At 34.3% G+C, this 60,948-nt stretch overlaps 3 protein-coding genes and 3 long non-coding RNA genes across 7 annotated transcripts; all 6 read right to left on the bottom strand.

Moving 5' to 3' along the window:
• Positions 1–2,285: 2,285 nt before the first annotated feature.
• mex3a (mex-3 RNA binding family member A) lies at positions 2,286–10,083 on the bottom strand. The gene is made up of 2 exons (XM_051131144.1): positions 9,606–10,083; positions 2,286–6,502 (listed from the first exon to the last, which is right to left on the bottom strand). Exons 1-2 carry the CDS (start codon positions 10,015–10,017, stop codon positions 5,385–5,387), a joined length of 1,530 nt encoding a protein of 509 aa, XP_050987101.1. The 5' UTR covers positions 10,018–10,083; the 3' UTR covers positions 2,286–5,384.
• Positions 10,084–20,093: 10,010 nt separating this feature from the next.
• On the bottom strand, positions 20,094–23,394 carry LOC127178563 (serine/threonine-protein kinase NLK-like). The gene is made up of 5 exons (XM_051131520.1): positions 23,206–23,394; positions 22,216–22,361; positions 21,550–21,688; positions 21,031–21,138; positions 20,094–20,495 (listed from the first exon to the last, which is right to left on the bottom strand). Exons 2-5 carry the CDS (start codon positions 22,359–22,361, stop codon positions 20,094–20,096), a joined length of 795 nt encoding a protein of 264 aa, XP_050987477.1. The 5' UTR covers positions 23,206–23,394.
• A 9,018-nt stretch (positions 23,395–32,412) lies between these two features.
• On the bottom strand, positions 32,413–33,460 carry LOC127178007 (uncharacterized). Its single transcript, XR_007829283.1, has 4 exons — positions 33,380–33,460; positions 32,908–33,017; positions 32,725–32,788; positions 32,413–32,579 (listed from the first exon to the last, which is right to left on the bottom strand). It is a non-coding gene; the product is annotated as an uncharacterized LOC127178007 (long non-coding RNA).
• Positions 33,461–39,189: 5,729 nt separating this feature from the next.
• On the bottom strand, positions 39,190–40,654 carry LOC127179027 (uncharacterized). Its single transcript, XR_007829464.1, has 4 exons — positions 40,582–40,654; positions 40,191–40,273; positions 39,989–40,049; positions 39,190–39,629 (listed from the first exon to the last, which is right to left on the bottom strand). It is a non-coding gene; the product is annotated as an uncharacterized LOC127179027 (long non-coding RNA).
• Positions 40,655–42,933: 2,279 nt separating this feature from the next.
• Positions 42,934–44,607, bottom strand: LOC127179177 (uncharacterized). Its single transcript, XR_007829489.1, has 4 exons — positions 44,535–44,607; positions 44,095–44,183; positions 43,912–43,951; positions 42,934–43,542 (listed from the first exon to the last, which is right to left on the bottom strand). It is a non-coding gene; the product is annotated as an uncharacterized LOC127179177 (long non-coding RNA).
• Positions 44,608–50,849: 6,242 nt separating this feature from the next.
• zmp:0000000881 (serine/threonine-protein kinase Nek6) lies at positions 50,850–54,715 on the bottom strand. Of its 2 annotated transcripts, none has more exons than XM_051130667.1 (5): positions 54,633–54,715; positions 53,616–53,761; positions 53,390–53,528; positions 52,141–52,248; positions 50,850–51,847 (listed from the first exon to the last, which is right to left on the bottom strand). In XM_051130667.1, exons 2-5 carry the CDS (start codon positions 53,759–53,761, stop codon positions 51,116–51,118), a joined length of 1,125 nt encoding a protein of 374 aa, XP_050986624.1. In that variant the 5' UTR covers positions 54,633–54,715; the 3' UTR covers positions 50,850–51,115. The 2 variants fall into 2 exon arrangements, with proteins under 2 accessions (XP_050986624.1, XP_050986625.1); XM_051130668.1 differs by lacking the exon at positions 54,633–54,715 and adding an exon at positions 54,085–54,366.
• Positions 54,716–60,948: the final 6,233 nt, after the last annotated feature.

Below are 60,948 nucleotides of genomic sequence, written 5' to 3'. Positions count from 1 at the left end.
TGCTTAAGTGCATCACGTATATGTTCTCTGGTGATTCTATGGAATGGACGCCGCAGCGGTTATAGATAAATACGTGCAGCTTCGCTATCTGCTATGTAAGAACATATAAGGGTATATACTGTTCATAAAAACTTAGACTAAAAATGCAAATATATCCGTTATGGGAATGCAAGGTACAGTTCAGCTCACAAGTTTGTAAACCCCTCGAAGAATTTTTAAACTGCATTTTTAAAAATTTTTAGCACATCCCTGATGCGCTTTTTTGAAATAAGGCGAGACACATCAGATTAAAAAAAACTTTAAACATGCACTGATCAATTTAGAGATTTTGGGCTTTTATCTATTTGCATCTGTAGATTTTTCCTCCTGTGCTTTAGTAGAACTTGCATACACCAAACTTTACAGGTTTGTTTCTGTCTATATTTTGAACAGTTTTACATATTGTATACCTTTTTTCTGATTGATGGATTGATAAAAAGAGTTATCCAAAATGTAACTCTAATACGAAACAAGAATTTTAATCAGGCCTCATCCAGTGTTCAGATTTCTGTTCTGGAAATGTATGCAAATTTGTGCGAATTTAATAGGATAATGCCTCATTTGCATATTTAAACGTTACATTTCAAAAAACATTTTTTTTCTATTATTTAATTTTTCACCCTGTTCATCTGGAGTGTCTCGCCTTAATATCCCACAAGACAAAATTGTTCACATGCCCTTGTTTGAATTCATGTGTTTCCTCCTCGAGCGTCAATGTCTGTTTGCATCATATGTGATAGTTTTGAGTCTCTGGTTAGTCCTGTGTGTTGAAGCAGCCCACTGTTCTTGACAAACATCCTCCAAGTTCTTTGGTTTCCCAGCATGCTCTGCACAATTGAGTTCTTCCCCACAGCGGCTATACGATGTTGATCTCCAGCTTTGACACTCGGGACAATCGAGGGACTCATGCAGCTTTCACAAAAGGCTGCAAACAATCATTGACGCTCGAGGAGAAAACGCAGCGTTGTGAACTAAAGGTATGTGAACTTCTGAACGGAATAAATAATTTGTGTAAATAATTTTTTGTATATGGCATCTTCAGGGCAGTGCTAAAAATAAAAACACTTACAAAAAAATGCTAAGCACCTTCTAAACAGATTCTGCTTGGGGTGTGTAAACATACGAGCATTTATCTGGTATTTGTGCATTAGATACTTTCTGTTGGGTTTGGAAAAATAAACTGGTGTCATCGTACAGCATTACATTAAACACCAGCTGTAGTCCTCACTAAAAATCTCTGTAGTACAAGTGGCTCTGTTATATTTTATCTACACAGGCTGTTTAAAGGTTAATAATGCTCTGTAAAATAATTTCCCAGCATGCACAACCAAAAAGAAGCAGGAGAAGCTGTTGAACTGCAACTATTTAACAACACCACATAATTACTGGAAAAAAAAAAGCAGAAACGGAAACGATTCACAGTGGTTCTTAATATTAAGTTTCACGTTAGACAACACATTCTTGTTAAACCTGTTAGACTCCTGTTAGAACCGGACCACTTTTTTGTTGTGAATCTGTAGTCGTACGTTTTGACCACTCCCCCCTTCTCGATCAGAATGGCTTTTTGCAAGGGCAGTTATTATTTTGGATTAGGCATAATAATAGTGCCCTAGTCATAGTGAAATTATGAAGGAACTTGGCAGTTTTAAATTATCTTAATGATTAGACCATTCTGATATGCATTTTTAAATTTCTTCTGAGCTGCTCTTACATGCAGTAAATCCTGTCAATAGGGTGTGTAGATTTTTTTTTTTTTTGTATTGTCATAACCGTATAGGCGAAGCAAATGCTGTACAAACTAAACTCTATGAATTCTTTCCCCTATTGATTGTGATAACCCAAATTTTTGGTTATGTATTTTCTAGATTTTGGGGCATCAATAACATCACACTTTATCTCATTTTCTATTGGGATGACGCCTTACGCAATATTACAAACTAGGCTATTAGAGACTATTACAATATTTTCAGAATTGCTTATACAGTGAAATATATTTAATGATATGCCTATGGTAGTCAGTCTTTATTATATATCTCCCTAAATGTCAATAAATATAGTCTTATTCCTATCAAATAAATAATACTCAAAAAAGGTTTTGCTGTGATTGGCTGTATAAAGTCTTTAACAGTTAAAATGTCTCCCTTTCAAAGCCTGTATTGAATAATATCTCGCTCTGAATGCCTCCACAGCACCTTGTCCATTGATTCAGGCTACATTCTTTGAACTATATCATCACTGTAGTAGAAGTTGCGACGTTTGGTTAAAAAACAAAAAAAAAAAAAACTTTTGAAGTGCTGCATTTTCTAATTGGGAAAGTCTGCTTGAAGGGGCTGTAATCGGGTAAATACAATGTGCATGGCTTTAGACAATTCTTAGGGTTATCAACCTTTTTTGTAACAGTGCATTTTTGGATAAGGATTGACTTGTTTTGTTAAGACAGTTATTGCTGTTTCCTGACCTAGTGACCTTAAAAGAGGCAGGAGAACAAATGCGGCATATAGACAGATAGCTACTGAATCAGATTCTAAAATTCGAGCTGTTAAGGTTTGCATAATTGATTCTATTTGTAAAATGGTTTTGGTTCATATATATAAACGACCGAAATGCACAAACATACATTCCTTCGATGGACGAACGTCTGTCCCTGATCAGTGCTGGGGATTTGAAGAAAGGTAAGAAACTACCGTCGTATTGTTGTCCCTTCATATTAAAGATGCTATTTCTAAAGACTCCCGACCGCGACCCATAAGTGGCTTGTTTAAAATATGCTATCCGTGCAAACCCAAAATATAACCTAAGTGCAATAACAAGAATATTTGCCGTTCGAGTTCGCTATCGAGAAATGCACATGCTTCACGATTGCAAATGCTGCTTGCTTCAAAATAAGGTGCTTTTAAGAGCTTTAATTTGTTAAGCCTTTTCAGTTTCGTATCTCAAATCTGAGAGTTACTTAAAGGGACTTGAAAAATATTTCAGTTAAACAAAGTACCTTATTACGCTTCTAGAAAGGAACACAAAGGCGCTAACGCGGACATAACGCATAAACTCAGATGAGGCAAACGACTATCTGCTGTAACAGTCCAAAAGTTTTTCAAAACTAATATTTAAGATGCTAATGGCTCAAAGGTAAATCGTTATAGTAAGTTAAATACAATCACAAGCTTACCCTAGCATATCTTCTAACACCGCGCACATGTGGCAATGGTGCAGAGAGGCTCGATGGGGGAAAAACTGACCCATTTCAAACTGAGTACATTTTCAGTGGCTCCATTCTTTTGTAGTGGCCTTCTAGCAAAGGGGGGAGAAAAAAAAGACAGTTTCCCAACCTCCGAACGCTCTAATCCCCTATTCCAAAATCCCCAGCCTGCAATGAGACAGGCAGTGGGTGTGTAATTTGATTCAGCATGAGCGGCCACCAAATTGGGCGTTTCCCCCCCTGCTTTCTTGTCAATTACAATTGTCTGATTTCATTGTAGAGTTCAAGGTTGTTCTCCGATTGGCTGCTCGTGACCGTGCGCTGGCAGGCCTGTCTCGAGGGGGTCACGGCAGGATGTCCCGCTCATGAAGGAAGACTCCATGGAAACTTCGACGGCCTGCCTCTTGTGCGCATTAAACGAGAAATCTCCGAATGAAAATGCTTTGGGTCTATCTAGTCACACTCTCTGCCCAGAACGGCCAGCTTTTCTCTTTGAAATAAAATCTGCTCTTGGACTTTTTTTTTCACCCCACGGCAGGACAAAAGAGGCCCCCTTTCTCCCCAGTGGGAATACCAGAACGGGAGCGAGCAAGCGATCAACAGGAGGGGCCCCAGCTGCACCTAGTTTAGCCCCCTGCGCGGCATCTCCGTCCTCATTCACGCCACTGTACGCCGCCCCTCCTTCCTACAGCAGTTGCTTTGCACCTGGACTCTGATGTATGGCTAATTATCAGCTCCTCCTAGGGCAGGCCATGTCGGGGCGCTCCGGGGATTGTACCACCACTGCGACAAAACAATATACTCGCTGGGAGGAGCTCTGTAGTCATTACAGCGAATGAGCGCTTGGTAGAATTAGAGCACAGTCCCCCCCGACAAGCCCGACCCTCGGAAAATAAAAAAAAACTTAATCTAAAGTACGATATGCAACACCTGCCTCAGTGCAGACGGACAGTCAGAGGACGCTTTGCAACTCAAACGCAGCACCTCGGGAACGGGTGATTTACATTGTACCGTAGCTCTTAGACTTGCTTGCTTTTGTCTATTTGGTCTATTCAGGATCAGATTACAGACCCCCTCCCCTCAATCGCCCCCTCTGCTTTTCTTGTACTTCATCTTATGCCTTATGCTCAGCGTTTTACTAAATAATGTGGAAAAGGAAAAATCATAAACGCACTGACCGAGTGCAGAAACATAAATAAAAGCATTACTAAAAGAACCCGGGAAAGTCCTCTTGAAAACAGAACGCTGGATGCGTTCCAAGGTTTTTTGAGCTGACCAATCAGTTTGCTCTAGTAGTTTTTTCCTTTTTTTTTTTCGTATTGTACCTAATAAGACCGTTTTAGATACATCACATAATAGGCTCACTGGTGCAGAAACAAAACAAAACCCAAAAAAAGAGAAACTCCCTGTTTTACACGTCAATTACCCGTTCGAATATTGATTTGCAAAGCAGATACTACGTCGGTAATTGTGTCGTTTAGAATGTGAACCGAATTTAAAGCCATCAGGTCGTATATATCAGCCCCTATTTCTATACCATCTGTTTCGCATAGACATCTAGCAATGTAATGTTTTGTCGACAATCACTTTACATCAGTTTTAAGGTGCAAAGATTTAAGATTCTAGTTTGCCTTAAAAAAAGAATACTCGCTCATTTGCAGATGCTGGGATGTAAAACTATACTCCAATCTTAGGAAATAAACTCGTAATGATATTTTTCTTTTATATATATAATAATAACCTCCCCAGCAAAGGAAAAGTGTAAAATGTTCACATTATTTCTTCTGTTACTGTCCACACACAGCATGTGGAAAAAAACAGCACCAGTAAAAAAATTAAATAAAGTAAAGCAAAACAAACGAACATGCTAAGAACTACGTTCTTTCCATTTTTAAAAAAACCTTTATAAAATATATATGTATATATGTGTACATATAAAAGAAAAATCTGAAAATACTTCTTCCTCTTTTTAGTAAACCAAGCAGTGTGTTCTAAAATATCTGCTTGTTTTGGTTTTGTGTTTTCTGAAAAATAAAAAAAAGTGAATACTGACCAAATAAAAAAAAGATTAAAAGTGAACTGATTCTACAGAGTAAAAACGAACCACAAAAAAACAAAAAACAAAAACAAAACAAAGACGTTTTTCTTTTTAAGAGAATATCCGGATGGCCTGTGTGACCAGGGTGTGGCAGACAGGACACTCCGGATGGTTTAGCTCACAAATTCGGATGGCGCACTCCATGCAGAACAGGTTATGACCGCATGGGACCAGAGCGGCGGTCACTTTGCTCTCAAAGCAGGTCATGCAGTCCCGAGCCACGGCGGGCGGAGAATCCGGCACCGGGAGACGTCCCGTGAATGCAGCGGTGGCGGCGGTGGGCTCGCTGTGGGCGCGGCGCGCCTGGGCGTGTGGAGACCCGACGGCGTTGGAGTTTCCGGTGCCGCACGGTTCGGGCAGTCCCGGCGACAGTCTGGTCAGAGGAAGAGGCAGGCCTCCAAAGCTTTTGGAGCGCTGCTGGGCGTAGTAAGCCACCTGTTTGGGATAGTCGGGATCACCCCAGCTTTGAGTGCCCTCGGATCCAAAGTAGGAGCATGGCTTGTCCCCACTGCTGTGGTTGGTAAAGTCACCTTTACTGTAAATCCCACCTCCTCCTCCTCCACCTCCTCCTCCGCTACTTCCGACCATGGCGTCTGAGAAATTCTGGCGATAGCTGCTGGCAAGCGGCTTGCGCGGGGCCCCCTGTAGCCCCCACACCTGCTGCAGGCGGCTCTCCAGACCCCCGTTGCCGCTGTCAGGTCCCAAGCAGTCGTTCTCATTGTTGTGGTCATGCAGGCCACCCGTGCGGAAGGCAATGTGCGCCTCGATTTCTTCCCTCGCCCGTTCGGCGTTCCCGGGGGAGCCGGTGATCTCAAAGACGGGGTCACGGTCGCGGCTCGGAGTCACGATGTAAGTGCACGTTTGCTGCTGGATGCGTTTTATAGTTGAGCCTTTCGGCCCGACCACCAAACCCACGACGCGGTAGGGCACCCGCACCTGTATGGTGGTCTGGCCAGGTAGCGGCGCAGGAGGCGAGCCGCTGAAAGAGACGCCCAACTTGTTCCTGGAGGCCCGCAGCATGGAGAAGTGCTCCGCAGCTGAGATGATTTCACGTCTGGCCAGGGCCACGTCCTCTTTGCGGCCGGTGATGAGGAAGACTGGTTCTTCGCCTCGGACGGGGGTCTTGATGTAGGTGTTCGTCTTTGCGCGCAAAGCTTTGATTTTGCAACCTGTTGAGCGGAAAAGGAGCATTATAGTAGTAGGAGTACTAATATCTGTCAGATAATACTTATTTGTGTCCAGGTCAAAAGGTCACCCATGCTCAGAATCTGCAGCAGAACAACTCATTCACAAACTAATTGTTTTCAGTTCTGAATAAAAGTAAAGTACTCTGTTTAACACAACTGATCATGTTTAAATAGACCATGTTTTTTGTCATTTAATCATGCTTAAATATACAAAATTCTGCTGATTCATCATAAAAGTCTGGGCCCGCCCATATCTGTTTTGTATTGTAGCCTACATACAAAATATACCAATATAAAAAATGTTATAGTAAAAATGAGCGTTGAATTTAATTTTGTATAGGAAATTTATTAAAACATTTTTTCTGTAAACAATTAGAATTACCTTGACTTTTGTTTTATATGTGACCCTGGATGACAAAACCAGTCTTAAGTAGCACAGGTATATTTGTAGCAATAGCCAAAAATACATTGGGTCAAAATGATTGATTTTTCTTTTATGGCAAAAATCATTAGGATATTAAGTAAAGATCATGCTCCATAAAGATATTTAGTAAATTTCCTACTGTAAATATATCAAAACTTAATTTTTGATTAGTAATATACATTGCTATAACTTCATTTGGACAACTTTAATGGCGATTTTCTCAATATTCTGATTTTTTTTTGCACCCTCAGATTCCAGATTTTCAAATAATTATATTTTAGACAAATATTGTCCTATCCTAACAAATCATACATCAACTGAAAGCTCATTTTCAGACCATTTAAAAATGACCCTTATGACTGGTTTTGTGGGGTCCAGGGTCACATAAGAAATATATTAAAATAACATTTTTGATTAAAAAATGAGCATCATCTTGCAATTTTTGTGCAAAGTATATTAAAATAGTAAAATAAAGATAAAAATGAACATTTGATTAAACCAATTGGTCCTTGTTCATAAACAGAATAAGTATCTGTGTTAATCTTTGTTTCTTTGTCATTTCTGTTCATAAAACTATTGATTGAACAATGCACACTGAAATTTCTGCTCGTGTTTAATGAATGCAGACCAAAGTGAATTTGGAAATGACTGTTCACTCTTCTTTGTTGTGGTAAATGTACAAATCGATTAAAACAATGGCCTTTTTTCTACATTACACTGTCTGCATCACACTATTATACTATATTTTGCTGTTTCATTCATCATATATAAAGAATGTGTTTGCCTTAAATTATCTTAAGTATTTAGCATAATAAATCCCATTAAAATTTTCCACTTTGTGTTGACGTATCCTAATAGGACACACACACAAAAAAATCGAAATACAATAGCGCTTAGAAATCACTGTTGTCTGAATGACGCCTCTGCAACAGTGCCATGTGCTAACTGACAGTTACAGGTACTATGATATTCAGCACCGAAACCCAAATTAAAATGTGCTTAAGATGTACATTTGCCAACTATTTTGCAGAAGGAGTTGACTTGAGGACATAGCAAGCACGCGTAATCCCCCACAAAGTTATTGTTGAGATATGACTTCATGACAAGGTGTGGTGCTCCACAGCATCTGCCTCGTGTTCAGCAAAAGAGTATTTATTAGCACCTCAGTGGTGTCTTATCAAGAGTGGGGTGGCTTTCTCCGCCCAGGGGCCTGTTCAGTGGATAGATCTCTGCACACTGGTTTCATGCCTCATTGTGTACGGCAGAAGCTAAAAAAATAACCTGGATGGACTGTCTAGCACTGACAGCGGGGAGCACAGATTCCCTCCCGCCGCTGAATCGTCCCTCTCGCTGCAGGAGCACATCTCCTAACAGGCATGGCAGCCACTGCAGGTGAACAAAGCACTGGAACCTCACAGCTCCAAATTCCAACTAATGGCGATAACAAGGATGCCTAAGTGTGCTGCTTTTTTCGCCATCACTCCGACTTATTACGAGACCAAATGCATCTATCTATTCATAGAAAAACGCAATTAAATTAACCTAATAAAGGCCAAGCGAATGTCACAGGATGTGGCCATACTATCAGTGACTAATGAGGTAAAGACCCCATTTCGAATCCTCTTAATCAGCAATTTCCAATCCACACGTTCACTGCATCCCAAGTTGGGGATTCTGAAAACACGCAGGCCACTTTACAACTCAACAAAGTCGTCATATGCGGGGAAGCCGCTTGCTGGGACGTTTATTAGTGCATATTTCATCTGGGGGAGATATTATGCTCTTAACGAGCGGACAGTAGAAGCTTCCTGACCCCCTGCTTTGAGTGCAGGGCTGTTGTACTGGTAGACGGGGCGTGACTCTAATACAGTCTTTATAGTCTGTCTCTCCAGGACCGAATGCAACACGGCTTTCCAGGATGCTGGAAATGTATTACGAAGTGACTTTTCAAACAGCGGGGTCACCAAAGTGACCCAACAACACGCGATTGCCTCCCCAACTTATTCCAAATATCATCACACATTCAAAATGCAACTTTTCCGCCAAGTCACGTTTGTATAGCTCTGCCCTCAACGGCGCACGGAGGGACTTTTACTTCTTTGTCTGGCCACGCTGTCAGAATTTCATCACTTTTAGACGCTCGCGAGATATTCGGACAACAGCGGTGGACTAAAGTTACCCGACAAGTCCTCTTTGTCTGAGGTGGCCTGACAACAACAACGTGGTGCTGCATATGAAAGCCCCCAGGAACTACAGAGGCGCGCGAAGGAGCGGATGACACAATGTATCCAGTCAACAAAGACCGTTGACTGTTACATTGTATCCAGCGAGCGCACACGCGTTCCATTTTCTGTTTCAAAAAGCAGAATTACGCGCGCTCAGACGACAAAGGGAAAGCAGCATGCTGACATTGAAGGCGTGGATGTGGAATAACGCCTTTGTTCTCGTAGCCGCTGATAAGTTTGCTGAGAGCTAAGAGGAAATGCCCATGTAAATGCCATCTAGGCGCTGAAACAGAGTGCTGAACTGTGGCTAAAACAGACACGTTAAAAGCATCACCACTCCCTTTTTCTTTGTCAAGACAGCTCCACACTTAGTTTGAGCCGCGCACCCTGGAGAACGAGTTGGAAAGCATGTGAAAGTGCGCATCGGTGTATTTACCTTGCCTCCCCACTATTTCGGCCACATGTTCGGAGCTTGGCACGGGGACGCACTCCGTTATGTTGCAGCCCCGTCCTTTGGTTTCGGTGGGCGAGCTCTCGTACAGGGCGCACAACTTGTTCTTCCCTTGTAACATTCCCGAATCGGCTGGGATGTGATTGTGGTGGTTATTGTTACTCCTGTCTTGAACTCCTCCACCACCACCACCTCCACCCGCAGGAGCCCCGTCCTCGCCCTCTCCAAGACCCAGCAGCGACAGTTGGCCCAGCGCAACTCTAAGGGCACGGGAATCGTCCTCCTCCTCCTCGGGTGGCACCAGGAGACCCTCGCTACCGAAGCCGGAGCCGGCCAAATCCCCGCCGTAGCCCCCATTTTTCTCCATGATCCCTGCTAGAACCAGCAAGCTAGGCATGGCTAACAAAAGAGTGTGAGACAAAGACACTGGTAAGAGACTGGAGGAACAGCACCCTCGCCGCCACCCCGCCCCCTCCTGGTCCTAGTCCCCCCTTTGCGCTAGTCCCTCCCACAGACCAGCCCCCTCTCCGGTTCCGAAACGCACAAGGCGAACGGGACACAAGGATGTCTGCGCCGAGAGGGGCCAGGCGAAGCGATGCTCCACCCCGTCTGGTTCGCTCAGTCCCCGCCTATGGCAAGCCGTTGCTGCATGTATTCCCCACAATCAATCTATTTTTATGTAACTAGTACTGAGACTCAGCGGCATGTTTGTTTGTTTGTTTTTTCTTACAAATGATACTGTTAACAAAATAAATGATCACAATTTCTGTATAATCATTATCGAATTAAAAGTTACATTTTTAAATAAATTATACAATTCTGATTCATTTTTATGTTTAAGTAACAATAAACAAAATTGCAATTACTGTTTTAATTTTACCTTATTATACATAAAATATAAAATACGTGTCAACAATTTAAATATAATTAAATATACATAAATTTGTGCTGTCAAACGGTTAATCGCGATTAATCGCATCGAAAATAAAAGCTTTTGTTTACATAATATGCGTGTACTGTGTATATTTATTATGTATATAAATACACACATATACACATATTTTGAAAATATTTACATTCATATATTTATATTCATATAACTAAAATTATATATTACAGTACACATTTTTCTTAAATATATACATGCATGTACACACATATATTATGTAAACAAAAACCTTTATTTTGTACACAATCGTGATCAATTGTTTGTATAATATTAATAACTAATATTATATAATTTATTTCTATTTTAAGTAACAAACAAAATTGTAATTGAATTATTATTTTTATTTTTGAACTAATATTTTTAATATAATTATTATATTATTACTTTTGTATAATTAAAATAATTCAACAATAAAAATCTAATAAACAAAAACATAATATGCATTAAGCGTGTTTTAATATTATTTTAGAATTTGATTTAGCAATATATAGTAGCAATATGTGACCAGTTCATCCAAAAAAATAAAAAAATTATATATATATATATATATATAAAGTTATATTGATTCAGAATTATTGTAATGATAAGTAACAATAAACAAAAATACTGTTTTCATTCTACTTTGTAATAAAAATAATATTAAAAACATAATATGCATTATATATTTTGACAATTTGTTTATTAATTGATTGATTGATTGATTTCATGGTGTAATGCAATTAAATGAGTCATCATTTTTCATAAAAAATATTAATATGAACACGAGTGGAGAATTGCAGCATTATACAAAAAAAATGCATTTTTATCCTTGAAATTTATGAAATATATTATCTAGTCTCTACTAATAATATTTTAGTAATACTAATACTAACTATCGCTATTATTATATAATCTGTTTATTTTTCAAATCGAAACCTACTCGTTTAAAAGAATAAATGTTCAAACAGCTTGCCATGCCCTGCCTCGCTGAGACAGAGTCACCATCCATCCATCTATCCATCCACCCATCCATCCATCCCGTTGCATTTCAGACTCCTTTGTAGCAACCAACAACTCATTTCTAATGAATAATCCAAAACATTATTTTTACGCCTTAAACATTAGGCTACAACATCACAGTGCATTATGTTGTGTTGTGAGGAGAGGCGTGCCAGAATGATCACACATGTGCGCCTGCAAACAACACCATCCAGCTGCCGCTCTGCATTCTCAACAACAGCACTTCTGTTGTGATGTTTGATCAGCGGAGTGTCATAACATGACCGAAAATACGCGGTGAGTGTCGGCGGCTTTTTAAACAGAGGAACTGAAACATCTGTCCCCAATATTTCCCCAAACTGAAAGAGTTAAACTGACATAATTTGGGGGTCCGCCCACCCTGTTTGCCGTTGGTTGCAGCGGGTCACTGAGTTGTTGTTTGGACTACCGTTGCGCATGGAGTGCTGTTACACTGAGAGGCACTGAGAAGAAGAGACGCGGGGAGTTATCAGACAGACGTTGCAGGATCTGCACTGCACATTTATGGTAGAGTGAGAGAGAGCGAGAGCGAGAGAGAGAGCGAGCACGTGTCTAGCAACATCTCAGGCAAACCTTGAACAAAGACCATTCGTGTTTCCACCTCAGACGACACTGTCCTCATGATGCCACGCCTGGCGGCAAAGATGAAATCTGGAACAACAACAACATTCACAACAGCAGCGGCAGCAGCAATATACTAATATACTAATACTACTAACAATACATATATATATATATTGTAGTTTGAATTGTAGAACTGATACCGGATGTTGATATTTTAAATATTGTTAAAAATATTAAATATTATTTAAAAAAATAATAATATTAAGCAAACTGCACTCTTAGTTACACTTTTTACCCCAATTAATATTTAATATTAATTTATTTTTGTATATAATTTTCAAAAATATTTTCAAGGTAGGTTCATTTTTGAAACTTTAAAAATTGATAAAAAAAAAAAATTACAAAATTACTAAATTTAAAATATAGGGCATGCTGTCATACTATATGGGGTAAGTTGTCACAGTGGAACCTATTCAATAGCAATTTATAGGCTAGGTAAGACTGTTAGGTAAACACTGATAAAAAACATTGTTTTGGTCAACAAAAATTATAATGAAAGCAACATATTATATTATAACTACATACAACATAATAATAACAACAAACATATTTTAGTTTGAATTGTAGAACTGATGCTGTTGATATTTTAAATCTATTTAATAATATTAAGCAAATGTCTTATTGTCACACTTTTTACCCATATTAATATTTTCAAGGTAGGTTTATGTATTTAAAAAATCAGTACTGATACATAATTGTATGACTAATAAGCTTTTGAACATAAAAACATACAAAAATACAGTTTATAAAAATACATGTACATAAAAATAATTTAATTTATCATACATTGACCCTAAAGTGGAGCATGTTGTCACACTATATGGGGTAAGTTGTCACAATGGAATCTATTAAATAGCATTTTATATGCTAGCTAGGGTTAGGTAAAATAGTTTAAACACTGATTTAAAAAAACATTGTTTTGGTCAACAAAAATTATAATGAAAACAACATATATTATAACTTGACAACATAATAACAGTATTATATAAATAAAACAACAACAACAACAAACATATCTTAGCTTAAATTGTAGAACTGATACCAGCTGTTGATATTTTAAATCTACTTAATAATATCAAGCACATTAATATGTCTTATTATACCCATATTAATATTTTCATGGTTGGTTTATTTATTAAAAAAAGATCTGTACTGATACATATTTCTATGGCTAATAAGCTTTTGAACATAATAATTGTTGGTAATAGTTGGTAAAAATACATGTACATAAAAATAATTTAATTTTTCATAGATTGATCTTAAAGTGGGGCATGTTGTCACACTATATGGAATAAGTTGTCACGATTGAATCTATTAAATAGCATTTTATAGGCTAGCTAGTGTTAGGTAAATAGTTTAAACATTGATTAAAAAAACTTTGTTTTGGTCAACAAAAAATATAATGAAAAAAACATATTATAACTTAATACAACATAAGAATAATTATAACAACAACAATTTTACTTTGAATTATAGAAATAATATCAGCTGTTTATATTTTAAATATATTTATTATTATTAAGCAAGTTAATATATGACTTATTTTCACACATTTTGCCTATATTAATAGTTTCAGTTGTGAAAATCTGTACTGATACATATTTGTACAACTAAAATACTTTTGAACATAAAATATACAAAAATGCAGTTTTTAAAAATACATGTACATATCTGAAAATAGTTTAATTAATTTATCATACATTTAACTTAAATTGGGGCATGTTGTCACATTATCTGGGGTAAGTTGTCACAGTGGAACCTATTCAATAGGATTTTATGGGCTTGCTAGGGTTAGGTAAAACAGTATAAACACTGATAAAACATTGCTTTAGTCAACAAAAGTTATTATAATTTAATATAACATAAAAATAATAATATATAATAATAATAAAAAAAAACAACAATATAAAAAAATGCAGTTTTTAAAAATACATGTACATATCTAAAAATAATTTAAATAATTTATCATACATTGACCCTAAAGTGGAGCATGTTGTCACACTGTATTGGGGTAAGTTGTCACAGTGGAATCTATTCAATAGTATTTTATAGGTTAGTTAGGGTTCGGTAGAAGAGTTTAAACACTAAAAACAATTTAAATGTGTTTGTGTGTGTGTAATATATGAATTGGATCATACTTACAAATGCATGCAATGCATCAGTTTAGGAAAACAAATGTAGTTGTGGTGGCAACATGATACTGTAGTGTAATAACTGGTTTTATTTACATACATTTTGACTATCAGAATGCCATATTTCTTTACTATCAAAGGCAAGCATACTTAACTGATTTCTTAGGAAATGCTTGTGAAATTCTTCTCATGGCAAATGAGGTGATTGTCTACACTCCCCCTTCTCATTTGCATTTGCAGTTTTTCCAGTGTTTAATTGGTCAGTTGGACACTCAAAGTTGCATCAGCCTGAGTCAATCAGATGGCAACACTAGTATGAGATGTACAGGACGGGTCTTTCTCACACATTCTGGATCCGTGCCAGCACCTTAGTGACAGTCAGTATGTCCAAAAGGTCATTTGCCTCCATTAATGGTGTCTACTGGGAGCCCAAGGCCCAAATCAATATCAACTATGGATAACAGATCATGTTTCCCTGCCTGCTCCGTCTGTCTGTGGGCCTGGGTCTTTTGTTCGTCAAGTCCCCTTTTGTTTTTCCGCTCGTTCACTTTGCTTGTTTCAGTCAAATCTGCGTCTAGTCATTGGAAGCGTCTTTTGAAGTCTGTGCTGGACATTGTCTTTCTTGGCAGAGCCGGTATGTTTGCATATACTCATATACTAATATTGTACACACTACACCCACATTCTGTAAATAATGACCTAATATGACATCATCCAGCAGAGCATTTGTCAGTACACATGCATGCCGTAATGTGGTGTCACATAACAATGAAATGAATCAGTCGGCATTAATGGACCTTTCTCACATTTCCGGGTTTCTCAAAGCGGAAGTCGTCATAGTTGGGTAATTTTTTGCATTCCCATTTGTTCAAATAACAAAAGAAAAACTACACGATAGAGATTTCACGACTTTCAATCAAAGGAAAAAAACTGAGCTAGACTGATATCGGCAGTCAGAAAACAGAACAATGTCAAATTTACCTTGCCCCCCATACACTCAGCATTACAAACACCCTCGCGTAGCGTTAACTGGTTTTTTGTAACTTGATGAAAAGGTGATATAATACAAAGTATAGTATTACAAATGTACATACATATTTTTAAAAATCAAAATATAAAAAAAAACTTTAAAGGATTTATGATGATGACTGTTGAAACGCATCATCACAGGCTTGTGAAAAGGGTCCATACCATAACGTTAATTAATACACTACAGAAATATAATAAATAAAATAATACATCATAATTCATTCACATATATGATTTAAAAAAAATCATATATGTGAACAAATTATGATTTATATTAATTCAGTACTAGTTAATCACACTTAATATGGATTATGTGATTGTCGGAATTCATATTAAGTGTGATTAATTAAGACTTAATACATAACAGATTATAAGTCATAATTAATTCAGATATACGACTGTCAAATTATGATTATTATTATATGATACAAAATTTGTATTAATTAATCACACTAAATATAGAGAGTGACAATCATGTAATCTATATTAAGTGTGATTAATTAATAGTTAATTAATGCATAACAAAAAATAATAAAATATACAATATAATGCTATATAATCACTTAATATGGATTACATGATGTTTAAATTGTTTAATTATTAGAAAATACAGAAAAACAACAAAATACAATATATATTATATAATACTTCATAAATATTATATCAATTCTATATTAATTGATCACAATTAATATTAGCTACATGATTGGATTAATATTCATAAATAATAACACCATTAATAATAATAATAATAATAATAATAATAATAATAACCCATATTAATATTTTCAAGGTAGGTTTATTTATTAAAAAAAAAAATAGACATCTGTACTGATACATATACATGCACATAAAAATGATTTAATTTATCATACATTGACTTTAAAGTGGAACTTTTTTTTTTTTTACCACACTATATGGGGTAAGTTGTCACAATGGGATCTAATATATAGCATTTTATAGGCTAGCTAGGGTTAGGTAAGACAGTTTAAACACTGATAAAAAAAAAAAACCATTGTTTTGGTCAACAAAAATTATAATGAAAACAGAATTATATTATAACTTGATACAATACAATAATAATATAATATAATAATTATTAAAATAATATAATAATAATAATATACATACTTATATTCTTTTGCTTTGTCATTTATATTCGAAGAGATATTATTATCAATGAACATCACTCAGGTCTTTCTGCTATTGAGCTTTATGACTGTACTGACCCTTCCCCCTCCTGTCTCTCCCTCTCTCCCACACACACACACACACACACACATAAACACTTGGGGTTTACATTGAGTGTAAATGCTTCTCTGAGCTGGGAATATGAGTCAGGTGAGTATGACCTCATCTCTTTTTCCTCTGCTATGAGGTAATGTATCTCTCTGGCTCTCTTTCTCCTCTGTGAGCCAATCATTAGAGGTGCTTCACCGATGACACACCCCAATGATGATTCAGATTCTCACTGTCACATGACGCTCACACCCTCAGGTGATCTCACTGTACAGATGGATCACCGCCAACAAAACCACTGCACACTGCAGTAGAATAAAACTTCTTGGCTCATTCCTAAATGAAAAATAAATACATAAAAATATCAATAATCAGTTATGATTTAACTTAGACATATTTGTTTTATTTGTTTATTTTTTTTTAAATAAATCAATCAATTAAACAATTAAATTCCTTGCTTGCAAACCTCACATCAGTTTATTATTTACACAGTATCAGTTTTTATATTATATATAATATTTTATATTGTGTGTGTGTGTGTGTGTGTATGTATGCGTGCATAAATAAATAAAATGTAATATTTATAATTTAGAAATATGTAATGTATTATTTTAAGTGTATTATTAAGTATAAGTATAATATTTGTTTTTGTTTCATGTGTTCAAGTACATGCCTTTAAATCAAAATGTTGAGATTCAAGTGTTTCCAAACGTTTGATTTGTAGCGTTCAAAGAAGTGATTTGTGTCACACAGCTGCAAAACGTGATGTTGAGGTTACAGGTTGCATTTATTTATTTATTATTTTTTTTCCGTAGTAGACAACGGCATTTCTGCTGTTAAATGTGATCTGTTTTGATATAAGTGAAATTATCATCTAAATACAATGATAAACACATTTTCCTTTATAGGACTGCACCTTAAACTGAAAGTATTTTTGCTGATCTTTGTTTAACAAAGCGTTCGCACACACCCTCTGCTGATCGAATAAACGAACTGCAAATAAAGTACTGGATTAAATGGTACTGTAAAGAATGGAATTTACTGCAATAACGCTTTTAAAAATAAAGGTTCTTTATTGGCATCAATGGTTCTATGAAGAACCTTGAACATCCATGGAACCTTTCAAATGCAGAAAAGGCTGTTTATATGTAAAAAAAACCTTTTTTTAGATTTTTAAAATGTTCTTCAAAATGGTTCTTTTAGGAACTGTTCACAGAAAGGTTCTTTGGGAAACCAAAATGGTTCTTTTATGGCATCACTGCAAAAATATCCTTTTGGAGCCTTTATTTTTAAGAGTGTATTGCACATTATTTATGCTTGTCATGGGCATATGGAAAACTGTGACAGGATTTAACTAACATCACACTACTTAACACATTAAATATGAATTTACATATAACACAGTGAAGTAAACTTAGCCTGTTTCTATAAGAATTACGCTAATGTCGTTGAACACAGCATAGACTGTATGCTGTAGAACGAATTGGTTAATTAGACACAGGTGGGATCAGTTAATTTAAATGTGAGAGTTCAATTTTTATCACTTTCACTGAAGTTGAAGATGTGCTTTGGAATAAGGTAAAGAAAAAAATCATTTATTAATTCATTAAGAAATAAAGATTTTTTTAAATATTATTATTTTATTTATTTCTAATAGTGTACAGATAAATACACTCTAGAAAATGCTGTGTTAAAAACAACCCAGCACTGGGTAAATACTGGACAGAACACATGCTGGGTTATTTTTGACCCAGCTGGTTGAGTTAAATGTTTTTACAAAACATACTGGGTTATTTTATTTAAGCCAACTATTGTTTAAAAATTATTATACTTCTGGTTAAAAATGGACCGGAACTTATAAAAACACACACAAAATTACTAGAGGCAACAGCAATAATCAAAAGATGAACATTTATTATTAAGCAAGAACGCATGGACAAAATACAAGACAAACTGAATTTGTTTGGGTGAATACAGCATAGTTTACAATATTACATACATTTAAACTCTTTTAACCAGCAATGTAGACATAAAAAATGTAACATTTAAAAGTAGAATTTTAATTTTGGTGTATTCAACCATTCTCTGTTATCGCTTTTTACAGAGATAGCGCTAATTCTCATGTCGGTGTGTCACCGAAATCTGAGCCGGTAAAGGGCTGCTGTTCGCCGGGTTAACTGCAAACTTCAGACCGTGGCCTTGTGTTTCACTCATAGCTGAAAGATGCCATTACTGACTCCAGTAAGACTGACTGTAACTCAGCAGCTGGGTTGTTTCGTCAGAGACAGGCTCAACCCAGCGGCTGGGTAGAAAAAATTGCTTTGCGTTAAAAATGACCCAGTAACTTACAGAAAAACTACCCAGCACCTGGGTAAAAAAATATTAAAAATAACCCAATAAAATGACCCAACAGGCTGAACCCAGCATTTGGGTTAGAAAATGTATAGAAATGTGTTTAGCCTTTTTTGACTTCTGGGAAATGTTATCAAATAGGTTGAGAAAAACAAGAAACATGCAAGAGTGTAGCAAAGAATGTATTTTCGTAAATGGACAAGTTTATTTAACATGGCAAGATAAAAACACATTCTGAAGATGTCTTAGAAACACAAAGAAACTCCAACACTAAAATCACACCCTTTCATACGGTTTTGTATGTGCGTGTGTGTGTGTGTGTGTGTGTTCCCACCAGTGTTGGGCACGTACCTTTAAAAAAGTAATTAGTTATAGTTACTAGTTACTTCTCACAAATAGTAACTGAGTTAGTAACTGAGTTACATCATTATAAAAGTAACTAATTACCAGGCAAAGTAACTATTGCGTTACTTAAAAAAAAAACTAATTTAATATAACTATAAAATAAATATAAAACATTGTACACTAATCTACACTATTTTAATGTTGTTACAACATTATCTACATTTAAAACCAATGTGGCTGCAATTGAAACGTTTGATAACTTTTTTTTGGTGCTTGAATACACCCTCTAGTGGTGAAACTACAAACTGCAAATAATTTGCACTTTCCACATTTCTACGTTTTTCAAAGAGAAACATCTGAAACAAAGCTGATAAATAAATGAAACACACACGAGAGCTCCTTTGAGTTTTCTGGGGCATAAAAAAACAACTTCTAAGCTGTTACATCTCAAAACTTCTGAAAGTGAAACATGTCAATACAGACCGAAAGTATCAATGGGTTTTTATTTCTATAGCAAATAAACACCTTACATTTCAATCAAATTAGTAGAATCAACTCATTAATCATCAACCAATATATTAAAATGAACAACAGATAGCTATTACAACATTGTTTTCAAATAAAACATTTTTTATTCCGCTAATCAGAGTCTGATCATAATCGATATACATGTACTGCAAAACATATAATCCATATAATCATTTTGCATAAATCTCAGGAAAAATACAGTAAAACTATTTTTTTTTTTTTTTGAAAAAAAAAAAAACATTAAAAGTTGAGAATCATTTACATAGCTATTCCTATATTTCCTAAAATGCTGCTAATCCTAATCCACCTCTTCCCTGCTTCAAGAATATCTCCTAAGATCTGTTGCATTGTAGGTCTGAACATAACAAATCCGTCCACCATTCTAGAGACAGGGAAACTGTATGGATTCATACCCATGGCTCCAAACACATAGATAGTGCTGATGGTTGGAGGGAGTCTCGCTCTGGGCACGATCAGGAGCTCTGCTATGATTTTACCCATTGCCCACACATCAGAGTACTGGTCTCTGTGTTTCCCTTGGAAAATCTCCGGGGCAGAGTAACACAAATTGCCTCCTTCTACACCAAAGCAGAACCCGTTCTTTTGGAATCTGGCGAGGCCTAAATCAATTATGACGGCCCGGTAAGTGTTGTATTCCACCTGTAAAGAGATTAAATGACGATAAATGCTTGAATGAGACACATTATAAAGATTCAGCTGTATTTTCTTCTAGAGTTCCTAAAATTCATATTTGTTGATTTATTCATTTATTTATTTTTAATGAAAAGAGTAATGAGATGATAGCCATTTCCCCATGCAACCAGTTCATTTTTGAAACCATTTAAATGCTAGAGCTATTATATATATAATTTCTCCTAATACACACTAGTCAAAAGTTTGGGATTGGTAAAATTTTTATGTTTTTGAATGTCTTTTCTGCTCACCAAGGCTACATTTATTTAATAATAAATGCAGTAAAATTGTGAAATATCATCATTATTTAAATATCATTATTTAAATAAACAAATAAAATTTCTAGAGAAATATTCTTCATCATTTTAAACAGAACATTTGCTTATAATTATTTTTAAAATGTTTAACTTTATTAGCATAGTGTTTATGGGCATTTGTTTTCACATGCATTTTCTTGTCAGAAATTATGTTTCACAGCCAGAAAAAACCTTCATTAACTCACCATGATGTTGTCAGGCTTGAGGTCCTGGTGAACGATGTTCTTGCTGTGCATATAAGTGAGGCCTTCACACATGCCTTTGATAATAGTGATCATGACAGGCTTTGTTAGCTGAGAAAGAAAATAAAAAATAGCTATTAGCACAGCTCGCATTTGTAAAAATCAAACAATATAATATATCATTAATGGTTGTGGGTTGGCCTGTAAATTATGTTTTGTGCACAGAGATAAAAGTTTTTTCTTTTTTTTTTTTGGTCATTTTAAATTGTGTGGCTTTCTGAATAATTATGTGTTAAAAATGATAGACTGAATATTTTTAGACTGTGATTTTCGGCTATTTTCTATAACTGTTGACAGTTTTAGTTTATAAAGCACATTTGTACATTGATATTGATTTTTCTTATTTATTTAATTTAAACATTCTTGAATTTTAATAGTGTTTCACCAAGTTTAGGATAAATCTGTTATCAGTTGAAATTAAAAAAAAAAAAAGATGAATTGAAATGCAGTTTTTAACAGTACCTGCATGCATGGTTGTGGACTAAACATAATCTTTTCCAGAGTTTTCCCAGAGATTAATTCCAATGGGATATTCCACATGCCCTGAGAATCCAACCAGGGTTCTGCCAGGAGCTTTACCACATTGGAATGACTCAGTGAACTACAATAAGATTACACATGCCAAATATGAAATATCACAAACAGCAGTACGGTTAAAATGTCTAACTTCTAACTTTAAGTGGTAAAAAGTTTACTGTTAGATAAGTTGACTTAACTTAAAAAATGTGAGGAAACATGTTGCCTCAAAATTATAAAGTAAATAATAATTTTAAAAAAAAAGTTAATTGAACTTGACCATTCACTTAACTTATTTTTTAAAAAATTATTATTTAACTAATAATTTTAAGGCAATGGGTTTCCTCAATTTTTTTTTAAGTTAAGTCAACTTATCACTTTTTACAGTGTGTTTTCTCAATGATTTCAATGAATTTTCTGTTTCTTACTTTTTTTCACACAAACGCAGAATAACACTCAAAATGTATTCAATATTTATCCTGCCGATCCAGTCTCATACAAAACAAGCTGGGATTCATGAACAGAACAGATTCATGTAGTCTGTCTTAACACAAATAATAATAATAAAAAAATTAAAATAATAATAAAAAAGGCATTTATACAAATACTCACCAATATATATTTTTCTCTTTCTGAATTTCTTTTTTAGATACAGCAGTGGAAGGCACTTTCTTAAGAGCTGCGTGGGTATTTCCAAATGTTACTTTATAGACCTTTCCAAAGTTTCCTTTAGCATAAGTAACAGCTGAAAAAGCCATCTGGAGAAACAATGAAAAATCCAAATTAATTCCTTGTTTAATTATTTGATTGTAATTAAATTCATTTCTGATTGATGTATATTTGTTCCTCAGTGTTACAACTAAATTATGTATCTTGAGTGAATAAACACTCATTTGCATAACAAATTAGTTATCAGTAGGGAGCCCATAATAATTATATCTCACTTTTAGACACTTTATACATTCTTTATGCATTTAGTACATTTCAAAGTGTTGTGTCATGTTGTGTTCAGTTTTTAACAACATTTTAACAGCATTTTAACTTATCTGTGTAGCACTACTTACAGGAAAAATGTAAAAAATGTTGCCCTTCTTCTTTTGAAATTCCCGACAGCAAGATGTCTTAAGACTCAGTTCATGCTGCACATACTCACTGATGTGATTTTTGCTTTCATTTTGCACTGTCAAGCCTTAAATCAGTGTTGTTAACTTTTGTAAAGAGTATTAGTACTGCTTTAAATTTAGTCTTCTTAAAGATATTATGCTTAAAACTACTTATTGTAAATAATTTGCATTAAAGGCTCAAAAAATAAACTGAAAAATTCAGAAACTATATTTACACTAAGGTTTAAAATATCAGTAAAGCAATCAAGAGCATGCTTGGATTAAAAAATAGACATAAATAAACCAATTATAGAACCTCAAAAATTGATGAGTGATGAATTTCACCTGATTCTATTATAAACATATAATAGCAATTTCTGTGTGCATCAGGGCATTGTATTTACTTATGTAATGTATGTATTATAAAAATAGTACAGTTGGTGTTTATATTCATAAACAGACTGAATCAGTGATATAAATTATAATTAATTGTCCTTACCGCTGCAGTTGTCCAGTCAGGCAGACAAAAAAGACACCAGATGATTGGCACCAACTATCAGTGACTAATAGCTTTTGTAAAAGTAAAAGAGAAAGGAAGAATGCTTGTAAAAAAAAGTTCACTGAAGGTATTTTTAATTTAATATATTTAACAGAAGCTCAGCATGTCTGTAGTCCAGATGGATTTTGCTTCAAATGTTCCATGCATTTACTGTAAAACGCCTTGTGAGAGCAGTAGTTCTCTTAAAGCCACCTATTCTCTTCAAGCCGACCAATGAAGTTTGCTTTTTCGGTTCTTAGTGATTACAGGTTCAAGTTTTCAGGAAATCATTCAACAGAGGTTGCTGCAGGACCTTTTCAAGAGAAAAATTCAAATGGGTGAAATAGAACAAAATTTCCCTAAGCCTGGAAATTACCGTTTCAAACATTACCAATTATTCCATTTATTTTTTTCAGTTATTTACATGTATATTCCATATATCCCCTCAATTCCACTCTCTTAAGGTAAACATACACTCTCATTAATTCTCAGTTCCACCACCAGAGGTCTCTATCATACCAATTGTTCCCATAACAGTTTCCTCCCCTGAAAGTTCAACTAATGTTGGGTTCACACTAAAAGATTTTTAAAATCATAAGATCTTCAAAATGTAAGAGACCACAAACATGAGGACAAAAAATCCCAGATTTAACCGTTTTGCTCTTATAATGTGTGGTGTGCCACGATATGACAAAGACAGCACACCACACACCAACTGATTTTCAAACGGAGTCCTGACTGTGAACACGAGAAATCTCTTGACAATAAACATCACACAACAGTTCTATAAGAGCTTTATTTTAATGAGACAGTTTGTCTTTGCCTTATGTTTATCCATTTTGGAATCAATTGACAGACAGTATTGTTTGGAAAAGGCTTGGTTAATACCTAATCAATGTTTACTGTAATTACAAACAAGGTTAAGGAAGTGTCATTCAAAATGATGCACAGGATTTACCCAGCAAAATATTATTTGGTAAAATTTTAATCTGATATTGATTTCAGTTGCTCCTTTTATGTCAGTTGCCCTAAAACATTGGTACATTTATTTTGCCATTGCCCTTTTGTAAAACTGTTTTGGCCAAATATCTATTTTATTATACAAAATATTGATAATCATTTTGTTTTGGACATATGTATTATTTGGAATTATGTAATCATTTTGTTTTGTTATGGAAATATGTGTTTATTATTTATTCTATGCAGAATAGCAAGGAAAGCACAGTCACGTCTACACGATAAATCTTTTTTTTTTTTTTCATGCAAAATTTCATATTCACAAATGTAAGTTCTCCCGTGAAACTTTTTTTTTCTTTTAGGAAGGAAATGGAGTATTATATTGATACTATACAATTTTATATGAAAGAAAAAGCAATTACAAAGGTGAAAGTTTGTGAATGCTTTAACGTTTTTATAGAAAAACTTGTATTTGTATATCTCCCCTCTAGTGTATACTTGTTTATATCATGTGTAATGTTTAATGTTTATATCATGTATAATGTTTATCATTTACAGGTAAGCAAAAATCCTGAGGCCCATTGTTGTGCTATTAATCCACGACCATCACCTCACGTTGTGGCACGATAATGCATGGCCCCATGTTGCAAGGATCTGGACACAATTTCTGGAAGCTGAAAACATCCCAGTTCTTGCATGGCCAGCATACTCACCAGACATGTCACCCATTGAGCATGTTTGGGATGCTCTGGATCGGCGTATACGACAATAGTAAACAGTGATTTTTCAGTTAACGTCAGTTCATTGGTGATTCAGTCCAGTTTAATAACTGTATGAGATCAAATAATTTATAAAGCAACTTTGGAGAAACAGTGATGTCATCATCCAGCTCAGTTCAGTTTTCATCCAATAGTGTCTGTGCAATCAAGTCAGTAATATTGGCAAATATTAAGTGTGATGTTTCCCATAAATTACGAGGTTAAACAAGCATTGTAGTAAACATGTTCTGTTGTCTTCCTGGGGAACTTTTCATCTCAATGTCAAGATGTCTACATAAGAATCACATACTGGCTTTTGTAATTTAGTTTAGCCAGTAAATGTAACTTTACGAAAATAAGTAAAGTAAAGGTAATAGGCTTTATATAAATAAAGATGTGTTTGTTTTTATTTTGTAATATGAAATCATATTATAGTTCATATGAGTAATCATAATTAGGTACATTCATATTTCATATTTAAATTCATGTTTGTGTGGCTCACCAAAGACTTCTCTTATGCATAAAATAAGTAAGTTTGACCAGAGTTTTTGTGGGAGGAAAAATGATTGAAGGTAGCAGTGTAGCAGTTCTTCAACAGTGATGTTAGCTGGTTGGTCTTCAAATGTGTATGTACAACTGTATTTAAGACTGATGCAAGATGAAAAACACCCACTATCAATAAAACAGAAAGGAAAAGCAACTTCTATGTGGAAAACAAAGATGCATGACTGATTACTTGGACTTAAAAAGCAGGTCTCTGTCAGTCAACAAAATTCTTTAACTATTACAAAGTTTGTCTTTACACACTGATTTTTACACAGACTTAAAAAAGGACAGGAAAGTCCATTATTATTGAATGTTGGCTGTCCCCTCCATGGTACAAGGCCAATTTGTCAATGTGCTTAACAGCAGCTCATTGAGGTGTGAATTAACTCTGCAAGTCTGTGCTTCTCTCAACAGTTTGTGGTGTCTCTACTAATAGCAAAACTATAAGTTCATCTGTTCAAGAACCACACTGTTATTACCTCGCTAGTGAAAAAACTAAACTATTCTGGATAGTTAAATGGCTGTAGTGAATGGTTAGATATTAGAAAAAAGAAAACAATTTCCTAGAGACATCAGCAGTATTGGTATTAGTAATACTGGCCTTGAGTCATAAAAAAGATGCCATTAAGCAAATATTAAAAATATGCTGTCTTTATGTTACATTTATTTGAAGATTGAATGTGAAATTATTGCAATGCAAAAGCATATTTAAAAACTTTAATGTTAGGTAGGGTTAATTTCAGAAAAAGGGGTAATTAATTAGTTAATTTTTGTTTAATCAATGGACAGCAACATGCCAACACATTGTGGAGTTATAGGCATACATTCTTGACAATACCCAGCAGATATCAACCCAGATATCAACCCTAAAATGTCATTACATACCTAAACTGATGTGATGACTTATATGTTGGTAAAAGCCAGAAAAAATTACAGTGTAGTAAAGCAAATAGTCAGTACGCTTAATAAACATCTAATTTAGATGAAGCATGGAGATAGCAGTCATCATAACTTGACATATTCTATACTTCATAAGATATGAGACACAGCACAGAAAGACCCCGTTACCAATTTGTGCAATGGAGGGAGACTCCAGAAAGTTATAACAAACTCACACTAAATTTGGAACAAAAAATAAGGTTACAAAATCAATTCTACATATTTTTCATGCGATTATGGTATAGAGATTTGACTTCTTTTTTTGGATTTTCACACTTCTTGACCCATGAGGTTGTTTTCACTTGTTCATGATTGCAGAATAAGGTTTTCAGGAAATCATTAGACATAAATTGCTGGGTGGTACCAATATTTAAAATGAATACATTTAAACAAACAAGATTTTACTAATTTCCTTGACTTTTCCTTTTCTTTTTTTTCCCGTTTATTCTATGCCTGTGGCAATTCAGTTCTTTATATTTCTTGTTGTGTTTAGTAACACCAGTTTCACCAGCAGAAGTCCCTATCATCCCATTTGTTCCCGTTATTCCTCTCAAATTTCTTTTAATGAATAGATTACTGCCACATATCATATAAAGTTTGTCTTTGCAAAATGATTCTAAATTCTTAAGGATTTAAATCTTTTTATTTTTATAGTGTTTCGTTCCACTCGCAATAATTTTCAATTTCACCACCAGAGGTCACTGTCATGCCATTTGTTCCCGTAATTCCTCTCACACTGCTCTTTTTTTTTTTTTTTTTTACAATGAATAACGTGTAAATGCCTTTATATATGTAAATGTCTTTGCAATGTAATTTTGATTTCTCTAAGGATTTGCTCTCTTGTTTTTTGTGCAGACAAAGTCAGTTATGATGGCGTGCATGTGTGAATGAGACACAGTGTTATGAATGAGACACATCATAATGAGATGATCACCAAATTCTCATGCAGCCTATGCACTGAAATACTATTTCAAATGAGTTTAGTTCATTAATAACTTTCCATATGTGTTACAGTATGGTCTTTATAGTTTGGTAGAATATGGATGTCTTGAGAGTCAGTCAGTCAGTTTCTCTAAACACTTAGAATGTTCAGAGATGAGGGCATTTGTTTTCACAATTAAAAATATTACCACTGTTTTCATTGATGCTATCACTGATTTGAGGCCTGTCAAAGTGAATAATGAAAGCAAAAGTCACATCAGCAAGTATGTGCAGCATATACTGAGACTTAAGACATCTTATATGCAGTCACAAATTCAAAAACAAGAGGGACAACATTTTTAACACAAGACCTTTTCCTGTAAATACTGTTTATAGTTTAATTTAGATGTTAAGATGCTGTAGAGGTGGGGACATGATGTTTGCCATTAATCAATCTATGTACTACAGCATGTAAGAAGGGAACATAAAAGGAATATTCTAAAAGCAACTCATGCCTTAATCATAATATTGTCTTATTCAGAATGAAGTAAATAATAAGATTACTGATGTCCATGTAAACGCAGTTATTGTGATCCACAGTCAAATGTCCTGGTGTGTTTTCTCTATAAACAAATGTTCTAACCAATGACTCGTGGAGTTTTGATGTGTTTAATGTACTCAGATTAAGAAACAATATCAAGAAACAAAAATAAAGCTAGCCAATCAAAGGCTGTATATATTTAGATAGATGTAGATATTTTTCTCTTGCTCTAAGTGTTTTTAAGTAATAAATGGAAAGCAAAGTTACGTTTGTATTGTCGTATTCTGTTTTCTCCATGTATTTCTGATTTGTGACCCTGGACCACAAAACCAGTCATAAGTAGCACCGGTATATTTGTGGCAATAGCCAAAAATAGATTGTATGGGTCAAAATGATAATTTTTCTTTTATGCCAAAAATCATTAGGATATTAAGTAAAGATCATGTTCCATGAAGATATTTTGTAAATTTCCTACCGTAAATGTATCAAAACTTAATTTTTGATTAGTAATATGCATTGCTAAGAACTTAATTTGGACAACTTTAAAGTTTTTGTGGTCCAGGGTCACATTTGATTAAATGATTTTTGATAGTTCATTAAGTATCAACAGCAAAAAAAGAAACTAATACTGAGAGTACCTTTTGAGAAGAGTACTTTGTACTTTGTACTAAATTACCTTTTTACCACCTGTACTTTTACTTGAAGAAATTGAAGAAATTCACCTAGATCAGACCGAAAGGGCAAGTAATGGGCAGGGGCTTGTGCCCCGTATTGCTGATTTAAAAGAAACGTTCAGAATGTTCAGCATGCAGCGAGCCTCTCCATTTACTGGAACCAAACCTTTTTACACCCTTTTGTCTTTTGAGAAGTTTCTTCACGTGATTATCAAAAGGCTTGTGCGTCTACAGTTCCTTCATGCATAAAGGTCAGTGTTGTCAGTGATGACAACAACTGTCTAATTTCTGTCTATTTTGTTTCAGAAGGACTTTTGAGATAAACATCTGAGACAAATCGAAACTTAGTGAAGCGTATTTGAGATTTTTTTGTTACTGAATAGCAAATTGTGGCTTTTCCTTATGTTTTACTCACTTCAGCCAAATCAAATTCAACATTTAGTTTGGGCACCTCAGTATGCAAGGTAAAAAAAAAACTTTATTTATAGCTGAACTTTATTTATAACTTTATAACATTATTGATCAGCTAACAAGTCAAAGTACTAGCTATATATTTGCATAATTATTAATTATGACTGAAACTGAACACTGAAAAGGAAAAAAAAAAATAGCGTGCACATTGATATCAATTTGACATCACATATTAGTCAAGACATGATCAAGATGCTGAACATCATTTTAAATTCAGCTTGGACGTCAATTTCTTCCAGTAACTGTGTGAAAATAAGTTAATACCACACTGAAACTGGTTTCATGTATATGTTGACCAATATGCGTGACGTTCAATTTACATCAAATCAATGTGATGTCAAGTTTTTGACATCAGTTTGATTTGCATATTTGATCTGTTTTTTGTTTTTTTTTTACGTCAAACTGACATTTTTTTCTGGGAAACAACAACGGTGAAATCAGAAAATGAGAGACTGATATATTTAACAAAGATGGATGATAAATGTCATGAATTCGGTCTGACTGGCAGGTTATGTGTTATGTGTTTTGACAGTTTGCCATGTGCTCATTGTCCTTGTGGTTCCCCTCCCCATTGTTATCTTATTAACTACTTTAGCTGCTGTGACACCTAGCATCTACAAGGAAGTTCAAACACTAGTTACTGGAAAAGTGCAAAAATGTTGTGCATTTTGTCTCTTTGATGTGACAATAATTCTTCCACATGTGGGTTGTCAGACAGTACATACCATATATCGTCTCAATGACTGATGCTTTCCTTTCGTTATCCACTTTTGTGTATGTGTATATATATATATATATATATATATTGTAATGAGAATTAGTAGTGCTGGATGTACATGTTTTCATTTTTAACTATATATATAGTTCAATCTATATATGTAGGGTTCAAAATGAACTTGGCTATTAAAGTTTTACAAGTCTCCAGAAATAAACTCAAATCACTGCTTAGATTTAAATAGATTTATTTTTAAATATATTTATTTGTAAATTTGATTTTGAATCAATGAACGGCTTCCAATTTTACAAACTGATTGCAGAGACCATAAACATAAAATTAAATAGAAATAATTTCTGTGATTTCTCTTATAAAACATTTATTTTGTTGTAATTTCCAAATATGGAAAAATAAATTAAAATATTTAGTGGTAAACACGTTGAAGATTAGCAAACAGGCTGTTCATGATCAATTATTTTTTTAAGCTTATATAGAAAACAATGTGTTTGAAACGAAGATGTTTCTCATCCAGCGTGTGTGCCACTTTTAACTAGTCGTTTTTCTAATACTGGAGACTCCTTGTTAGAGGACAAGGTTTATGACCCATAACCCGCCAAATTGTCTAATGATTTGATATTGTGCCCACCACGTTATTATTTTTTTTTTGTGTGGCGAGTGTTATTCTACTGAGCTGTTTTCAACATAATAATAATAAATAATAATAATAATAATATAAAAATATATATATTTTTGAGCAGCAAATCATAATATTAGAATAATTTCTGAAGGATCATGTGACTGGGTGCTAAACTTTGACACCACATAAATAAATTACATTTTAAAATATATTCAAGAAGAAAACAGTTATTTTAAATAGTAAAAATAATTTACTGTTTTTGCTGTAATTTGGATCAGGCTTAGTGAGCAGAAGAGACTTCTTTAAAAACATTAAAAATCAAAAACTTTTGACTGGTAGTGTATAAGTTAAAGAAAAGTCACTGGTTGATTGATTATTATTATTTTTTTCCACAAGATTTTTATCATAATTTTATTAAAAGTAAGCAGTAAATCTTCCTATGTATTAGAAACATGTTTTAGAGCCTCTGACTTCTGGGAGATGTTATCAAACAGGTTGAGAGCAAAACAAAACATGCAATAATGTACCTAAGAATGCATTTTTGTAAATGGGCAAGTTTCTTTAACACGGCAAGAAAATAACACATTCTGAAGATGCCTTAGAAAAACACAGCAACTCAGTACGCAGTTTCACAAATTTTGTAAAAAATTTGTATTTCAAATCCTGCCCATGTGATACTAAAAATGTATTACTATTTTGGATCAAAGGCCTGAAAACAACAAGAAAAACATCAGTTATACCAGCTGTGGTATTCTGAACATATCTCAGAATGTTACATTGTTAGTTGAATCAAGAGTGTGTATAAATAAAAATGACATGTATGTGAACCAAACTACAAACTGTAAATCTGTCAAACAGAAAGGAAAAGAAGCATAACACAGATTACAAAGAAGCATGACTGATATTACATACTTGGGCTTGAAGTGCAGGTCTCTGCCAGTCAACAGTTCTTTGACAATAGCATTGTGTCATTACAGACATCATTTGAGAGAATAACATATGCGGAAAGATTTTATCATAAAAAAACAACAACACTTGGAATGTCCTAAGTTGCCATTAGTGCAACATTTATAGATGTCCTGTGGTTTTAGAATCTAATGTGTGTGACACATTTAATTATTCAAATTTTGTTGTTGTTGAACTTAGATCTCTGATATCCTTTTTCATACTGTCATTGACATGATCCAGTTAATTGACATGATCCTTCATTAATTTTCTCAGGACTAGGCAGGAAAGCACCCTGGCTGGTCCATCATAGAGCTCACACTCTCATATATCCTGTTGCTATAGTTATTCTGTAGTTATATATTTATTTATATGTTGTTTAAATTTCTTTAATCGTTAGATGTGTATATGTTTATTTGTACAAAATAAAGCATTTCTTTACAGACAAAAAAAAAGATCATTAATACTTTAACCATGCAAATGTGTTTACATTTTAATTTATATTTTTTTGTTTTGCATGCACTAGGCTACATTAAATAGAGCTAAAATGAGAGTTTATATTATGTATCTGTATAAGTAATGGTTGAGCCAACAAATTATTTTTAAAAATTGGTTATAGGTAATATGTAAATATGTAATTTTAAATTACGAAATTAATGATTGATTAATCCAAGAACATGTTCTTATTCATCTGCTTTTATTCAAAGCAGCTTACAAATAAGTTCACTCCTGTATCCTGTTGCTATAGTTATTCTTTAGTTATATATTTATTTGTTTCCTATCATTTTCATTAAACGTTATTTGTGTATTATTAGCTTCGTGATATCAATGTGTGAATTTATAATGGATGTTCAACAACACACATACACTCACAACTGTGTTTAAAAGCCATTCATTCATTTTCACCTCTGACTACTCACAAAAACAAACAAACAAAAAAAAAAACACCGATGACAAACAGCAACCCAACAATGAAAGTAGAGAGGAAGAATCAAAGCACAGAGATTAAGCAATAATTCAGTCAAACTGCTGAATGATGATGTGCATCATCTAAAGTAGTTTATTTATATTTGACATCTTCAACATACAAAACACCGCCATTCTGAAAGACTATTGTTTGTTTGCGAGCACCCTTTCCTGTATCGGGTATATAGCGAGTTATGTGGCCATTATTTGGATAGGAAGGCATGATGTCACCTTGGAATGGGGTTGATGGAACCATCATATTCATCTGAAAGAACAAAACAATGTGGTTAGTTATAATCAGGTACTTATTTTAGCCTAGTAAATGTGACATCTCTTAATTACAGAATATTAACACAAGGGCTATTATTCTTTGTAAAGAAAATATTTCAGAATGTTTCAGACACTATTACCTGTGGACAAGGCATCCCACCGAAAGGTACGTTACCATTACAGAAATATGGCTGTGGTCCATACCTATTATTTATAAAGGAGTCATGTTAATCATATGTTTTATTGAATCTCAGTAAATGTAAATTGATTATTGTAATTATTTTAATTTCATTATTACATTTTTTTTTAACTGATAAACTAACCGAAAAGCCACCATCTGGTTAAACATCGGATTCATCATCCCCCAAGGGCCGAAGTTCATTGTTGCAGATGTAGTGAGATTTTGTAGTGATGTGGTAAGCAGATTTAGCATCTAAGAAACAGTGGTTTAAAAAAAAAAAAAAAAAACACTTTTCCTGCACTTTATTTGCTTTTCAACTCATTTTCACATCATATTTAGGCAAAAATACAGGATGCAATGTACTATTGTTGCAGTGTCTTGAGTGCACTAGACAACCTTTGGTACATAAATTCTGCAATAATAAAGTGATTGTTTAGGAACTATGTTCAATGCCTAAATTGTGATTTTTCTGATTAAATATTAAATAAACACAACACTTAAAAAATATATATTTTTAATAGACATATTAAACAGTATTTTTATAATATGACATAACTTTTTCACAACGTAAATTTTATATTAGGCCCTTAAAGTTAAATTTGATATTTCCTTACCAAAGTCTTTGTGCAGTGTTCAAGCAGCTCTTCAAAGCAGTGATTCGTTTTTGAGCACCAGACATCTATAAGCCCCAGGACACAACATCTCCACCCACTAATCAGTAGAGATAACAGAGGCAACCAATAAAGAAACTGAAAGCAACTGTTGTATTTGTTGTCTTTAAGATTTTCTACATTTCTAAGAGAATCAGCTGCAAAAATTCAAATATATTGTTATTTATGCCTTTAGTGATAGGATGATAGAAACTAGGGATGCAACAATACAGTTAGCCCACGGTTCAATATACTTTTTTTAATGAAGCAACATAAAATAATGGAGGGATTTTTACAAAAGACATCTGTCGAGCAAGTGTTAAATGCAGTTACTGTTTGAAGGTGCCCCTGGTTTCGAACTGTAATCAGGGCGGAATATTTCTAGTTCGCAGGGCACTTACTTTTGAATAGAACAGACATCTGAGATGCACAAAAGGTGCAGAGCGGTGGTTCACTTACAAGATCAACTGGCTGAGATCAACCTATAATGTGTTTATTTTATCAGGCAGATATATCAGTGCCATCTAGTTATTAAAAACTGCAAAAGAGAAATGAATTCGGTCCTGTGTGTGATACAATAGAAGGCGGCCGTATGATTTCTGTGAGTGTGTATGTGTCGTGTTCTGGCCACACGTGCTCGAATGAATGCAATGGATTCAAATATTAGTACATTTATTCTAAGCAAGTGCAAGCAGCTCTTAAAAATGTTAACGCAAATACAGTCGTTTTTTCCTCTGGTGATTTGTATTTATTGTCATTGTATGCTATTTAGCGTGTCCTATAACATGGTGGCGACTACCCAGAATGCAACGCGCAGTGACGTAAACTCCCGAGCTCTATAGGTTAGACAAGTTACATAGGTAACTGTTAGCTGCCTTTCTAGTTTCAGAATTAGTTTGTTGTAATTATTAATGGAATTTAAGATTTACCGCATTTTGTCGTGTTTGCGTTTTAAAGGCAACTGCAATGAGGCATCAAGAAAGACGAGCATGCCAACCACCCTGAGACTGATAGTTCATGGTAAGAGAACAACTATGGTTTTGAGATGTTTGTGTATTCTGTGTGGGGTTTTCCTTTTAAAAGTTTGCCATTTCTTCTACTTGTTTTTCAGAGAAGACATTTCTGTCACTAACAAAGTGGATGGTGAGCAAAGGTGGTGGCCACGTTTTGGAGCAGCACCTGGGTTTTGCAGATGGCTGTGTATTCTTTGGCTGCATGTCTTTTTCTCCATTATGTTTCTGTTGCAGATTCTTTGTGAGGATACAACATAATGCACTGCAAAACATCCTAAGACAGGGGAAATGGTGAAGATGCACTGTTCCAGCAGTTTAAGACTGTATTTTTAAGTGTTATACATGCATTGTTTTAAATAAAGTATTTGATATTTTGTGATTATTGTGTTGTTTTAATTGAATGTCAGTAGTACCTATGTAGAGTAAAAATAAAATAAATTTAAATGAATTCAATATAAAATTATAAAATCTACTGAAATCTATATTAAAATGAATGAATTACAGTAGTATACTGATGAATTTGACTTTTTTTTAATAGTATTTGGCTGTAAAACAGCTACAGTTTGCAACTGTAAATTAAATACGGTTTGCTACTGTAAATTCTAATTACAGTAACTTACTGGCAACATGGGTCCTGTCCTGCTTACACGCAGGACATGGAGGCACCAGCGCAATCACTTACATTTTAATTTTTTTCAGTGGAAACAATTTAAAATATATCAACAAAACATTGCAAACGGTGCTTCTATAAAAAAAGAAAACAAACATTATGCTTTCTGTCGTCTCAACAGGAGCGCTTCACAAAAATCAACCGAAACTTAGCGAATATATACCTCGCAGACATGATACATATATCTATAGAAAGCTTTAAATCATAACTTAATGAAATAAAGCAAATCGAAAACAAAAACTCTTTCATTATGTAATCTGTAAAGATGCATTTCTCTGTAAAGGCGCACCCAGAGAGGAGATGGCGACACTGTCTCAGAAAACACTAGTTTATTAATAAATAATTCAAAAATCTCCTTACTATTTCACCCCGACACATCAGTGGTAATAACGTTTGCCGGTGCTTTTCGGCAAGCTTTAGCCTATTGCATGCGCTTGAACGCGGAACTGTTCCAGCTGAGCTGAAGGCACACTCACTGCTGCTGCTTACGAAGCGCCTTCCAAGCCAGTCTCGAAAGTGAAAGGAAAAGTGAAGTCTCACGTTGTGTCCCATTTTTATTTACTTATTTAAGCTTCAATAATTATTGAATAACTGATCTGCTTACTGCACTGCACCAGAACATTTAATGTCTTAAAATAAACACAAAACCAAACATCTGTGACAAGTTGACAAAAGGCAAGTTCCTTATTTTAATTTGTTTTTTAACTTTTATTGTGGCTTTTTTAAAGATGACTTACCTGTCAATCAAATTTTGTCTTCATCTCCAACAAGTTTTGCTTCAGAACGCGTCAAATTCTTTGGCTGAGTTTTTGCATATCACGCAGCTCACAGTCAAGTACGATCAAGTTTTGTGTTGGGTTTACTTAATTCTAGCCTAGTTTTCATGTTGATGTGTATTATGTTTTTTTAATTGCACTTTACACTTATGTTCACTTTATAATTTATATTTTTGTTTTGCATGCCCTAATGCAGGCTGTGTAAATAGAGCTACAATGTTATGAAATGTAGGTTATGTTTTTTGAGTTTAATCTATTTATCTTTATTCTGCCTTATTTTTCCTGTAAGAGGGGGTGCGGCCATTTGTAAATTTAACCTGTCTGGCTTCTGGTCTCATTCGCTTCCAGCTGTTTTTAGCTGGACAAAACAGCTTACTTCCGCATTGAAAAATAAGGTGGATACCTAATAGTTACTTTAGGACTGATGTACTACTTTAACACTGATGTGAGATGAACAACACCCACTCTCAGTAAAACAGAAAGGAAAATCTGCTTCTATGGGCAAAACAAAGGTGCATGACTGACTACATTTTAGACTACATATCTAGACTTGAACAGCAGGTCTCTGTCAGTTAACAGCTCTTTAACATTCAAGTATGGCATTACAGGCATCATTTGACACAGACAGAAAAAAATGTTATTATACATCCAAAAACTCTTGGAATGTCTTAAGTCTTCATTCATGCAACACCTATGTCCTTGTTTTAGACCGTTATAACACTGTACTTGAATTGCATTTGTTTTTGTCCAAATGTCTCCCAGATACAGTGCTGCTTAAAAGTTTGTGAACCCTTTAGAATTTTCTAAATTTTTGCATAAATATAACATAAACCACCATCAGATTTCCTGAAAGTTGACAAAAAGAACCCAATCAAACAAATGAGACAAAAAATATACTTTGTCATTTATTTACTGAGAAACATGATCCAGTATTAAATATTTGCGAGTTGCAAAGTATTTTTTAGTATCTGGTGTGACCCCTTTTTGAAGCAATAACCGCAGGTAACATATTTTGTAACCACTGATCACTCCTGCACAACAGCTTGTAGGAATTTTAGTCCATTCTTCAGTACAAAAACACTTGAACCCTCTGATATTGGTGGGTTTCCTCCTATGAACTGCTTGATTCAGGTCCTTCCACAACATTTCAATTGGATTAAGGTCCAGACTTTGACTCAGGCATTCCAACACATTAACCTTCTTCTTCCTTAACCATTTTTTAGTAGAATGACTTGTGTGCTTGTGGTCGTTGTCTTGCTGCATGACCCACTTTCTTCTAAGATTCAGTGCTTGGACAGATGTCCTGATATTTTTCTTTAGAATTTGCTGGGATAACTCAGAATTCATTGTTCCATCAATGATGGCAAGCCATTCTGGCCAAGATGCAGCAAAGCAGGCCTAAACCATGATACTACCACCAGCGTGTTTGCCAGAAGGTTCTTATGCTGGAATAAAATGTTTTTTTTTTTTTTTTTCACTTCTCATTTAAACCCAAAATGGTTTATTTGGGTCTCATCTGTCCACAAAACATTTCTCCAATAGCCCTCTGACTTGTCCACAAGATCTTTAGCAAACTGCAGACCAACAGCAGTTTTTTTTTGTTTTTTTTTTTGGTTTGTTTGTTTGTTTGTTTTTGGAGAGTTATGGCTTTCTCCTTGCAACTCTGCCATTCGTACCATGGTTGTTTAGTGTTCTCCTGATGATGGACTCATGAACATTAATTTTAACCAGTGTGAGAATGGCCTTTATGTGCTTAAAAGTTACGCTGATGTCGTTTGCAACCTTGCAGACTATTATAAGTCTTGCTTTGGAGTGATGGGCGGGTAATAGTGGTCTTTAATTTCCTCCATTTGTAAACAATGACTGTGGATTTGTGGAGTCCAAACTCTTTCGAGATGGTTTTGTAACCTTTTCTAGCCGGATGCACAACAACAACTCTTCTTCTGAGCTTCTCAGGGATCAGAGAAGTGAGATGATTAACTTCCACAAACATGATCAGACTTTGATAGATTCCTGTTCTTTAATTAAAACAAGGCATACACTGGCACCTGATAGTCATCCTCTATCGACTGATAACACATCTGAACAAATGGACTCTAATTTCACCTTAATCTTAGAGATTCACGTACTTTTGCAACTAACGCATATATAACACTGGACAATTTTTCTCAATAAATAAATGACAAATTATATACTTTCATCACATTTGTTTGATTGGGTTCTCTTTGTCAACTTTCAGGACTTGTGTGAAAATCTGATTAACATTTCGCTCATATTTATGCAGAAATATAGAAAATTCTAAAGGGTTCACAAACTTTTAGGCACGGAATCACAGTCGCATTCTTTCCATGAAATAAACTCTCAGGATCGCACAGACACAAGAACGAGACAGTCGTGAACAAAAACAATAATGGTAAGTTTATTTAAAACCAGCAGGATATTAGAAGTGCAGGTGAGTAGTTTTAAGAAGATCAATGCAGAGAGTCAACAGAAAGGTAACATTGGGTCTTATTGCAGAAAGATAGCCTGCAATTATTTTCTGGCACTGTCGGAATTTTACCCTCACAGTGTGTTGCTAGGACCTATGTCCACTGTTTAGTCAATAAAAATGCACATGAAATGATGTGTTGTGAACTGAAATGCCATGCAGGCAAAAAGAGCTAAAACAAATACGGTTATGTGGGATTCCAATAAGCAAATTATTGTCCTCCTCTATTTTTTTTCAGTACACATAAAAACCACAACTGAAACAATTGTAAGTGATGTTTTAGTTAAGAAACGTCTTGGTTATGTATGGTAACCCTCGTTCCCTGATAGAGGGAACGGAGACGTTCCCTATCTGTCATTAACTCCGATGTTGCGTCGAGTGTACGACAGTAGGGGTCGCTCTTGGGAGCCCAAACATCTAGTGTCGTACACTCGACACAACGTCGGAGTGAACAACAGATAGGGAAACCATGTTGTTAAATGTCTTTGTTCTATCATTAATATACTGTTATTTATTATGCTACCATGGGAAAACTTTTTACTTTGAAATTTAACTTTCATTCACTTCCCACACATTTTGACCAGTAAACTTTCCTTCCCTTTTTCTTTGCCATTTTCATTTGTATGTCAGGTACCAATCTTTTGATTATATTATCTATCTAGAAGCCATATGTTGCATTCTTTACCAAGAAAATGTTTTGAGACATCCAGATGGATGCCACAAAAAAAAATAAATAAATAAATAAATAAAATAAAATAAAATAAAATAAAATAAAATAAAATAAAATAAAATAAAATAAAAAATACAAGAGAGAGAGAAAACCCCACTGTGCAACACTGCATTTATTGAGGGAAAAAAACATTAATTATAATAAACATAAAAACAACTGTGATGAGCATTTATTAACTTTCACCTTTGATTACTGTCAAAAAAGCAGCAGCATACAGAAGAGGTTTAGAGACAAAGTGCTGATCTTTTAGACATAAAACAGAATTAAAGTACTAACAATTATCATAACAAACATATGTAAAGAAAGTAAAGGAATTAACATTTAAATCAACATCTAGACAAAGCAATCAGTTTACTAGGTGCTGTGTTTCAGAACTTATTTGTAGTATTTGGTTTCTTCAGCATAAACAATCTGGCCATTCTTCTTCACTACTCTCCGGAAGGAGTTCTGGGCAGGGTAATAGCGAGTCACCTCACCATGTCTTGGAACATTAACTTGTTCACCATAGAAGAATTCTTTTATTATATTTGCATGGCTCTGCAAATACCAAAAGATAGATAAGAAAACAAGGTGGTTTGTTTTTCACAAAAATGCAGATTAGCATACTGATAAAATGCATAGCATTATTGGGTTTTAAATACAATACATTGAAAAAAAACAATAAAAAAAAAAAAAAAATATATATATATATATATATATATATATATATATATATATATATGGACAGTGCATTTTCTGTTTTTATTTATTTATTTATTTATTTATTTATTTATTTATTTATTTATGTGTAACAGTGTAGATGTGACATCTCTCAGTTAAACACCTATTACGCTATTAAAAGTTTAAAACATGCTTCACAGTTTATTAAGGAAATATTTAGGGACATACACCATTACCTGTACAACAGCCATCTGTTCCTCTTCATTATCATCAAGATAGACAACCTGACCTCCATACCTTTAATATTAAAAAAGTCATGTAAATAAATTAGCTCAGTAAACAAATGAAACAAACTGTTCTAAAAACTGAACATATAGACAAGTGATAAAAATCTTTATTTTTTAAGTGATTAATGTATCCGCTTATACATGTACTAACCCAATAGCCATTTGTTTACAGTGACAGCTGTAATGGCTCATTGTTGCAGACGATTTGCAGTGTGTGGTAAGTAGACGTCTTAGCTGATGTGAAAAACAGGAGAAAACATTTTAAATATCACACGTTTACACTTTTACACTGTCCATATTGCTGAGTTCATTTTATATTTAGACAACACCAGCTTGTACATTAAACCTCCAATGCTACAGTGATTCTTAAGGAAATGGTTGTTAGATGCCTAAATGATAATGATTTTGCCTTTAAACATTAAATAAAATAAAAGCCTTAATATTTATAAATAATTATTATTTTTAAATGCAGTGTTTTATTGTGATACAAATAATGATACATACATTTTTTATCATTTTAATGTAATTCTATATTTGCTTACCAATGATTTTGTTCAGTGTTCAGTCACCCCTTCAAAGCAGTGAATGTAATCTGGATTCTACCTGAGCTTTTATTTAGGACCCAAAGAAAAAACATCCCCTCCCTCTGCTAAATGGAATGTTCTTGAGGTGGTTAAAACTGAAACCAAATGCAACAGTTAGGTTTGTTCTCTTAGCATATATGGACATACCATCACATTCTCACTCCCAAATTGTCATATGCGTCACTTTTTTCGATGTGCAGGATGTCTCATTGCTTTTTTTTTTTTTTTTTGTTACAAAAACGTTTTACATATGTGACCCTGGACCATAAAACCAGTCTTAAGTTTAGTTTCTATACACTGATTATCAAGGTATCAAGTTTAGTGACATCTGCATGTTACTAGTTAAATAACTAGTTACAGGAAACATTCTAAAAATGTTGTCAGTGATGTGACAGGGAGATGTCAAATACATGAATGTAAAAAAAATGTATGCACTTTGACAAGCTCCACATGTTTATAAGTTTTGTAATAAGCATCAACAGTGCTGTATGTACATTTTGAAATGTTTTCCCCAAGGTTTTTTTCTCCATTTCTGCCACTGATGGAGTTTGGGTTCCTGGCAACTGTCAACAAGATCAACTGACCAGCTGGCTTTGATGATTCCTAGAACTAAACGGCAAAGTGGAGATTGAGCTTTTGTAGCGATAGCTCCGAAACTCTGGAATGAATTACAGTTTCTCTTAGATCAGCTCCCACATTAAGTGTTTTTAAACACAAGCTTAAGGAACATTTCCTTGCATTAGCATTTATTGGGGTACAGACATTTCTAGTTTATTTCACTGTCATTTTACTGTGGTTTTAGTGCTGTGTTTTATGTTTAAGACTGTTTTACATATTGTACAGCACTTTGGTCAATGGCTGGTTGTGTGAACGTGCTCAATAAAGAAAGAAAGAAAGAAAGAAGTAGAAATAATTACATAAGAAATAACTGTAATTAAATTACAGAAAAAGTAAGAGTAATCCCTTACTTTTTCAAGGGAAAAGTAGGAATTAAATAACTACACTGTAAAAAATAAAAAAACGCAATTTGTTGAGTCAGCTTAAAATAATTTGTTATCCTGCTGCCTTCAAATTTTAGTTCAGTCAACTAAAATAAGTTTAGTAAACTTGAAATGTTAAGTTGTACTAAGTAACAACTTAGATATCTGTGTTTGCTAAACTTAACAGATGGGTAAGTAACCCAGCTGCCTTAAAATTGTAAGTTGATTCAAATCAAATATCTAAGTTGTCACTTAGTATAATTTAACATTTCAAGTTGAATAAACTGAGTTGACTGAAATTTTAAGGCAGCCAGGTTACAAATTATTTTAAGTTGACTCAACAAATTGTTTTTTACAGTGAAGTTAAGTCAAGATTGAACCATAATGTAACTGAATCTTGTCCTAATGACTGTAGCCACCCATGCACTATCAGTAAAACAGAAAATAAAGTAAGCTTCTGATCAAAACAAAGATGCATGACTGATTACATTTTTGACTATATATATATGGACTTGAAAAGAAAGTGTCTGTCATTCAACACTTTTTTGACAATAACAAAGTACGTCATTACAGGCATCAGTTGACGCAGGAAAAACAAACAAACAAAGCATTTATCATTCAACACCCAAAAAAACAAAAACAAAAACAAAAAAAAAACTTGGAATGTCCCAAGTCTGTTTTAGTGCAATATCTCAACTATCTTGTTGTTTCAGAATCAAGACATTTGACAAGATAAACTGTTCACACAGAGTTAAAAATCCAAAGGAAAGTCTCTTTTTTATCATGTTGGTCATTTCTGAATCATGTTAGAGATGATGGATTCATGTTTGTTGTTTTCTCAATAAATGTTAAAATAAATGTTTTAAAAGAACAGTAACATACAGTACTACACATCCTTTTGTTGTTGTTGTTGTTTTTTGGATTTCAATTACCATTCATTTGATAATGATAATGTTATCTGAGAGTAAAACATGTCAAGACTTTTAGGAGGATGTTTGTACCATGTTACAGCAAAATTTTAATGCATTTAGAGCCATAAAAGACATTTCAATAACCCACATACAAAATAAAAGTTTGCGTTTGCCTATATATGTGTGCGTACTGTGTGTAAGGATTATGTATATATAAATACACACAAAGTAATGCATATATTTAAGAGAAATATATGCAAAATATTTTTTATTTATATATAATATAAATGATATAAAAATTATAATAAATACATATCATTGTAAATATATCTTAAATATATACATGAGTGTGTTTGTATTTATATATACATAATAATTACACACAGTACACACACATATATTAGGCAAACTCGAACTTTTATTTTGTATGCGATTACTCGTGATTAATTGTTTGACAGCCCTAAAAAAATACACACTGTTATTCTTTACCTCTATGTATGTATGTATATTTTATTAATTCTACTGTATATATTAGTTCCATGACATGAATATGTATCATTTCATGTCAAAGTTTCTGTACACTGATGATGTCAGTAATAATAATGAGATACACAAGATACACAAGCTTCCAGCAAATCCACAAAAAAACAACAACAGGAAAACAAAAGTGGAACAAAAAGGAGACTAAACAGCATATAGCATAGCAACCCAAACAAGTATTTTGTTTTATTTCAGTTGATAATATATGAGACAAATATTTTATATACGACAGAATCACAGCAACTGTACTAGTGATAACAAATTAAAGTAAATAGAAACACTGAAATTGGAGACAAAGCAATAACTGAGTAAAACAGTTGATCTGGGGTATTGTGCATCAGATCTTAATGATGTCCAAAATAGATCCTTTGTTTAGTGTAAACAACTTCGCCATTCTCCAGGACCACTTTATAAAGACCGTAAAGCCCACCCCCTAAACTGTAACAGCGAGTCACCTCGCCATTTATTGGAAGGGAAGGTTCAAAGTTCTGGAAGAAGTGTGATGAAACAAGAATATGAGAATGGATTAGAAAACAAAGGGCAGTTTCATATTTAGAGCATGTACATATTTATTTCATTATACTGATTAAATATATGGTTTTAGATACATTAAATATATGCACAAAATATTAATATAACTTGATAAGTGATAAGTGTTTTTGACGCTAAATTATTCTCTCTTTTGATCATTTGTGTCAATAATCCTTTATAAATTTACAAAGAACATGCTTATTAGTTTTTACTGTAGGTTTTATTTTATTTTTTATTTTTTCCCCCAGTATAATTCCCACATTATTGCTTACATGTTTCATAGTTTGTAAAGAACACATGTTGGGAGGTTTCAAAAAAACCATTACCTGAAAAACAGCCATCATATCATTATGATGTCCTCCATGCCTTTAAATAAAGAAATTATTGATGTAAATGTGTTAGTGGAGCTCAATAGGTTTACATAATTCTAACAGACTTTTGAGTTAGTTAATAAAAATTGTCTTTTCTAAGTGATTATTGTGTATTTCAACTGATTCACACATACTAACCTGCCGTCCCTTCTCCTCACTCTGCCCCCACAGTGTTGACAGTTCATTGTTGGGGGTGTTTTGTAGTGTGTAGTAAGCAGACTTTACAACTGATGTGAGAAACAGGATAAACATTAGAAATTATTTCAAATATCACTTTTTATCACTTTTCCTGCACTTTGTCTATATTGTTGAGTTACATGTATGTTTAGACAGAAATAGGAGAATGCATAGTAGAATGCTTTGTCTCAACAATATTGTTGTAAAAAAAAATAATAATAAAAAAAGCACATTTGGTGCATAAAATCTGCAATATATTGTTCTTCAGAAATTATGTTAGGACTGTTAGATCCATAATAAAGATTTAGATTTCCCATCAGATGTTAAATACAGTAAAAACCATAAGATTTATACATAATACAAAATAAACCAATATATATATATATAATGTTTTTTCTTACCTAAATCTTTTTTGAATGTTCAAGCAGCTCTTCAAAATAGTGAACGTGATCTGGATTCTACTTGACTCTTGACTATACAGAGATCTATTTAAGTGGCTAGAAACAACATCCAACATCCACACCCACTAAGTAACTACAAAAATGTGCCCAAGGCAGCCAAGACTGAAACAAAAAGAGGAAAGGATATGAATTAACATCTAAAATAAAATATAGAAAATGCCTAATATTAGTCAGATTACAAGACTAGCTAGTTATTTTTTACCATCTGAGAATATTGTACTTTGTGGCAGAGTTTAAAGTCTGCTTTAGGTTTTCACACTCCAGAAATAATCAAACTAACCTTCACATCTATCCTTACAAAGATTTGGACTTTAAATGAGACCAAAAGATTCAATACAAGACATAAAAATTACATATTAGATTAAATGTAGTTCATGAAACATTGCTTGTACTCCATCTTTAGGTACTAATTTGTACTTTAATGTACTTATATGCACCCATTAGGGGTAAATAAGGTACAAAGATGTACCTGTTTAAAGGGTGACAGCTTTCATTTCCAAAATGAACGAAGTGGTTTATGTGTGTAACATCTGTGGTTGCATTAGCTTTTTGCCCATTGTATGGTATTTGGTTGCTGGTTTATGTTGTCTGTGTGGATTTTGAATTTATTTCCTTTGTAATTTGCTTATTTTTAATCTACTTAATAAACCCCTGTAAATTGTTGATAGTTGTGATATCAAGGGAAAATTGGACAATATTACTGGTACATGAACATGAGCAGAATACACTAAAAAAAAAAAAAAAAAAAATACAAACACAAATTAGAACATTTGTTTATGGTCAAAAACACCATCTAGTGGTTAACTTCCAAACTGCAAATACCTTCCACTGCCTCTGAAACGGATGGTTACAACACAAATACTACTTAAATAGAAACAATTGCTTTATACTGTAACAGCTGTCTCATTTCTGTCTATTTTTATTTTTTATTTTTTCTCAGAAGAAGGACTTTTAGGAGAAACATCTGAGACAAATTGAAGCTTAAATGAAGCATATTTGAGATTTGAGAATATGTCAGCGGAACTATGAAAAAGCAACCTAATTTTTTCTCTGGGAGCTATAGTTTTTGCAATGTTAAGCACCCAGTATATATACAACATATATTAATATTTGCTGTATGGCTTTTCCTTATATTTCGCTCACTTCGGTCAAATCAACTTCAGTCTATTATATTACTGTATATAATATTATATAAAAATGAACAAAAATATTTATTCGTTTGTTTCTTTTGAAGATAAAAGGTTGAAGCGTGGGATTGAGAATAAATGGAGGACCACATTAAATAATTGGTAGTAGTGACACGTGATGTGTATGCCAACATTAGTTGTTATAATATGTATGTATATACACTGTGTGCATAATTATTAGGCATGTTGATAATCTGGTCATATTTTTTTACCAAGCACATTTTACCAATTCCAAACCACAACAATCTTAATAACTACTATTAATTTTGTATTTAATCATTTGTAAGTGATATATAACTGTCCGTGAAGGCTGGAAGTGAAAAACTCCTTATATTCAGGTGTGCATAATTATTAGGCATGTTTTCTTTTACAGATAAAATGAGCCAAAAAAAGATATTTAACCCAGACTGAAAAATCCGAATTATTAAATGCCCATGAGAAGAATGCAATACTAATGCATTACAAGAATTTGCAAAGTTAAAGCTTGACCATCGGACAGCGAAATGCTTGTTGAGTCTGCATGGTCAGAAAAAACAGGTGGAGAAGAAAAGATGCATGTTAACTGCAAAAGAACTAGGAATTAAGGTGAATTAGTTATTAAGATTGTTGTGGTTTGGAATTGGTAAAATGTGCTTGGTAAAAAAAATATGACCAGATTATCAACATGCCTAATAATTATGCACACAGTGTATATATATATATATATATATATATATATAATACCAGATGAGGATGGGAGTCTCCAGTCATGTTGGTTTTTCCATGACACAAGGACACAGAATTGAATTTATTCATTGTCACGTCAGATGATCGTCAAAAAACGAAACGAAATCATGATAAACAGCAGATAGCGCTGCAGTCTGCAAGTACTTAGAATAGTTTTAATTTTATTATTTCAGTTGAGGATCGTGAGACTGGGGAAAAAACACAAATCTTTACAAGAATGTTTCTTCTAAAACAGTACACAGTAACTGTACCAGTGATAACAAATGAATGTACAGTAAACAGTGTGAACGAGTTACAGAATCAAAAATCAAATAATTAATATTGCTCAGGGGTGATATTTAACTTCTTGGAACACAGGTTGGCCATCCTTCATTACTATTCGACGAAGGTGAGCGCCGCCAGCCTCTGTAGGGTTATAGCGAATCACCTCGCTATTTGTTTGAAAGGAAGACGTGATGCCCTTAAAGTAGTTCGCTGAAACCACCATATTGTTCCCCTGAAAGATGAATGAGAAAACAAGAGGTGCTTTTTATTTTATATTTATAATAATCATCCATTTCTCCATCCATTCTCCAACCACTTATTCTGTGTAGGGTTGCGGTTAATAGTTTCTGCGTAATGATTAAATGTACTGTTACTGGGTCTTAAAGACAGTTTTTAGAGTTACAGATTTTCTCCTTTCATTATTTGTTTACTGTAACAAAATTCGGTTAAATTATCTGTTAAAAACAATTAGCATCTGCGGATGCCTGACAATGACCGTAAAAACTGTGAAAATATGTCAGTGAGATTATTGAAAGATTTGTTTATTTATTTATTTTTTAAATTAGTGACACATTTTGTTCAATAGTTTTTAAAGAAACTATTTTTTGTATGGTTTTAGAAACCCTTACCTTTGAATTATCAGAACCATCATTGAAATATTGTCCATACCTTAAAAAAAAAAAAAAAAAAACTTTAAGCATCAAGAAACAGCATTCACAAAAGTGACAATAGGAATGGCCCTGAAGTAGCCAAGACTGAAACTGAATGTTTGCTCTCTTAAAATACACTCTTTCTACATTTCTACTAAGAATATATCTTTTGTTTTGTATTCATGAGTATAAATCTTGTTTGTAAAATGAGGACCAGGTTGTGTGTTAATGAAGCTCTGTAAATTTAGATGAAACAAAGTAATCATTGACATTATTCTACAAACAGATTTTTTAGGCAGTCCATAAAAAAGGGTCAATTACAAGTGATTGATGTAACTGTACTTACACATACATGTGCTGTGTTTTTCCAGATTTGTCTCCAGAGTTGTTAGAGTTCATTGTTGGAGATTTTTGTAGTGGTGTGACAAGCAGATGTTACAGCTGATGTGGACAAAGTAGAAATGATTTCACATAGGGTCTATATTTTATTTTATATTTAGATGAAATGCAATGTTGTTGTGATAATGTTTTCTTTAGCGTGTTTTACAACATCTTTAATATCTTAAGTTCTTTTATAGTACAGTGATTCTTTGTGAAATATAGATTAGGACTGTTAGATGCCTTAATAAGAATGATTTTCCCATTAAAAGTTAAGTACAATAAAAAAAGCCATTTGTACAAAACAAACATTAAAAGAACATATGTTTTCTTACCAAAGTCTTTGTCAAGTGTGCAAGCAGCTCTTCAAAGCAGTGAAAGTGGTCTGGATTCGACCTGAGCTTTTATTTAAGACCCCACCCAAAAAAACAGACTGATAAAGTTCCCGAGGCAGCTGAGACTGAAACTGAAAGCAGTGGTTATAATCTCTTGACCTCTTGTTCCATCTTAAGAAATTCCGACAAAATGTCTCTTGGTTTCAAGAACATTTAGTCATTACTGACTAAATGTTAATAAGCCAAAGTATTAGCTATATTTGCTGAAGGGTGTAATACTGTGTGTTCGGTTAAGAATAAAACAGTATATAACTGAAAAGTATGCCATGACATAAAAGAACCTAAGAGACTAAAATATCTAACAAATTTCAAAGACAGAAAAGACATTGATTACTATGATAAGAATAAAACAGCATAACTTTGATAACTTAAAGAAATAGTTCATTTCCAGAACAAAAATTTACAGATAATGTACTCACCCCCTTGTCATCCAAGATGTTCATGTCTTTCTTTCTTCAGCCATAAAGAAATGATGTTTTTTGAGGAAAACATTTCAGGATTCATATAATGGACTTCTGTCTATGGTGGTTTGAACTTCCGAAATGCAGTTTAAATGCAGGCTCTAAACTTTTCTAAAAAAAAAATAAATAAATAAAAAATTACAATCTATATACTTTTTTACCTCAAATGCTTGTCTTGTCTAGGTCTGCATGAACCCTTATTTCTCGGCTGGGATCATTTAGAGCCCTTTGAAGCTGCATTTAAAGTTCAAATTTAGGGGCACCATAGAACTCCATTATATGGAGAGGAATCCTGAAATGTTTTCCTCAAAATAAAAAAAATTCTTTTACGACTGAAGAAAGAAACACGTAAACATATTGTATGACTAGGGGGAGAGTACATTATCTGTAAATATTTGTTCTGGAAGTGAACTGCTCCTTTAAAAAAACAGATAACAGATATCTTATATTCTAAAACAAAGTGCAAAACAGGAAGAAATATACTGAAATCTACACTTCGAAGACAAATTTACTCTTAGAATGAAAGGAGAAGTTCACTTCCAGAACAAAAATTTACAGATAAATGTACTCACCCCCTTGTCATCCAAGATGTTCATGTCTTTCTTTCTTCAGCCATAAAGAAATGATGTTTTTTGAGGAAAACATTTCAGGATTCATATAATGGACTTCTGTCTATGGTGGTTTGAACTTCCGAAATGCAGTTTAAATGCAGGCTCTAAACTTTTCTAAAAAAAAAAAAAAAAATTACAATCTATATACTTTTTTACCTCAAATGCTCGTCTTGTCTAGGTCTGCATGAACTCTGTTTTTTCCAGTTCAAGACAGTAAGGGTATGTTGAAAAACTACCATCTGATTTTCTCCTGTACTGTTTTGAACCAGAAAAAACAAAGTTGACGCAGACCTAGACTAGACGAGCATTTGAGGTTAAAAAGTATATAAATTGTAATTTGTTTAAAGACAATAACAGATTGTTTCGCTAGATAAAACCCTTATTTCTCGGCTGGGATCATTTAGAGCCCTTTGAAGCTGCATTTAAAGTTCAAATTTAGGGGCACCATAGAACTCCATTATATGGAGAGGAATCCTGAAATGTTTTCCTCAAAATAAAACAATTTCTTTTACGACTGAAGAAAGAAACACGTAAACATATTGTATGACTAGGGGGAGAGTACATTATCTGTAAATATTTGTTCTGGAAGTGAACTGCTCCTTTAAAAAAACAGATAACAGATATCTTATATTCTAAAACAAAGTGCAAAACAGGAAGAAATATACTGAAATCTACACTTCGAAGACAAATTTACTCTTAGAATGAAAGAAGTTCACTTCCAGAACAAAAATTTACAGATAATGTACTCACCCCCTTGTCATCCAAGATGTTCATGTCTTTCTTTCTTCAGTCGTAAAGAAATGATGTTTTTGAGGAAAACATTTCAAGATTTTTCTCCATAAATGGACTGATATGGTGCCCCGATTTTGAACTTCCAAAATGCAGTTTAAATGCAGCTTAAAAGGGCTCTAAATGGACCCAGCCGAAAAATAAGGCTCTTATCTAGCGAAACGATCGGTTATTTTCTAAAAAAAATTACAATTTATATACTTTTTACCCTCAAACGCTCGTCTTGTCTAGTTCTGCATGAACTCTGTTTTTTAGATATGACCCTTCTTCCTTGGCTGGGATTGTTTAGAGTCCTTTGAAGCTGTATTTAAACTGCGTTTTGGAAGTTCAAGCTCAGGGCCACCATAGAAGTCCATTATATGGAGAGGAATCTTGAAATGTTTTCCTCAAAAAACATAATTTCTATACGACTGAAGAAAGAAAGACATGAACATCTTGGATGACAAGGGGGTGAGTACATTATCTGTAAATATTTGTTCTGGAAGTGAACTACTCCTTCAATAAAAACGAAAAAAAACAACAACAACAGATAACTAAATTCTAATATTCTAAAACAAAGTGCGAAACAGAAGGAAATATACTGAAATCTACACTTTTAAGGCAAATTTACTCTCAGAATAAATAAAGCAATTGAATGTGACATTTGAGGTTGCCACACTTGCAGGCCACTAGAGGGAGCCAAAATATTAGAGCAACCTTCGGCTGTATCTTTTATTTATTTATTTTAATACTCTTTTGTATACTGGATGGCTACTTAATTAATAAACTTCCGCAAATTAATTTCAACACAGTACTAGAGTACTACAAATTTTTAATGCCAGAAAAAGAACAACACATTGGTGTTTTTTACATTTGAATGGTACTTTACAACAAATGAGACAAAATTACTGTTCAACTGAATATAAAGAGGCTTTCAGCAATGACAAAACCTAAAATCAAACCAATTTCACCATAATAGTTTTCCAGTTTGGAATTTCTTTTTAAAAAGCATTTCACCCATGTAAAAGGAAAGTGGTCATCAACATTTTTCAGAACACAAGTCTATTCGCAAGCGCTGTTTTTAAGAATCTTTGGTTATTTGCACTTTCTCATATTTAATGATTTTCCCTCCCCTCGTGACAATCTCTTTATATTCTAGAGCTCCTTTCTCCTCAATGTAGAGTTCCTGGGTCACTTTTCCAGTTTCTGGGAGAGGGCAAGGAAATGACATCAGGGAGAGCTGCTTGTTTAAGGCCTCCCCCCTACCCGGTACCATTGCCTTTCCCATCTCTCTCTGTTGAGGTGGATCCTGTCGATAACATAACACAGGAGGTTTATTTAGCTCTACTTTAGGAACAAGAGCTGCTGGTGGACACCACCTCTGATCTCTTGTGATGTCTCTTGTGAAGTCTCTAGGAATGTCTCTTGTGATGTCTTTTGGTCTCATGTCTGTTGGTTGAGCTGAAGCCGCTCTCCTGATTTCTGCGATGACTCCGGCCATACTGCTTCTGTAATTGGGATCGGGTTCCACCATCCTGGACACTGGATTACTGTATGGCTGGTCTTTTAGAGTTTCACGAATCTTGGCGGGAGACACAAATTGGGTGGGTAACCTGATCCTGGCACAGAGTTCAGCTATGATTTTACCCATGGCCCAAACATCTGAGCGCTTGTCACGAACGCCATCACTCTGCAGGATCTCTGGAGCTGAATATGCTTCATTGCCCAAGTTTACTGCAGAGGAGAGTCCGTTTCTTGAAAATTTTGCTAGTCCTAAATCAATGATCACAGCACGATGGGTTTGATGCTCCACCTGAAATGGGACGTAAGAGAAGTAAGTATCTTTGCTGATGTTCTAGATCAATTCAGACATGTTCATTTATTTAGTCTATACCATAATGTGTAGACGATTAATCAAAAGTTAAGATTTCAATATGAACTTAAACATTGCTCACTGAATTCTTCAGAGGAACTTTAGGAGCAACATCTAAGACCAATTTGATACCCAAATGAGAACTTTGAAGTTGAAATAGATAACTTAATCTCTACAAACTAAAATGAAAACTCAATTCTTGGCCCAGTGAAGAACATATGCATCGGTCTTACCATGATGTTATCAGGTTTGAGGTCTTGGTGGACTATGTCTTTACTGTGCATATAGAGCAAGCCTTCACACATGCCAGTGATGATTGTGGCTTTCACTGCTGGAGACAGCTGAAGAAGACAAAAAGACATTGTTGCATTTTGGCTCCACTAATAATTTACTTTAATTATTTTAACTGTTGTAATATTTGATAGTTCAGCCAACGCAAATTTTGTATTACTCATGAGGATTACTCATCCTTGTGTCTCCACTTGAGATGTAATTTATTGTGCAAAGACCCAAGAAAAACTAACTAAATATATGTAACCCTGGACCACAAAACCAGTCTTAAGTACCACGGGTATATTTGTAGCAATAGCCAAAAATACATTGGGTCAAAATTATAAAAAAATTTTTAATGCCAAAAATCACTAGGATATTGAGTAAAGATTATGTTCCATGAAGATATTTTGTAAATTTCCTACCCTAAATATATCAAAAATTAATTTTTGATTAGTAATATGCATTGCCAAGGCGATTTTCTCAATATTTTGACTTTTTTGCACCCTCAGTTTTTCAAATAGTTACATCTCAGCCAAATATTGTCCTAACAAACTGTACATCAATGGAAAGCTTATTTATTCAGCTTTCAGATGATGTATAAATCTAAATTTAAAAAAAAAAAAAGATCCTTATGACTGGTATTGTGGTCCAGGGTCACATATATACACTGCTGTTCAATTTTTTTTTTTTAAAAAGGACGTTTCTGCTCATCAAGCCTGTGTTTATTTGATTACAAATTCAGAAAATTGTGAAATATTACTGCAATTTAAAAGAGTGGTTTTCTATTTTAATATACTTTAAAATTGTATTTATCCATGTGATGAGAAGCTGAATTTTCACCATCATTACTCCGGTCTTCAGTGTCACATGATTTTTCAGAAATCAATTTAATATGCTGATTTATTATCAATATTGGAAACAGTTATTCTGCTTAATATTTATTTACTTATTATTATTATTTTAACTTTTGTTAGGATTTTTGATGAATAAAACATCAAAAAGAACAGCATTGATTTACAATAGAAATATTCTATTAAATACAATAGTATACAAAATTTGTATTATATATTAATGTTATATCATATGGAAAAGCACCAAATCTGGATTTTCTGCTAAACTTCTCAGTCTGTTTCATTTAAGAAAAAAATCATGGTTTGAGAGAAGAATGAGTAGAGACAGATTTTTAATTTGAGCTGTGTCAGGCTTTACCTGTATTTTAGAAAGCTGTACTTTGAAGATGGTCGTCTCAAGATCTTCCCCAAAGATGAACTCCAGAGGAATGTTCCACTTCGAGTCTTTCACCCAAGGTTCACCAAGAAGCCTTACCACGTTTGTATGCCGTACATTACTGGTGTTAAAAGAAAAAGTGTGCTTCATGGTTATAATTTAACTTCAGTTAAATAGTTACAAATTAAGAAATATTAAATATACATACTGATATACTTTGCATTCCCTCTCCAGCTGTTGTCTGCTGATTACTCCTAGAGGAACTCTCTTCACAGCAGCCCATGTGTCTCCGTACTTCTCCTTGTATATTTTTCCAAAGCAGCCTGCAGCCAGTGTTTGCGTGGAGTACGCCATCTAGTGATGAAGTAAACAACAATAAGAGAATCTATCTATATCTATCTATCTGTCTAGCTATCTATCTATACATGTGCTTGTCTGAAATCTGTCAGAAAGGTTAATGCCAGTATCTTCACGTCAGTGTTTGTTTTCATATGCAACTCAAAACAGGACTGTCTTAAAAGTGATTACCATCAGGATATAAAATGTAATATGGGTCATCTGGTATGTTTACAGGAAATCCCCACAATTAGCCAACTTATACCGTCACACGGATAAGTTTCGAAACTTCTACGTAGTTGTACGGTCATGAAGTCATACAGTTTCTCTTTAAACCCTACCTGACATTCTTCCTGATCATCAAGTTACCTTCACATATGTAGTAGAAAAACACTTCATTTTAAAGCTAAACATTAATTAGAACACATCTATCAGCACAGGGAGTTTTGCTGAAACGCCTTTGGGCAAAACCTAGTATTAAGCCTGTACATGCTGCCTTGAAAATGCTGTCAAACTGGATCTGGATTGCAACAGAAATCATAACCCTTCCACACAAAGAATAAAAACAAGCTATCTCTCCTTGAAGTTTATGCCTGAATTTTTGTTACCCTCATTTGCACTCGTACCCACCTCCCTCCACCCCCTGGAAACAAAATAGTTTTAGTATGTTTCCGCCCTCAGCGTTTTGGTTATCCAACATTCACAAATACCCTACAGCAATTACACGGACAAAAGAAGTGGTTCTTTAATAACCATAAACCAGAAAAAAAAAGAACAGAAAACACATTATCACTATCACTGACACGAAACATCTAGCTGTAATCACTGACCTTCATAGTAACACACAACATAATAAGAGTTTGATTCAATGGCCACTGAATTTTCTTACCTGTATCAGCAGGTTATGTGGCTGATGGCAATGAATGTGCTGAAATAAAACAGGAACAGTGGATTTCTTGGTAATTACCTCACTAAAACCACACCCTCGTATTTTTAACATTGAAGGACACTGATGACATAAGGCAGATAAGAGAGAGAGAAAGAGAAAGAGAGAAAAAAAGTGTTGCTGGTTATAAGACCTGAGACTTTTTAAAGGGGTGCTAGTATGCTTTTTCACTTTTTGAACTTTAATCAGTGTGTGGTGTGTATCTCTGGGCATAAAAAAGATCTACAAAGTTACAAATCTCAAAGTCCACTCCAAAAGGAGATATTTCGTTTTTTAAAAATCCCTTTTCAAGAACTACAACGAACGGCTCCTTTGGACTATAGCGTTTGTTTTCCGCATGCAGTGATGTCACAATGTGGTCCATTAGAATATCATTAAATTAAATCCTGCCCACGGAAATTCAATTGTTGGAGGGAGGGTAGGAACGAGGTGGGGGATTAGCCAAAATTTACCGATGCAGTGCGGAGAATTGCTTCAGCGAGCCGCAGCATGGCGGGTATAAACATAAGCACTGACTAGAGTGGCCGCTTCAGAGCTGTAACGCACCGCAGACGTCAAAGTCAAAGTCAAAGTCAAAGTAAACTTTATTGTCATTTCACCGTATACAAGTATACAGGGAGACGAAATGGCGAGAGCTCTGGATCTACAATGTAAACATACAATAGTGCAATAGAAGCTAAAATTTTTAAATAAAAATAAGACAAACAAGACAAAACATTGTGCAAGACAAAAACAGTGCAATCAGACAATATATAATAATATAAATCTATGGTATGTGCAAATGGGTAAGCTATATTAATATACTCTGCATGTACAGTAAGACAGAGATCATCATTTGGATCTAAACTTGACACTATATTTGAGTAGCAGCATGTTTACAGTTTAGGAAAATATGTCGGAATGAATCATCATGCAGGTGGAGTACCAGGTATTAATGCAGCTGGTCAGAACCCAGCAAGCAATAGTCGTCATTTCAACGTCTAGTTTAACTATAGACCCGATATAGTCCGGCTATTTGTAACCCACTTCTAGACCAAATAATCTTGAATTTAGTTACATGTCATTTTTTGGCAAAATACTTGTGAGATATATGATATTTCATCATGTAAGCAAAGTCAACAGCGTTTACAAGGTGTTTGGTTTTATTTCTATATTTCTATATATTTATATATATATATATTTATAGTCTATTCTAGGGCTATGTTTAGACGTCTATTAAATTTTCACTGACAGCCCAATGACAACCTTATTTTAGCCTAGACGTCTAGGCTGTGTTTCAACGGCTAATATACGTTTTTTTAGACCAAAAATTGCTTGCTGGGAACACTTTCAATGGTACCTCTGTAAAATGTGATGAGGATAGAGGGGGGGAAGGCTCGCTCTTTTCAGCCTCCGCAGGAAGTGTAGTCTCTGCTGGGCTTTCTTGGTTAGGGAGGTGGTGTTATCTGTCCATGTAAGTTCCTCAGTTATGTGCACACCAAGGAACTTGGTACTCCTTACGATCTCCACAGCTGACCCATTGATGCTGAGTGGAAGGTGGGCAAGGTGTGTCCTCCTGAAGTCCACAATTATCTCTTTTGTCTTATCGACGTTAAGAGTTAAGTTGTTGTCTCTGCACCAGTCAGACAGTCGTTCCACCTCTTCTCTATAGGCAGACTCATCGTTCCTGCTTATCAGTCCCAGCACAGTTGTATCATCCGCAAACTTGATGATGTGGTTAGTGTTGTATGCGGCTCTGCAGTCGTGAGTTAGCAGGGTGAAGAGCAAAGGACTGAGTACGCAGCCCTGCGGCACTCCTGTACTCAGCGTGATGGTGCTGGAGGTGTTGCAACCTATCCGAACTGACTGGGGCCTCTCTGTCAGGTGCAGTACAGAGGGTCAAAACACATTCCGAAGCCGTGATCTACTCTGGTTGCCGTGCCGGAGCCGTAACGCGCCACAGACGTGTACAGTTTGTGGTAAGAGATTTATTCATCATACAGTGTAGATAGCTTCACTTATAATGCGAGTGGTTTTTAAAATGCATAAACGTGCACTATAATAGGCTAGGCTAATCAGTGATGATGTTCTCTGATAATGTTAGGCTGCTTTTAGTCTTATGCTGGAGCTGGTTTCGGGCAATAAAACTAAGTATGTAAATAATTAATTACATTAGCATGATAATATCATGTATTGGTGATCTCGCAGGTTGATGATAGGACCCAACACTACTGTAGCATATTATTTACTCACCCTCCATGCATCCTAGGTGTATATGACTTCCTTCTTCAGATGAATGCAATCAGAGTTATATTAAAATTTATCCTGGCACTCCCAAGCTTTAGAACGGCATAGATGGGTGTTTCTCCTCATCAGTCCAAAACAAGTCCAATAATATGCATCCATCCATAATAAAAACTGCCTCACAGAGCTCTGGGGGGTTCATAAAGGCCTCCTGTAGTGAATCAATGCGTTTTTGTAAGAAAAATATCCATATTTGAAACGTAAGAATCGCTTTAATGTAGCCTGCACTAACAGTTGTACACGGAATTTGCTTCTTTGACAAGGGGTGTGGCAGTACTGAAATACCGTCTAAGCTGTTCGCTAATCACAGCACAATGGGACTGCTAACCAATCATAGTACATTTCGTTTTTCAGAAGGGCCTTCATTAAACCCGGAGCTAATCGAGCCATATGTGCCAGGCTGGGAGAAATGTATTGTAATGATGTAAATTATGTTAAAAATAATGCATTTTTGAACCACCAATCATAAAAGCATGTTCTAGTACACCCCCAAAACAAAATCAAGACTTTGTAAAAAAAAACCATATTAGGACCCCTTTAAGAAACTTGTGAGATGTAGATGAGAGTACATAAAAAGCCACCATACTATACTATATACTATAGGATTTTGGTCCCCAAATTACAACACACACACCAGGGTTGGGGTCAATTCAGGAATGAACTCAACAATTCCAATTCAAAGAAGGAAATGGAATTGGAATTGGAATTCAACAACAGTTACAGGAAACAGAGTTGGAATTGAATTGGAATTACAGGAAGTGGAATTCAATTCAGGGAAATTCCACTGAATTCCGTTTATTGCTGTTCTGAGCATTTATTTGTGATTGCATTTAGAGACATACATTTGAACTTTATTTATGATGCTTTACAAATACCAAGTAATGTATGAAATAGAGCTGATCAAATGCAAGTAAATAAAAATGAGAACTGTACATTATGAGTTAATAATTGAATGACAGTGGTGATAAGTTTCTGGATGTACTATACATTCAATATATGATTACGACATAATATATGTCTCAACTCACAAAAAAATGAGTCATGTTCAATCATGTATTTCATTCACTTTTTATTGCATCGAATTATCATAATTTCCTGAAATTTGGCATCGCTAAGATTGCATCTCTCAGGCCTAAATATCTCAAGTGGAATTTAGTGGAATTTATTTGATTTCAATTCTGTTTCCTGACATTCCAATTCAATTCCAATTCCATTTCCTGTCAGCTGCATGCAATTCCAATTCCAATTCCATTCCAGGAAGTGAATTGGAATTTACCATTCATTCTCAATTCAAATCATGAATGGCCCCAACCCTGACACACACACTTTAGGTTTTTATAAATTGTGGGGACTTTCCATAGACTTATATATAGTTTCTATCCCCTCAGCAACCCTAACTCTAAATCTACCCCTTACAGAAAACCTGTTTGCATTGTTACACTTTCAGATATACATCATGTAGTATTTTAAATCATTTTTTCCCTATGTGGGAACTGCAGTCCGGCCCCCACAATGTCAAAAATTTCAGGTTTTACTATCCTTGTGGCAACATAGTCCCACAAAGTAGCATAAACGTACAGGGGTTGGACAGTGAAACTGAAACACCTGGGTTTAGACCACAATTAGTATGCCGTTTGGCCTCCTTTTGCAGCCAATACAGCATTATTTCATCTTGGGAATGACAAATACAAGTCCTGCACAGTAGCCAGAAGGATTTTGAGCCATTCCTTTCGCAGAACAGTGGCCAGGTCACTATGTGATGTTGGTGTATGAAAACATTTCCTGACTCGCTCCTCCAAAACACCCCAAAGTGGCTCAATAATATTCAGATCTGGTGACTGTGCAGGCCATGGGAGATGTTTAACTTTACTTTCATGTTCATCAAATCACTCTTGTCACCAGTCTTGCTGTGTGTATTGGTGCATTATCATCCTAATACACGGCACCACCTTCAGGGTACAATGTTTGAGCTATTGGGTGCACATAGTCAACCTTCACACTCTGCTCTTATTGGTGGAATGTGCAATCAGTAAAGACTGGCCACCAGGCTGCATAAATATAGCCATGAAACCTCCAACACTATATTGGCCAGTGTTTCAGTTTCATTGTCCAACCCCTGTATATGTAATATTAAACAATTACATAATTAAAAAATAATCATATATACATTTTATATTAAAAATAACATAAAAATATATATAAATTATATAAAAAGATTCTTTTTTAAAAACAGACTTCAAGTAAAGTGAAAAAATGACTGTACAGTATTTAGGTTAAATATGTGTTTCCTCATTTCACAATGTGTCCAGAAGATCAGTGATTACACAATCACAACAGGTTTTTATGGTTGAACTAAATATTACACACACCTAGAAGTAGTCACATTGTTCAAGTCAGAACAAGACCTTGCTTATTTTAGGTGTTGAGCAATAAGAGATTAGTGTCCTCGAAAACATCTCAAATCTGTTTTGTTTTTCTGATATTAGGACTACAAAATATCAGTGGGGAATCTTGATTAATAGTTTTACCAGTTAATTTGTATTTGTATAGATGGACATAATGTGACCCTGGACTACAAAACCAGTCGTAAGTAGCACGGGTATATTTGTAGCAATAGCCAAAAATACACTGTATGGGTCAAAATTAACAATTTTTCTTTTATGCCAAAAATTATGCATTGCTAAGAACTTCATTTGGACAGCTTTAAAGGTGATTTTCTCAATATTTTGATTTTTTTGCAAGCTCAGATTCAGATTTTTAAATCATTTCAAATATCTTGGCCAAATATTGTCCTACCCTAACAAATCATGCATCAATGGAAAGCTTTATTCATCTTTCAGACATGTATAAATCTCAATTTAAAAAACCCTTATGACTGGTTTTGTGGTCACGTATAATAACACGCAGTCCAAAGTTTATTGGGAAATTTGCGTAGGTGTGTATCGTTTCTTCTATGTTGTACATTTTTTTCTTGTAAATATTAGTAGTCATTTCATGGTGGTTTTCCTCTTTCTCAATATTTCTTTTAAAACAAGTTTCCATAACGTCATCACCCTACAGGACGTGACATCGATTTGTTCGGAGGGAAAACAATCAGTGAGTATGTGCAATGTCTTTGCGCTTTGTGGTGTTTTATGGTTAGTTGGTTCTTTCTGTCACTTTAAAACATCCATCCCGTTTGATAAAATAACAGGAATATATTATAATATCAATTATATAATACGTACATTTCCGAAAGAAACAAACAAAACAAAAACTGCATTTGTTGAGCTCAGTGTTTTGAAACCAACAGATGGCAGTGTTGTAATGAAGTGAAATTGATTTTCTCTATGTGAGGCCCGTTTTAATTTTGAATTGTAGATTTAATATAAAACCATGAGTAGTAATTATACTATAGTGGTAGAGTATTAATTTAGTGGTTGTCTTTTCATTAGTCTGTCTCTCTCTTTAAAGAGACGCAGCCTGTTAAAAGAATAGCGTTCAATAGATTTTGTGCTTGGTTTTTCCACCTTCTTGGATAAATATAAATCAATTATTTATAACAGATGTGACACAAAAACAACTTGTGGCTTTTTGAACCTGATGGTTAAACCTTTGTTTGTGCGTTTATTCACAACCAGTTTTATGTTACCAATTCGACTCCTTAAAAGATTCATTGATTAGATGACTTAAATGTCTATCTACAAATTAATGGCAGAAGCGCATATTTTCTTCTGTAGAACTTATAAACCAGATGTGCAAGTTTGGCATTGCTGTGCTTATTTCAACCTCAAACACGATTCAGTTTAGTTGTCATTTATAAAGCATGCAATGTTTTCCAATGCCATCGGCCAAAGCATATCAGAAAATGGGATTGAATTATGGTCCATCCTCTCTGATCTCCACAATCACTCTTTAATTTATCAGATTGCTCTGTGGTTTGATGGTGATGGGGGACATTGAGCTGGCAGGCTTGTAAAGCGGTGGTTGCTGTAGG

This window comes from Labeo rohita, chromosome 16, assembly GCF_022985175.1.
Source record: "Labeo rohita strain BAU-BD-2019 chromosome 16, IGBB_LRoh.1.0, whole genome shotgun sequence".
In the NCBI taxonomy this organism is placed as follows: domain Eukaryota; kingdom Metazoa; phylum Chordata; class Actinopteri; order Cypriniformes; family Cyprinidae; genus Labeo; species Labeo rohita.
This window is presented reverse-complemented; position numbering and strand designations above follow the sequence as displayed.

Coding starts and splice junctions, on each gene's coding strand:
- LOC127178563 (XM_051131520.1), bottom strand. CDS start 22,361: ATGGCTTTTTCAGCTGTTACTTATGCTAAAGGAAACTTTGGAAAGGTC. Junction 21,689..22,215: donor AAAGAGAAAAATATATATTG/GTGAGTATTTGT, acceptor ATCTTATTGTAG/TTCACTGAGTCATTCCAATG. Junction 21,139..21,549: donor GTCCACAACCATGCATGCAG/GTACTGTTAAAA, acceptor TTTCTTTCTCAG/CTAACAAAGCCTGTCATGAT.
- mex3a (XM_051131144.1), bottom strand. CDS start 10,017: ATGCCTAGCTTGCTGGTTCTAGCAGGGATCATGGAGAAAAATGGGGGC. Junction 6,503..9,605: donor CGAAATAGTGGGGAGGCAAG/GTAAATACACCG, acceptor TCCGCTCAACAG/GTTGCAAAATCAAAGCTTTG.
- zmp:0000000881 (XM_051130667.1), bottom strand. CDS start 53,761: ATGGCGTACTCCACGCAAACACTGGCTGCAGGCTGCTTTGGAAAAATA. Junction 53,529..53,615: donor AGGGAATGCAAAGTATATCA/GTATGTATATTT, acceptor TTTTAACACCAG/TAATGTACGGCATACAAACG. Junction 51,848..52,140: donor TCAAACCTGATAACATCATG/GTAAGACCGATG, acceptor GTCCCATTTCAG/GTGGAGCATCAAACCCATCG.